The sequence below is a fragment of the Scyliorhinus canicula genome, chromosome 13, assembly GCF_902713615.1.
Source record: "Scyliorhinus canicula chromosome 13, sScyCan1.1, whole genome shotgun sequence".
Classification (NCBI taxonomy): domain Eukaryota; kingdom Metazoa; phylum Chordata; class Chondrichthyes; order Carcharhiniformes; family Scyliorhinidae; genus Scyliorhinus; species Scyliorhinus canicula.
This window is the reverse complement of record NC_052158.1, coordinates 50,427,921-50,500,009: the sequence shown is the minus strand read 5'-3', so window position 1 is coordinate 50,500,009 and position 72,089 is coordinate 50,427,921. Positions and strand designations below refer to the sequence as shown.

The 72,089-nt window shown below is 45.4% G+C and overlaps 1 protein-coding gene across 3 annotated transcripts; it reads right to left on the bottom strand.

The window, feature by feature from the left end:
- Positions 1-16,535: 16,535 nt before the first annotated feature.
- Positions 16,536-58,808, bottom strand: LOC119975964 (zinc finger protein 112-like). 3 transcript variants are annotated; one of them, XM_038815958.1, is made up of 5 exons: positions 58,472-58,808; positions 55,595-56,595; positions 54,082-54,262; positions 53,838-53,996; positions 16,536-19,483 (listed from the first exon to the last, which is right to left on the bottom strand). In XM_038815958.1, the coding sequence occupies exons 2-5, from the start codon at positions 56,123-56,125 to the stop codon at positions 19,467-19,469; spliced, it is 888 nt and encodes a 295-aa protein (XP_038671886.1). In that variant the 5' UTR covers positions 56,126-56,595; positions 58,472-58,808; the 3' UTR covers positions 16,536-19,466. The 3 variants fall into 3 exon arrangements, with proteins under 3 accessions (XP_038671886.1, XP_038671884.1, XP_038671885.1); XM_038815956.1 differs by lacking the exon at positions 16,536-19,483 and having other exon boundaries at positions 51,173-53,996; XM_038815957.1 differs by lacking the exons at positions 16,536-19,483; positions 58,472-58,808 and adding an exon at positions 58,205-58,368 and having other exon boundaries at positions 51,173-53,996.
- Between the last annotated feature and the right edge of the window lie 13,281 nt (positions 58,809-72,089).

The window sequence follows — 72,089 nt, the reverse complement described above, 5'->3', positions numbered from 1 at the left end:
TCAAGGGAGGCAAATGTATTGGGACGTCCCGATAGAGGTGAATGGACTGGGACATCCCAGAAGAAAATGAACGGTCTGAGATGCTGTGAGGGAGGTGATTGAACCAGTATGCCCCGGGAGAACTGAATTGGTGATGTCATTGCTGAGCTTCTGAAATTGAAGCTAAGGGAAGCTGAAACTTCACAGGAATTGACCCCCAGGCAGGGCAGGGTTCGCGTACATGAATAAATCGAACACATGGACAGATATGCCCCCCAACCTATACCCCGAGTCAATGCCCAAACTGTGATGCTTTCTTCTCTTTCCCTCTCTGTTATGCCGCTCTCCTTGACTCGCTCTTGTTCGCTGTTCTGCTTTTCTCTCACTTGTGACCCTCTCTCCCATGCATGCACTGATTGCATCACTGAACATATTACAATGCCAGACCAGACACCAACAGTGGCTAGAATGCTGGACAAAACCTTGATATTATATTTTACATTTCTAACAATGTGAGGAAAGAAGACATTGCTTCAGGAGTTATTTCACGAAAAATAGGGATCGGGTAGATTAAAATGAACTTCATGACTAACACAGTAGGCAAATGTTTTTAACATCACAAAAGAAAACAACTTATATTGTCCCCTTAAAGAATGCTAAACACTGCGGTGTCCCGTAACTGTTAACTGCTATTTTTATTCCTGCTCAAACAACAACGACAGAAAACACATATCGCAACTATCAACCCACAGTTCAATACAATTCGGACTCAGGGATGCTGCATATCTTCCAAAGATGAACCAGGCAACGTGCCTTAATGACTACCGTCCGGTGGCACTGACTTCAGTCATAATGAAGTGCTTCGAGAGGCTGATCATGAAGTGTATCACATCCGTACTCCGGAACACCTTGATCCACTTCAATTTGCATACCGCTGCAACCAGTCCACATCAGACGCCATTTCCCTGGCCCCACACTCATCCCTACAGCATCTCCAAAACAAGGACTCTGACATCAGACTCCTATTAATTCACTACAGCTCCGCCTTCAACACCATAATCCCAGCCAAGCTCATATCAAAGCTCCAAAACCTAGGACTTGGCTCTCCACTCTGCAACTGGATCCTCGATTTTCTGACCAACAGACAAGAATCAGTAAGAATGAACACAAACACCTCCTCCACAACGGTCCTCAATCTCCGGGCCCGACAAGGCTACATAGTTAGCCCCCTACTCTACAGCCTGTACACACACAACTGTGTGGCAAAACTTGGTTCCAACTCCATCAACAAGTTTGCTGATGATATGACCAGAGTGGGCCGGATCACGAATAACGACGAGTCAGAATATAGGAGGGAGATAGAGAACCTATTGGAGTGGTTTAACGGCAACAATCTCTCTCTCAATGCTGGCAGAACTAAAGAGCTGGTCATTAACTTCAGGAAGCAAAGTCTGTCAGCATCACGGCGCCAAGGTGGAGATGGTTAGCAGTTTTAAATTCCTAGGGGTGCACATCTCCATAAATCTGTCCTGATCCACACACGTCGACGCTATAACCAAGAAAGCACAACAGCGCCTATACTTCCTCAGGAAACCAAGGAAATACTGCATGTCCACATTAACCCTTACCAACTTTTACAGATGCACCATAGAAAGCATCCTGTCAGGCTGCATCACAGCCTGGTATGGCAACTGCTCGGCCCAAGACCGCAAGAAACCTCAGAGAGTCGTGAATACTGCCCAGTTCATCACAAGAACCTGCCTCCCATCCATTGACTACATCTACACCACCCACTGCCTGGGAAAAGCGGGCAGCATAATCCAGGACAACTCCCACTCGGCTTACTCACACTTCTAACTTCTTCCATCGGCAGGAGATACAGATGTCTGAGAACACGCACGAACAGACTCAAAAACAGCTTCTTCCCCACTGTCACCAGACTCCTAAATAGAACATAGAACAGTACAGCACAGAACAGGCCCTTCGGCCCTCAATGTTGTGCCAAGCCATGATCACCCTACTCAAACCCACGTATCCACCCCATACCCACAACCCAACAACCCCCCCCCCCCCTTAACCTTACTTTTATTAGGACACTACGGGCAATTTAGCATGGCCAATCCACCTAACCCGCACATCTTTGGACTGTGGGAGGAAACCGGAGCACCCGGAGGAAACCCACGCACACAGGGGAAGGACGTGCAGACTCCACACAGACAGTGACCCAGCCGGGAATCGAACCTGGGACCCTGGAGCTGTGAAGCATTTATGCTAACCACCATGCTACCCTGCTGCCCAAATGAACCTCTTATTGACTGACCTCATTAACACCACACCCTGTATGCTTCATCCGATGTCAATGCTTATGTAGTTACATTGTATATCTTGTGTTGCCCTATGGTGGAGTTGCAGATAGCGAGGAGGACTGTCAGAGAATACACCAAAATATAGATAGATTGGAGAGTTGGGCAGAGAAATAGCAAATGGAGTTCAACCCAGGCAAATGCGAGGTGATGCATTTTGCAAGATCAAATTCAAGAGCGGACTATATGGTCAATGGAAGGGTCTTGGGGAAAATGGATGTACAGAGAGATCTGGTTCAGGTCCATTGTACGCTGAAGGTGGTAATGCAGGTGGATAGAGTGGTCAAGAAGGCATACAGCATGCTTGCCTTCATCGGAAGGGGTATTGAGTATAAGAGTTGACAGGTCATGTTACAGTTGTATAGGGCTTTGGTTCGGCCACGTTTGGAATACTGCGTGCAGTTCTGGTCACCACATCACCAGAAGGATGTGGATGCTATGGAGAGGGTGCAGAGGAGATTCACCATGATGTTGCCTGGTATGGAGGGTGCTAGCTATGAAGAAAGGTTGAGAAGATTAGGATTGTTTTCTTTGGAAAGACGGAGGTTGAGGGGGGACCTGATTGAGGTCTACAAAATTATGAGTGGTATGGGCAGGGCGGATAGCAACAAGCTTTTCCCAAGAGTAGGGGTGTCAGTTACAAGGGGTCACGATTTCAAGGTGAGAGGGGGAATGTTTAAGGGAGATGTGCGTGGAAAGTTTTTTACGCAGAGGGTGGTGGGTGCCTGGAACGCTTTACCAGCAGAGGTGGTAGAGGCGGGCACAATAGCATCCTTTAAGATGCATCTGTACAGGTATATGAACGGGCGGGAACAGGTTTAGATAAAGGATCTGGATCGGCGCAGGCTAGGCGGGCCGAAGGGCCTGTTCCTGTGCTGTAATTTTCTTTGTTCTATTATGTATTTTCTTTTATTCCCTTTTCTAATAATCTGTTGAGCTGCTTGCAGAAAAATATGTTTCACTCTACCTAGGTTCACGTGACAATAAACAAATCCAATCCAATCCAGTCCAGTCCCTGAGACTGTTTAAAAGAAAAGTCCTGAATCCTGTCAGAACCATATTTAAATTTGAGCTGCATTTCTTCACAAGCTGCACATCAGCTTCTTTCAGTTCATCTTAAAATCAGACAATTCTGAACTGCTTGGAAAGAAACTATTAATCTGCCTGCAGACATCAATTTAACTGTACTCCAGTGCTAGCAAATGCTTGACTTCTTCTCACAACTCCATCTGAAATTCAACTAAACTGCTGTTCTGCAAAATTCCGTACACCTGAAGCCCTCCCAATAATTACATCATCTTATCAAGCTGATATCTAATTAACTCCATAGACCCTCCTCCGAGGGTCTCTGCTTTATCCAAACACGAGAACATTATTCCAAACGTATTTATGTACCATACTTGCACACCTGGCTCCAAACCTTTCAAACCAGGATTATTTAAAACATGACTGCAGCAGACTCAAACCCAGTCTTTTAACTATTACTGCACCAGATACCAATACTACAATACATTCCAACTTCCTATATAATTCACACACATCCTCGCTACCTTCGATGCTGTGGGTGTTCTGCTTCTGACCTGCTGTAAACACATCCGGGGCTGCACATCCTACACTGACGTTGCCATTTTGAAAGCTTCCGAGCATAAATAATATTATTCCAACACTAGAAATCTTTGTCACACATTTGTCTGTGGGGGAGCAGTTTTCTATTAGAGATGTCACCCTGCAATATCCACATAAGTTCAGGAATGAATTTTCAGTGAGTGATGGATCACAATTCCTCCAGATTACTTCCCATAATATCCAAAAGGATGTTCAGGTAGTCGGAATCTGGGGAAATTAGATGTTTACATTCCCATTAAGCTGTGTGAAAACTCCAGCTTTGCGTGCCGTTTACTGGGTTCTGTTTGACTCGAGAAATCCCAACCAGGGAGAAATGACCTGTAAGTTGGGTATTTGTTCCAGGGTGGTGCAGTACCCTGGGAGTCAGGTCAGGTGACCTGGGAATGAATGAGGAGGATGCTGTGTGAGAATATGGGCTCGATGGAAGTCTTGCTCGAAGAACCGGCACTGCATCAAAGTTTCGAAACAGGCAAACATAAGACATCTGTCACCCCCGATATACTCCCAAACCCCATCCGCGCCAAACATTATCCCAACCACTCACCCCAAAATTATCTAATACGATCCCAGTTGATCTGGAAACTGGACGGATAGTTTCCAGAATGAACCCTTCCTCATAATATCATAAATTGTAACCAAACATGGAGTGACAGAATCATACGACCGTTAATTATTTTTAACAAAAATAACATTGGTTTTGTTTGGTTTTAAACACTGGTTTCGCACAGTGGGATAAATCGCTGACAGTGTAATGCAGAACAATGCCAACAGTGCGGGTTCAATTCCCGTACCAGCCTCTCCGAATAGGTGGCGGAATGTGGCGACTAGGGGCTTTTCACAGTAACTTCATTGAAGCCTACAATAAGCGATTAATTAATTAACATTGATTCAACATGAAAAATGGATTATAATCTTTCTTTATTTTAGCAATCACACAAAGGTTTAAGGTTAATACAGATGACAAAATATGTTTGGAGCTACTCTGGTCTCATCAGCAAAGATAGCATCTGTGGATTTCTCCTCATATTCCCCCCAGATGATTGTCATAAGAACTTCCAACCTCCAGTCCTAAAATAAACCTTCAAATCTTCCCCCGTCCTAACATTTCCATTTATTGTTTGCATTCCGAAATCCAGTCATATTTTACAAATGAGACTTTCCACAGAGCTGTCGCTCCACTTTTAACAGTGACTCCATTCCACGATGTTGTGCAAGCTTGTTTATCATTGCGTTGCCTTGACTGCCTTACATTCTTACACAAATTTGATATCCAGCCAATGCATTCTTCCGCAATAACTTTGAAATTTGCTTCCTTGACGGTAGTTTGACATTCCAAGTTTTTGGAACACTTTAAAAACATCTCTCCTAGCTTTATCACCAACCGATTCCTTCTCAGTGTTTTAGTTGAATGAGCATTACCCTGTTCTGCTTCCCATTCCTCTTTGTTCCTTTAAGCTGCGTGGAAACTTTTCTTAATTTCTTTGGTTCTTTCTTAACAAACTGTTCTTTAGATTTCTGGCACTGGCTGTCTTAACCAGTACCCCATTATATGTTTTTTCTTAGAACAAAACTGAGAGCAATAAAATTCATTCTTCACACCGTAACTCTCTAAACACACAATCGAATCCCTGTTGGAACTGAGACCAATCCGCACACAAACAAACACACTTTTCCAGCATGAATTCTAACTCTAGCTTTGTTTCCAAACACAGAAACTTCAAATTAAGTCCACCTAAAAATGATTCTTATTTCTAACATGGTAGCATCGTGATCAGCGCTATGACTTCACAACGCGAGAGTCCCAGGTTCAATTACCACTTGGGTCACTGGCTGTGTGGAGTCTGCACGTTCTTCCCCTGTCTGCGTGGGTTTCCTCAGGGTGCTCCGCTTTCCTCCCAAAAGTCCCACAAGACGTGTTGTTAGGTAACTTGAACATTGTCAATTCTCCCTGTGTCCCAGGACAGCTGCCAGAATGTGGCGACTAGTGGTTTTCACAATAACTTCATTGCAGTGCTCACGCAAAGGTGGAGGCAGATATGATTTCTATGGTCAGCTTCACCTGTGAAATGTGCAAAAATCAACCCAGCCCATTCTTGATACCAGGAATTGAGGTGCTGTGGTCAGGGGGCGGGACATCTGGATTCAACCCGCTTCAGACATTTTCCTCACGATGCAGAAGCTTTCTGTCATGGCAAAGATCCTGGCACAAAAGGATGGCGATACCTCGTTATAAAACGGGAGGGTAGATTCGAGGAATAAGTGATAGAGAGAGGGATCCTAATGCCTTATTTGACTCCACCGGTCATGTGAAGTGAACTGTCCTGTGCCAGAGGCATGTTCAGAAGCAGATGTCTCTGTTCTGGGCTGCTGCTACAGAAGGTACAGGCGCAAAGACCGGAGACAGAATCTGCCTCATTTCATTCAAAGTTTCATTGCCTCACTACAGAAGCTGACAAAGAGCACCATTCTGCTGCTGCAGAATCTCAGTGTTTCTTTGCGGACGATTTTGAAGAACTTCGTTGTGTGTTTTCAGATTATGGCTAACATCCGTTTTAAATTGAGCTAACGTTTTCTGAAGCAGATTAGGAATAGCCTGATAATTCTCTGTATTTTGAATCTCTTAATAATATAAGTGCTAAAAAAGCTTCAGGTCATAATTTTCTTCAACAGCAGGATGGGCAAGACATTGTCCGTGTGCCTGTGGGAGATGGCGGAAATTCTGCTCCCAAACCTGTAAGTTCCTCATTTCCAGAAGTTTCTGAGCAACACATAGAACATAGAACAGTACAGCACAGGCCCTTCGGCCCTCGATGTTGTGCCGAGCAATGATCAGCCCACTTAAACCCACGTAACCCGTAACCCAACAATCCCCCCATTAACCTTACACTACGGGCAATTTAGCATGGCCAATCCACCTAACCCGCACATCTTTGGACTGTGGGAGGAAACCGGAGCACCCAGAGGAAACCCACGCACACACGGGGAGGACGTGCAGACTCCACACAGACAGTGACCCAGCCGGGAATCGAACCTGGGACCCTAGAGCTGTGAAGCATTGATGCTAACCACCATGCTACCGTGAGGCCCCTAGCAGCGAGAGCATCACAGACTGCCTCCTTCGCACAAGCCTAAATGTTTAACGTTAACTCACCATACGACCCACCAGTCAGACATCTTCCACTCCTGACACTCCTCTCACTCCTCCACTGTACATGCTCTGCCACATGGCTGTGGGATATTCACCTCCGTACCTTCCTCATCAGCCCTTACAGGAATTTTGGACGTTGCTTCCAACTCTTTTCCATCACAATGATGTGTCCATAGACACCTGTGTGTCTGGAAGTGGAAGACAATCATACTTATTATCTTTTGCCACGAAAATTAAATGTACTGGAAGAGAATGTTCTGCTGCACAGGGGAATTCCACCCCCTCCGTGCCCACACTCTACCATTCTTCCAGTCTCTCTTCGGGTAATTACAATTCCCAACTCTCACACCCTCTTTGTCCTGTAGATTAACACAATATGCCGGAAAATGGTAACAAATGTTAACTTCTACTGCCTGCCCACTATTTGAAGTCTATAAAATATCGAACAATGTAACACGTCCTTTCCTGTTTCTCACCCCTAACCATATAGATTCTTATTCATGAACTACATTTCGTTCAAGCGCTATGATACAATTTATGACCAATACTTCTACACCTTCCCATTTTACCCACTCTCTTTGTACTAAAAAACTTATGGCACGTGATGTTAACCAACCAGTCGTGTGCTGACTTAAGCCAGGTTTCTTTCAATGCTACGCTGTCATATACCCCGGAGCAATTTCTGTCTCCAGTTCCCCAATTTAGCTCCCTCAATCTACATCCATAGAAATGAACTCTGCACTTATCTTTCTTGCCTTTGAAGGACGACAATTTTGTTGTTCATTGTCAACAGTTAAGTCTTCCACCACTTCTTTTTCCCTATTCCCATCTTCTCTCCTTTGTCGTTACTGGTGCTTCTAAAACTAGGACATGAGTCAACCCACCCCCTACCTTTCAACTTTAAGTCCAACCCCACTACACTATTTACTCATCAGCCAGGTTTGCTATCCCATTTCGGCTCAATTGAATTCTACCTCTTCTGAACAGCTTTCTCCATTCTCCAACTGATTACTATGCTCCAAAATCTAAACCCCTACCATCTACATCATCCCTCAAACCTTGCATTTGCCTCGCAGATTGGCCTTTGGCTAAATGATAATGCTCGTGGCGCAGACAGACAAGGCTGATGCATTTGCAAGAATCTTCATCCAGAAATGATGAGTGGATTTTCTATTTTGATTTCCTCCGGAGGTCCCCAGCAAGACAGATGTCTTCAACCAATACCGTTCAATCCACTTGATCCCAAGAAACGGCTGAAGGCACTGGATACTACGAAGGCTATGGACTCTGACAATTTTACGGCAACAGTAGTAGAGACGTGCACATCAGAACTTGCTGCACCCCCTAGACAAGATGTTCCATCTGAGTTACAACACTGCGTCGATCCGGAGCTATGGGAAATTTCTGATATGTATTATCTCCTCCAAAAGAGGATCTAACCATCGTTCCTTGACAGTCAATGGCAATACCATCACCAAATCCCCCACAATTAGCATTCTGGAAGTTACCATTGATTAGACAATGATCCATGGAACGCTTTGCCAGCGGGTCGTAGGGGCGGGCACGATAGCATCATTTAAGATGCATGTTGACAGATATATGAACGGGCGGGGAATAGAGGGATGTAGACCAGGGAAAATAGGGCACAGGTTTAGATAAAGGATCTGGATCGGCGCAGGCTGGGAGGGCCGAAGGGCCTGTTCCTGTGCTTTTATTTTCTTTGTCCTTTGTTTGTTCTAATAGATAGATTGATAGAGAGATATATGGATAGCTACATACACAGACAGACAGATATATAGATAAATAGATAGTTAGATATATAGATTGATAGATAGATAGATAGATGAATTGATGGACAGATGAATTGTTCGATAGAGTGAGAGATAGGTAGTTGGATAAAGAGATTGCTTGATAGACAGATAGACTCATACTGTGGCTACCAGAGTGGGTTAAAGTGTAGGAATCCAATGGCAAGTAACTCACTTCCTGATCCTCCAAAGCCAACTTTATGCAAGCCAACTGTCAGGAGTGCACTGGAATACTCTAGATGAGTACAACTCCAGCAACATTCAAGAAGCTCGACACCATCCAGGACAAAGCAGCTCCTTTGGTTACTGCCCCATCAACAAACACTGAATCCCTCCCCTGCCGATGAACCGTTGCAACATGTGTACCATCTACAAGATGCACTGCAGGAAGACACCAAGTTTCCTTAGGCAGCACATTCCAAAGCCACGACGCAACCATCGTCAAGGACAAGAGCAGCAGAGACCTTTGAATCCCACCACCTGGAGGTTCCCCTCCAAATCACTCACCACACCTTGGAAATACATTGCCGTTCCTTCACAATGGTTGAGTAAAAATCCTGGAGTCCCCTGTGTAAGAGCACTGAGGGTATACCTACAAATCAGAGGACTGAAGCAGTTCAAGAAGGGAATGCACCATCGCCGTAACAAGGGCAACTAGGGATGGGCAATGAATGCTGGCCTAACCAGTGGCGCCCACATCCGGTAATATTTTTTTTTAATTGTACTCCAGGTATTGTTTAAGGCGGTTTCCTCTCAAAGAGGCTTACAATTCCAAGAAACATTTGCTACTTTTAGGATAATATTTGATAAGACTTGACAGATATATCAATGCATAATTTTCTGATTTGTTATTTAATACGCTGATTGCTGTCTAACCCTGGATAACTATATATCAGTCGGGAACAGGAGCCGGTGCTAATCACATGCGACAGAAATGTACAGAGATCAGGGTCAAGAACTTGTACCGATTCCCCTCTCAAACCCAGGATAACTGTACAGCGATAATGAGCAGGAACCAGGGTTGATTCTTCCTTCTAACCTGAATCATTGTATGGAGATTAGGAGCATGAACCTGTGCTGATTCCTCTCTTTAACCCAGGATAGAGGCGTATAGAGATGAGGAGCAGGAAATCCAGCTGGTTATCTGTTGAGAACTCATATCATGAATCTGTCCTTTTAATGCATTATTTGATGTTCGGTTTTCTTACTTCCTGGTTCACTGTTCCTTAATGTTATCAGTAGCTCCCTGAATATTGAACAATATTTCATTCTATTTTCGGTTGTTGATTACTTCTCGCAAAAAATATATTCCATTATGTGTCAGAATTTAGTACTGTCATTCAGATGTTTTGTGTTATTCAATGCTGATTATTTTGCAGTAAAAACCGACTTCAACACAAAATCAGTCACGTGAATGATAATTAAGTTCATACATGAGTTCAGGCACAAAGTTCCACATTTTACCGTGAACGCCATGAAACTTCAGCTGCTGCTCCCAAACTCGTGTATAATTATAACATTTATTCCCCGTCTATGCAGTCAACTTGGTCGTGATTGTGATCCTTTCTCGGGGCAAGTGCGGACTCTCCAAATGTGTCACTTACTACCTGATGGCGATGGCAACGGCGAATCTTTTGGTTGTTATCTTCGATCTGATACTGAGACAAATTCCAGGTCTTTATTGGGTTGAGTTTTATTTTCTGAAGTCCATTCCTCTGTGTAATATCCATGCTGCTCTAATTTATGCCATCACAGATTGTTCAGTCTGGTTCACTGTCCTAATTATCTTTGATCGATTTGTCGACATTTGTTGCCAGAAGCTGAAATCGAAATACTGCAAAGAGAAAACAGCAGCTATAGTGATAGGAGTAGTGATTGTGCTGAGCTGTCTCAAGAACATTTTCTGGTATTTTATGTACACCAGTGAATATCAGCTCAGCAATGAACTCTCGTTTTGTTACGTAAATCAAAATGTTCCTTTTCTGCTGCCGTGGGGAGCAATTGAACTTGTTCATTATGTCTCCACACCATGTGTCCCATTTATCTTGATTGTACTATTCAATGTTTTAACCGTCAGACACATCAGAGCTGACAACAGAGATCGCCAAAGACTGTGGGGCCACCGCAGTGTAGAGAAGCAAAATGACCCAGAGATGGAAAACCGGAAAAAATCCATCATAACCATGTATATTATATCATGGAATTTTCTAGTGTTATGGGCTGTTTATCTGATTTACTCTATCGATTACCAAATTACATCATTGGGCTACCGTTCTGTAAAAGTACCCATCGCAATTGGGAAACTCGGATTGATACTGCAGCTTCTAAGTTGCTGCACCAATACTTGTATTTGTACAATGACGCAAACTAAATTCAGAGAGGAGTTGAAGAAGATGATAAAATACCCTGTGGTTGCTTTGTTAAATCACCTGCTCAAATTGTTCTTTCGTGTGAAGAGAAGGGTTCCCTTTACAAAATAAACTTTTTCAATTCTGTCTACTCCAAAGCAACTACATCTGATACAAATGTTTCTAAATTAAAACGGCCCAGATACATTTCGACAGGTTGACAAATAAACAAACGAGTCCATAAATGTAAATAATAAATAAAATAATGGGAAGAGTATCAACTGAATTCCAGTTTTGAAGCATTGCCAGAGGTGATAGAAGACTTTGGTTTAAAGAAGGGTTCAGAATCCTGGGAGTGAAGCTGAACAGGTGGAGGAAGGTTCATGTTGCTACATTAAGACAGAGGATAATAAATCTGTGCAATTATTAACCTCAGAGAGCTGTAGAACTGGAGTCATTAAATATGCTCAAGGATGAGATACATAGATTTTTAATCAGCAAGGGAATCAAGGGTAATTGGGATAAGTCAGAAGAGTCGAGTTGAGGATTATCAGATCAGTCATGATCTCATTGAGTGATTGAGCAGAATCTATAGGCATAATGGTATACTTCTGCCCCGATGCCTCATGGTATTCTGGCCTAATATTTCTGTGGAGGCTTCCCCAGGTAGAGGGGGCATTGATGGGTTGTTTAAAGAATGTATCTCGGGATAGAATGTTCTACAGAGTGAAGAGAGGTGGCGAGGGATGGCTTGAAGTGAAGCTAATATTAGGGGTGGGATTTTCCATTTGCCGACGTCAAAATCATGTTGGGCGATTGGGTGGAGAATCCTTTTGATGCTGCAATCGAAGCCAGCTCCTGTTTTCAAATGCTCTGCACCTCCAAAACGGCATCATCGGTGAGTACACTGCAAACCATTGGGACGGCCTCAGGATGTAACCTCATGGTCTTCCCCGATCCTGCGCCCCCGATGGACCGACTTCCCGCCTGCATGAGACACATGAGCTCTGAGTTTTTATCAACCTCGCATGGCGGCTACTGACTGTGTCCAGCACCACTGCAATGGGGGAGAACCATTCCGCTGGCCGGCGATGCTTCGGTGGGAACTGGGGGAGACTTGTGGGGGTGATGCAGGGGTTATGAGGGTGTTACATTGGAGCACTTTCTTCCAGGCCGGGTCCTCGCGGTATTCATCTGAGGTAGGAGCTGCGCTCCAAAAGCTAGTGATTCAAAACAAACCTGTTGGACTATAACCTGGTGTTGTAAGACTTCTTACTGTGCCCACCCCAGTCCAACGCCGGTATCTGCACATCGTGCTTTTACGTGGTGCAGCTGCTTGCCCCCCACTGGGCAGAGCATCTTTGCAGTGGCACAGCAAACTTTGCATCCTGAAACGAGACACTTCCTCCTGACATAGCCTCAAAATCTGAGAATCCAGTCCAATGTCCGAGTATTTGAAGGGAATGGAGGTCAAGAGGGTCTCGGGTGACGGCCAAGCAGAATTAAGAGCGAACAGGGGGCGGGAGGGTTATCTTTGAAACTGTTGGTGTTGATGCAGCATGGAGAGTGAGAGGTATCAAATCTATGATTGGAACAGGATCTGTAGCTTGACCAATCAACATTCCTTTTAAAATCAAGTGGAGGGGAGGTGAGTTAGAGAAAGGATAAGCCATGGGGTAAAGGTCTCGTGGACAGACTCTGTCCCTGTTGTACAGAAGGGAAGAGGGAGAGGAGTAGAGCATTAGTCATTGGCAGCTCCATAGTTAGGGGGACAAGTAGGAGATTCTGTGGGAACGAGAGAGACTCACAGTCGGTGTGTTTCCTCCCAGGTGCCAGGGTCCGTGATGTCTCGGATCGTGTTTTCGGGATCCTTAAGGGGGATGGGGAGCAGCCCCAAGTCATGGTACACATAGGCACCAAAGACATAGGTAGGAAAAGATGCAAGGAATGTAAGGAAGGTATTCAGGGAGCTATGGTGGAACCTTAGAGCTAGAACAGAGCTATTATCTCTGGTTGTTACCCGTGCCACGTGCTAGTGAGACGAGGAATAGGGAGAGAGAAACGTTGATCACGTGGCTACAAGGATAGTCCGGGAGGGGTGGATTCAGATGCCTGGCTAATTGGGGCTCATTCTGGGGTAGGTGGGACCTCTACAAATGGGATGGTCTACACCTGAACCAGAGGTGTACCAATATCCTGGGGGGGGGGGGGGGGGGGTGGAGGCGGGAATTTGCTAATTCTCTTTGGAACAGTTTAAACTAATTCAGCAGGGGGATGAGAACCTCAATTGCAGCTCCAGTGTACAGGAGGTTGAGAGTAGTGTGGTCATAAGTAAGGTTTCAAGGTCTCAGGAGTGTACCGGCAGGCAGGAAGGTGTTTGGTGTGTCTACTTCAACGCAAGTAGCATCTGGAATAAGGTGGGTGATCTTGTAGCATGGGTTTGTACCTGGGCCATTTTGGAGACATTGATAAATCAGGGACAGGAATGGTTGTTGCAGGTTCCGGGGTTTGGCTGTTCCAGTAAGCTCAGGGAAATTGGTAAAAGAGGGGGAGGTGTGGCATTGTTAGTCAAGGACAGTATTACGGAGGCAGAGAGGACGTTTGATGAAGACTCGTCTACTGAGGTAGTAAGTGCTAAGGGTAGAAACAGGAAAGGAGAGGTCACCCTGTTGGGAGTTTTCTATAGCCCTCCAAAAAGTTCCAGAGATGTAAAGGATTGCAAAGATAATTCTGGATAGGAGCGAAAGGAACAGGGTAGTTGTTATGGGGCACTTTAACTTTCCAAATATTGACTGAAAACGCTATAGTTCAACGACTTCAGATGGGTCAGTTTTTGTCCAATGTGTGCAGGAGGGTTTCCTGACACAGTTTGTAGATAGGTGAACAAGAGGCGAGGCCACATTTGATTTGGTACTGGGTAATGAACCTGGCCAGGTGTTAGATTTGGAGGTAGGTGAGTACTTTGGTGATAGTGACGACAATTTGGTTACGTTTACATTAGCGATGGAAAGGGATAGGTATATACTGCATGGCAAGAGTTAGAGCTGGGGAAAAGGCAATTATAATGCGATTAGGCAAGACTTAAGATGCATAGGATGGGGAAGGAAACTGTAGGGGATGGCAAAATTGAAATGTGGAGCTTGTTCAAGGGACAGCTACTACTTGTCCTTGACAAGCATGTACCTGTCAGGCAGGGTAGTGGTCGAGCGAGGGATCCGTGGTTTACTAAATTAGTTGAATCACTTGCCCAGAAGGAGAAGGAGGCTTATGTAAAGATGAAATGTGAAGGTTCAGTTAGGGAGGAAGGACCAAAAGAGAGAGCTAAGAGCCAAGAGGGGAGACGGGAAGTCCTTGGCAGGCAGGATCAAGGAAAACCGTAAAGCTTTCTATAGGTATGTCAGAATAAAAGAACTACTCGAGTAAGAGTAGCACCAGTCTTGGATAGTAGTGCGAAGTTATGCGTGGAGTCCGAAGAGATAGGAGATGCACTCAATGAATATTTTTCGTCAGTATTCACACAGGAAAAAGATAATGTTGTCCAGGAGAATACTGAGATGCAGGCTACTAGACTGGACAGGATTGAGGTTCATAATGAGGAAGTGTTAGCAATTCTGGAAAGTGTGAAAATATATGACCCTGGGATGGATGGGGTTTATCCAAGGATTCTCTGGGAAGCTAGGGAGGAGATTTCAGAGGGTTTGGCTTTGATCTTTATGGCGTCATTGTCTACAGGAATAGTGCCAGAAGACTGGAGAATAGCAAATGTTGTCCCCGTGTTCAAGAAGGGGAGTAGAGCCAACTCCGGTACCAATAGGTGTGAGCCTTCTGTTGTGGGCAAAGTCTTGGGAAGGATTATAAAAGATAGGATTTGTTATTATCATCTAGAAAGGAATAATCTGATGAGGGACAGTCGCCACATTATAGGAAGGATGTGGAACCATTGGAAAGGTGCAGAGGAGATATACCAGGATGTTGACTGGTATGGAAGGAAGATCTTATGAGGAAAGGCTGAGGGACTTGAGGCTGTTTTTGTTATGGAGAAGACGGTTATGAGATGACTTAATCGAGACATTCAAGATGATCAGAGGATTAGATAGGATGGATAGTGAGAGCCTTTTTCCTCGGATGGTGATGTCCAGCACGAGGGGACATAGCTTTAAATTGAGGGGAGATAGATACAGGACAGATGTCAGAGGTAGGTTCTTTACTCAGAGAGTAGTAAGGGTGTGGAATGCCCTGCCTGCAACAGTAGTGGACTCGCCAACATTAAGGGCATTTAAATGGCAATTGGATAAACATATGTATGATAATGGAATAGTGCAGATGGGCTTTAGATTGGTTTCACAGTTCAGTGCAACATCGAGGACCGAAGGACCTGTACTGCGCTGTAATGTTCCATTGATAATGTTTAAAAGTAGAAGAAGGTGAGTTGTTTTACTAAAGAGACGGCAATGGTAGAGTTCCTGAGGTTCAACGGTAAGTGAGTGATGACTAAATGTGTCCGCTGATATGAGAATAAGAGAGTGTTTGCAATCATTCGATGTTGATTCGGGAAGGGGTTGGATAGACAAATTAGTTAGTCTGTGAACGTAAAATTAGCATAGATTTGTTGGAGCAGGAGCAAAACAAATTTGATTTTGGGGTCAGTCACCAGGGGGCATTAGTTTCAGGTCCATGGGGCAAAGTTTAAGAGAGATGTGTGATGTCGTTTTTTTTAAGGCAGAGGGTGGTGAGTGTCCGGAACACGTTTCCAGGGGAGGTTGAGGCAGCAGGTACATTAACGACGTTCAAAAGACATCTTGACAAACACATGCCTAGGATGGGAATGGTGGGATACGCCACAAGGATGTGCTGAGGGATTTTGGCAAAGATTGGTGTCATGACTGGTATAGGCTTGGGGGGGGGGGGGGGGGGGGGGGGTCAAAGGGCCTGTTCCTGTGCAGTATTGTCCTTTGTTCTTGCTGGGAAGTTGTTAGCGGTTGCGGAAGAATGAGGGTGACTATTGAAGGATGCAGCACGGCTCCATAATTAGATATTTGACGAAGTAAATGAGGACCCGGACGTTAACAGAGGTTATTTCTCCCGAAACTGCCAGAGGAGTGGAATTTCACCCAAAAACGCTGGTTCATCAACCGGAGGCCGATCAGCAAAACCAGATTAAAGGAAATTGATTCAGTGAATGGACACGGTAATGATTTTCAATCCGGGGACAAGTGGTGAAGGAGACTTTATTCCTGAAATTAACAAAGTAACAGGGACAGAATCAAGTTCGAGGATTCAAGCCAACTGCAACAAAAACTGGTGTGTATGTAGCGTCTATCACGTTCATAATCGTCACAAACCACTTCAACAGGGCATTGCAATGAAAAAACGACATAGCTACAGATAAGGCGAGGTGAAAAAAGTCTGTTTAAACGCACGTTTAAAATCGAAGTGGTAAAATTGAAAGTTGCGAGAGTGAATGCCAGAGCCTAGCACCTGATCAATGCAAACAGTGGGGAACACTTACACTAACGCTGTCAGAAGATCAGAATTAAATGAGCTGACACATCTCTGAATACGGTGAGGATGGACGAGGTTGCAGAGATAAGAAGGAGTGTGACAGGACTAAGAGTTTTAAAATCCAGGCCTTGATTTGCAGAGAGATACTGTCGGTCAGGGAGCACAACGGCGGTGTTCGAGGTACTAGGTACAAATGAAGGCAAGAGGAATAGTGTTTTATATAATTTAAGTGTATCACCTGTGGAATTCCAGTTACGGTGTGTTTTCCCAATTGTAAACTATATTGACTGTTTGAAGTTAAAATAAAATAATGCAAACATTAAACGTTCTCAGTTTTCTGTTTTATTCATGTTAACCAATGTCATGCTGTTACTCAGGTGAACCACAGAATCCCTATAGTGCAGAAGGTGGCTATTCGGCCTATTGTGTCTTCATCGACCCTCCGAGTACCCAGGCCCACACCCCCTATCCTTTGGACACTTGGGGGCAATTTACCATGACCAATCTACCAAACCTCCACATTGTTGGGCTGTGGGAGGAAACCGGAGCACCCGAAGGAAACGGATGCAGAAATGGCGCCAATGTACAAACTCTACACAAGATCGTGGTCGAACCCGGTCCCCGGCGATGTGAGGCGAGTCACTGTGCATCCATGGAATTGCCATTTTGTACTAATTAAATTTCATATTTTGCTTAAATGTTTTGCTCTTTGAGTTTTCACACGTTTTTCGTTTTTCTTTTTCTTAATTCTTCCCACAGTTTTGAAGTATTTACACGTCATTTTAACATTTTTGTATTTTGAATTATACGCTAACATGTTTCAATATTATTCGACAGGAATAATATTCACTTCCCTCACATTTCCTCCTTTTTACTGTATTTTTCATTCTGAATTATTCTCGTATTCTTCATGCATTCACTAATTTTTGATCAGAGTTTTCCTCACTTATCACTTCCAAACCTTTATCACATTTTCCAGGCTATGAAATTTCCAAACCATTTGCACAGATTCAGTTTCCATTTTACCTACTCTCTGAAACGTTCACATGTTTTGAACTCGTGAACTCTGAAGCAGATTTTCTTATTTTACATTGATTTTTCTCATTCTTTTCTCACATATTTGCCTCTTTGAATTTTCCACATTAACACAATTTTTCACTCTTGAAAAGTCGTTACGTTTATATGATTGGGTTGGACTGGATTTGTTTATTGTCACGCGTACCGAGGTACAGTGAAACGTATTTTTCTGTGAGCAGTTGAACAGATCATTTGTTTTCTAACTCCGGACTCACACTCAGCAGAACCTCCTTGTGATGTTCCAATGTGATAAAAGGAGTTCTATATGATTGAGGATCAGACATAAGATTCATTGAAAGACTTGAACACAAACGAAGAACAACCATTAACAGCAGCCAGAGGAAGCGGAAAAGATGGAAAGATTCAGACCGGACAAATTACAAACTGTGGAACATGATCCACGACCTTACATTTGATATATTCAAAAAGTCAAGCGATATAGAGGAAATCACATTAGCAACATTTTTGAATTGTTCGTGAGGTGGTAGTATTAGCAACATGGCCAGAAACGTTTCCAGCCGCAATTAGTCTTGAAACGGTCCTTTTAGTTTATGTACACCCGAGTTGATATCAATGATATTGATGCTGCGATAGCGAAGAAACAACAGTATAGTTCCGAGTCAGATTGCTGTGTGGCTTGGAAGGGGATCTGCAGGTGATGATATTTCCAATTGATCTGCTGCCTTTGTCCTTCTAGGTGGTGACATTCCTGAATTTAGAGCCAGTTGTCCATGGAGCCCTGGGGATTTGTTGAAATGCATCTTGTATGTGCTTCAAACTACAGCCACTGCGGTCCCGTAGTGAAACAAGTTCATGTTTAGGCGTTGGATGGAATTAAAATTAAATGGGCCACTTTGTCCTGGATTTTCACGAGATTCTTGAGAGGTATCGGAGCTGCACTCATCTTAGGAAGTTGACTGTATTCCAGCATACTCCTGACTTGTGTCTTGTATCTGAGGAATCAGGAGGTGAGTTACTGTTCTCAGAATTCCGAGCCCCTTACATGATCTTACAATGGTATTATTAATGTGATTGGTACAGTTCAGAGTCTGGACAATGGCATCGTCCATGGGGGAGGTTGAAAGTCAGGGGAACATGGGCACATTCTCTCTTGGTGGTGATGTGTCAACCACCGTCCAACGTCGGCATCTCCACATTGTTGGAGATGGTTATTGACTGTCAATTGTACGGATTGAATATTTCCTGACACTTATCTGCTCAAGCCTGAAATTTGGCTACCTCCTCCTGCTGACGCACAGTGGCTATTTCATTTCCTGAGGGGCTTGAATCGTACAGGAACAGATAACATCATGAGCTAAACTCATCTCTTCTTTTCTTATGATCTTTGGAAGTTAATTGGTAAAGCTGCTGATGATGGTTCAGCCCAGGACACTAACCTGACGACATGCTGCAGCGATTACCTGGCTCTGAATCTATTGGCCTCCAACAAGAACATTGGTTTTCTTTGTGCTCGGTATGAATGTCTCCCATTGCTTTCAGCTTTTCTCAAGATTCTTGTTGCCATATTTAGTCAAAAGATGCATGAATGTCAATGCTACCTCTCTCACCTCAGCTTTTGAATTCTGGTATTTTGTCCAAGTTTGAACCAATGTTATTATGTCGTCTGGAATCCTGTTGGAAACAAAAGTGAGCATTTAATGAGCGGGTTATTCGTGTGTGTGCAGAATGCGTGTTAGCCATGCCCAACACTTTCCCATGATTCAGACTAGATCGTATAATTTACAGTGCAGAAGGAGGCCATTCGGCCCATCGAGTCTGCACCGGCTTCTGGAAAGAGCACCCTACCCAAGGTTAACACCTCCACCCTATCCCCAACCCAGTAACCCCACCCAACACTAAGGGACACTAAGGGCAATTTATCATGGTCAATCACCTAACCTGCACATCTTTGGACTGTGGGAGGAAACAGGAGCACCCGTACAAAACCCACGCACACACAGGGAGGATTTGCAGACTCCACACAGACAGTGACCCAAGCCGGAATCGAACCTGGGACCCTGGAGCTGTGAGGCGATTGTGCTATCCACAATGCTACCGTGCTGCCATAGATTAATAGCGTCTGTAATGGTCAGAACATGATATCGGAGTACACATTAGATACAGTCAAAGGCGTCCGAAAATGATTGTAGAACTCGGATAAATATATACTTAGAGTCTCAGTATATTTGAAAAATGGACATTCGAGTAATTCAAAATACCAGAACATGAATGATCAACGTACATGAATATATTCACACATTCGGAACAAATCTGAAGAGCCGCGTCCAATACATTTACATTTCTCCAGCAGGAATGACAGAACAGAATAGATCAAATCAGAAGGCTTTTTAATACTCGAGGAACTGCATCAGATCCAATCAAAACATGTCTCAAGAGTTCACATAAATCATAGAAAGGAACTGAAAATGATTAAAGAACCGGCAATACTCACAAAGTGAGCCAGCATGATTGATGAACCCGGATTCGATACATTAACACAGATCCTATGGGTTCAATGGAAGAAATTCCTCACTTTCAAAGGGCCCTTAAAATAGCTGAAGACATTTGATGCTTGCAACTGATGCGATACGATTGAAGATCATATTAGATGCAATCACAGTCTGAACAAGATTGAAAATTCTGATTAAAAGGTATGTAAAATGTCTCAACATGATTGAGGAACCCACATTCAAAGGCAGCAGGGCAACTGAGAGGACGCATGTAAAGGGACAGGAGATTATGTAGAGTCTGGAGGTGACACTAAAAAGCGGGCAGAATATGACTGGAGAACTCGAGTTAGATACAGTGACTGCGTCCGACTCATTATTGAAGAAATAATTTGTTGTCCAACAGTCTGCTGTCCGTGTCCCAATCCACACCATGTCCCGATCAGCTATTCCCTCTGTGCCACATTGCCCCATAAGTAACCAATGCCTGATTTAAACATTCTTGTTTTCAAACCCCTCTATTCTTTCACTCTTACCAATCCCAGTAACTACTTCAAGCTCTGCAAAGCCCTCCGATATCCCCACGCTTCCAATTCTTGCCTTTTGAGCATCAATATCTTCTACAGCTCCATACTGAACGCCAAACATTCAGCTGTCAAGACATGGATAGTTGGCATCTCCAATAAAATGCCCACTGCTTCACCTCCTCTATGTGCTGCTCCAAAACCTTCTTTGAAACATGTCTTTATAAAGAGTCCCAGAGAGTATAAAATAAGGAAGTGCAAGGATCCTGCCGAAACTCGTTGTCTGTTCTGTGCTCCTGTTTTGAGCTGATCCTCCGGCACTCCCTTCCCGCTGCACGCTTCCATTTGAACCAGTCCAGAACTTCCCCTTGATACTCTGTGGCAGAGCACGAAACGTTAGTTTGGTTAATTTGGCAAGCAGCCAATCAGTATGTCTGGAATTCTGAGGCATCACCTGTTCTTGATTACGATTGTGGAGCCATTCAAGGTCAGCACGGTAGCATTGTGGATAGCGCAATTGCTTCACAGCTCCAGGGTCCCAGGTTCGATTCCCGGCTTGTGTCACTGTCCGTGCGGAGTCTGAACATCCTCCCCGTGTGTGTGTAGGTTTCCTCCGGGTGCTCTGGTTTCCTCCCACAGTCCAAAGATGTGCAGGTTGGGTGGATTGGCCATGATGAATTGCCCTTAGTGTTGGGTGGGGTTACTCGGTTATGGGGATAGGGTGGAGGTTTTGACCTCCGGTAGGGTGCTCTTTCCAAGAGCCGGTGCAGACTCGAGTGGCCTCCTTCTGCACAGTAAATTCTATGATAATCTAAGATTCAGAACATTCCAGAAGAAAGCCGGGCCATGTGAAGGGTTCTGTTTTGGTTTGAATTCTGTGATGATATCCGACTTGAGGCAGTTTTAAAGTCTTTCTCTGCCTTGCCACATCCAGAGTATTCTACAGCCTGCAGATTCTGGTTAAAGACATAATTAGGAGGTCGCTGGCCACAAAAACTGCTATGTCTGCAACAAAGAACTATCTAATGACTCTTCATCCCCATCATTATTGTCACGAGTAGGCTTCAATGAAGTTACTGTGAAAAGACCCTAGTCACCAATTCTGGCGCCTGTTCAGGGAGACTGGTACGGGAATCGAACCGTGCTGCTGGCCTGCTTGGTCTGCTTTAAAAGCCAGCGATTTAGCTCAGTGAGCTAAACCAGCCCCTGAAGATAGGGGAAAGAGAGAATGAGTAAAAGAAGAGAAAAAGAGGAAAGAAAAGCTGGACATGAGTAGCGTGCTGCCAGAACATAGAGGAATCCTAGTCCTAGAACATAACTCAGCGGTGATATATTTAAATTTATAGAGGCTCTCCCAAAATTTGAAGAGAAAATAGAAATTTCATTGAGGGCTCTTGACAAACTAGCAACCCAAGTGAAATGGCCAGGAAAGAAGTGAACATCAGTTAGTTGATGGGGTGAAAACAGAAAGTTTATGCTGCCATGTCAGGGCAGGAATCTGGGGATTATGGAATGGTTCAAAAGCTATTCTGCAAGGAGCATCCGGAATAAGGTAGGTGAACTTGGAGCGTGGATTGATACTTGGAAGTACGATTTTGTTGCCATTAAGGAGACATGGTTGGAACAGGGACAAGAATGGTTGTTGGGAGTTCCGGGGTATAGATGTTTCAGTAAAAGTAGATTAGAACATATAACATAGAACATTACAGCACAGAACAGGCCCTTCGGCCCTCAATGTTGTGCCGAGCAATGATCACCCTACTCAAACCCACGTCTCCATCCTATACCCGTAACCCAAAACCCCCTAACCTTACTTTTTAGGACACTACGGGCAATTTAGCATGGCCAATCCACCTAACCCGCACATCTTTGGACTGTGGGAGGAAACCGGAGCACCCGGAGGAAACCCACGCACACACGGGGAGGACGTGCAGACTCCGCACAGACCGTGACCCAGCCGGGAATTAATTGCTGGAAGGATGGAGTTTAGGACTAGAGAGGTTATGCTGCAACTTTATAATGTGTTAGTGAGCCCAGACCTGGAGTATTGTGTTCAGTTTTGATCTCATTACCTGACAAATGAGGCACTGACGCTAGAAGGTGTGCAGAGGAGATTCACTAGGTTAATATCAGAGTTGGGGGGGTGTTTGGATTAGAAGGAGAGGTTGAGTAGACTGGGACTGTGCTCGTGGGAATTTAGGTGGATTCACGGGATCTCATAGACACAATACAATTATGAATGCAATAGATAGGATAGATGCGGGGAGGTTCTTTCCACTGGCGGGTGAAAGCAGAACTAGGGGGCATAGCCTCAAAATAACAGGAGTAGATTGAGGACTGAGTTTAGGAGGAACTTCTTCACTAAAAGGGTTGTGAACTTATGGAATTCCCTGTCCATAGAACATAGAACAGTACAGCACAGAACGGGCCCTTCAGCCCTCGATGTTGTGCCGAGCAATGATCACCCTACTCAAACCCACGTATCCACCCGTAAACCAACAACCCCCCTTTAACCTTACCTTTTGGGACACTACGGGAAATTTAGCATGGCCAATCCACCTAACCCGCACATCTTTGGACTGTGGGAGGAAACCGGAGCACCCGGAGGAAACCCATGCACACACGGGGAGGACCCTGGCGCGGTGAAGCAACAGTGCGATATCGTGCTGACTAAGTTGTGCTCTTCAGAATGTTTGTAGACAGCCTAGGTCTATCAATCCACAATAGCTGTTTAAGTTTATCAATGGTGTGGAGATGCAGGTGTTGGACTGAGGTGGGCACAGGAAGATGTCTTACAACACCAGGTTAACGTCCAACACGTTTAATTAGATCCAATTCGTCAGCTACATTCCCGAAAGCTAGTGATTCCAAATAAACCTGTTGGACTTTAACCTGGTGTTATAAGACTTCTTACCTAACTTTGTCAACGCTCTTTAATGCACGACAATGAAAAAACTGTTTCCACCCGTTTAACAGAATTCTTGATTACAATGTTGGTTGGCAGTGAAGAGAATGTTGCATCCTAAAGTTAAAGTTATAGTCCGTCAGCTGCTCTTGTGAAGTAGCTGAAGTAGATATTTGACACAAATTCACCTCCCGCTTGAATGCTTCCCACAGTAAATTCTAGGAAGGCAACACGCTCCAATCGTGATTACAGTCAGTTAATCTTTCTAAGTTTATGCACTTAAAGGGATATTTGTCAATTTCCATCTCGACTGATACAAACTGGCTCTAAATGTTGCACAAGCATGTAGCAGGATGGTAACTCTCCATGATTATTATTATTGATGTAAACATTTTATTTTCACTTTTTTCAATCCTCAACCCGAAGGCGCTCTCTGGACGTAGTCCTCAGTCTATTTGGGAGACGAAACAATGATGATAGGAAAACAAATCGATTCCTGGAAACAGAGGCGGAACCGTCATCGTCAGACACACACAGTCACACGCACAAACATTTAATCACCAGCGAGTTGGAACAAAGGTCGAGGTCACACCTTCCTCTGAAGCTGAATGGGTGGGAATCAGTGTAGGACCTGGACTCTTAACGCATATTGGAAATCATATTGGAAATGAGAATCGAACTAGCTCCAGAACTGATGGCCAAGCTGCAAACCTGATAGCAAGAACTAAACCCAAGCCCAAAGTGGTCCAGGAGTCAGGTGAAAAGTCAAAGCATCAAACAATTAGATTTTAGAGGGAATGAACATCGTCATAGCTCAAAGTGGGGATTCTTGTATTTATAGTAAGAAGTTTTACCTAACTTTGTTCTCACCTGAGAAAGGAGCAGTGCTCGGAAAGCTCGTGTTTGAAACAAACATGTTGGACTTTAACCCGGTGTAAAACTTCTTACTGTGTTCACCCCAGTCCAACGCCGGCATCTCCACATTTTGTATTTATACACAACGGCCCATTTTCATTTACATTGATTAAGGTACATTGAAATGAGAGAGAGTCACCACCCCATTAATCAACATTAACAGAGATGTATAACAAGCGTGAACAGACCCCCCTCGCCCGACACATTGATCCCACCAGTTTAATATCCATCAAACTGCCTGGATAAGAAATGTGTGTTGGGTGATTAACAGACAACTGAATAACTAAGAAGTCAGTGTCACACACATCTCTGAAGTTAGTTCCGGTTAATCTCTGTTCAGCTATTTTGTCAATTTTTTTATGAGAGTCAATGGGGGGGGGGGGGGGCAGCACGGTGGCGCAGTTGTTTAGCCCTACAGCCTCACGGCGCCGAGGTCCCAGGTTCGATCCCGGCTCTGGGTCACTGTCCGTTTTGAGTTTGCACATTCTCCCCGTGTTTGCGTGAGTTTCGGCCCCACAACACAAAGGTGTGCAGCCTAGGTGGATTGGCCATACTAAATTGCCCCTTAATTGAAAAAAAATAATTGGCTACTCTAAATTTATTTATTTTATAATATGAAAAAAAAATGAGAGTCAATGGGTACTTAAACAGATTATTTAACTCCTCTCGGAATTTAGCCTGAGAGGCTACGTAACTGATGGTGTTTGTGCATGACCCCAAATCCTGAAGCATATGGACAACTTGTTGGACGATGTTGAACGGATTATTGTAGTCTGATTGCAAAAATTCTACATCTGTAACTTGGGCACCGATAAAGTGAATAAGGATGACCACCCACAACAATATTAAATTCCCAGATATGAGAAGCAGTAACATGGTGGATCTCCTTCGACTTTCCATTTCTGGGTCGTTATCACTGCTGCGGAGAGCCCTCCTGATCCTGCTTGTCATTAAGATGTGCCTGATGGTCAGACCATTAAACAGCAGAACCAAGAGAAACTGAATAAAGGTCAGTAAAACTATATCAACCCAGAGGTATGCGACCCACAAAGGTTCGCTATATCGTCTTGGTTTCAGAATGCAGAACCACGGTCAATTATTATCTGTGTTTCAGACACAAAATACTTTGGCACATTTTCCAAAACGCTCAGCCCCATATTGTGGCCACAATTATCGTCACAGTTTTTTTGGTGCAATATTGCGTATTTATTTTTTCGCAACAAATGGCAACATATCGATCAAAGGTGAAGGCAACAGTTAACCAGACATTCCAGAGAAACCACAAGTAGGTAGAATTTCGTTCTACAGATGGGCGTGTAGCGGAGGAATGAATCTGGGAAATAAATTTAATGCAGCTCTAGGAGAATGACATCAAATATCAGACAGAGAAGATCTGCCACTGCCATTGTGACGAGGTAAACAGTGATGCATTTGGAGAGGCCACACTTTCCCCTTGACAGGATCAGAATGGTTAGCACATTGGCTGCAAATGAGAGGGGGGTGGCATGGTAAGGCAGAGAGAATAATAAGAAGCGGTCATAAAACAATCAATATTTCCAATATAATTCAAGTCATCATGAGATAATTCAAAAAAGAGAAACTGCTGGATACACTCGGCATCTTGCAGAAAAATGCAGTTGCTTACTCAGAGTTAAATGTTTACAGATTTTCTTTTCATGATTGAAGATTTCCAGCACCAACGGTAACTTTGGAAGTCTGTGAAACTCAAGCTGATTTTCGTTCACTGGAATTACTCTCTCTTTCACACAAGTGCATAGGACACATAAATATATGCCCATTTGTGATTGCGCACTTTCCAAGAGCAATAGTAAAATTAGTTAACGTCTAGGTTCAAAGTAAACAATTTGTCTTTAGTTGTACAATTATTTTTGAAAATAAAGAATATTTGATAGCCCTGTCCTCTAATATTCAGTGCCTGTTTACCAGTTGCATTGATGAGAACAAAAGTCGGATATTCAGGTGCTGTTCTGCCTCCCATGCAAATTAACCCTTTGTAAATTTCCGTTGTAATGGACACTAGTGAAGCAATATTAATCAACATTTGATATTCAGCCTTATCATTTTGAGCAAACAGCAATCGACATGAGTTAATTTTCGAAGTGTTACATTACAGCATGGCCAGTTTGAAAGTAGTTGAAACTCGATTTCAGGAGCATAGCATAATATTAACATCATTTCAGACTTCCAATGCATGGGCCCCATGGTATGCATCAGGTTTTCTTTCAATACACCATGTACGTTACAGATAGTAGCAAATGTTGCTTTCAAGATTGACTGGTCTAAAAGCTTTAACCATTTTCTGACAGTTCTGACAGTACTTCCAATGTTGCTGTCAAAATTTCAAGAATATTGTTGGACGATTGTCGAAATGACGAGTAATGGGGATGGAATTGGAGGGATGCAGATGAGAAAATGCGTTGACCGGACTGTGCAATGGTCAACATCGATTAGTGGCTTGAGAGACATTAGAAAAGAATTGCATGGGATTGTCCCGTTCCGCCCGTTTCGAGGTAGGAAATTCCCGGCCCCCCCAAACCTGTACCGTCAATGGACCTTTAAATGCTTTGTCAAATTGTCCGTGCCTGCCGTGACATTCCCCCGGCTGGCGGGAAGGGAGAATTTTCCCCATTGCTCAAGGTAGGGTAACAAATGAAACCCGGGTTCTGGGACATGGTGGATACCAGCACTGGCTCCAGAAGCGGGATTGAGTCTGACTCCCAGCACTGTGTAAAAAATGGTTAGTTCTGTTTAGTAGCTTCTCCACGTTGGCTCTTCGTTTTCAGGTATATCTGCTGCTGCCCCTGGCATCCCTCCTACATTCCCCCTGAACTTCAATTATAGGAAGCATAACTCAATGAAATATAGCCTCAGACAATGTTCTACACGTTCAATCATCATTACAGCGAAAGTTTAACTTTAGCCCAATGAAAGGAAGTTTTGGACGACTCCTGCAACAGTTGTGCCTCTCAACACCAGACCCCGGTTTTCATCTCCCGGTGTCCGTGTAGTTGTCAATGCTGCGAATAGCTCAGACACATAAGACCTCGTTATCAGAGAAACAGATAATATATTTTTTCTATCTGGGTAAGTATTTCGTCTCCCATTTTTGGAGAAGTCGCACAGATTGTTGGCTTTAAGGACACGCAGATGAGATATATTCATTTGCCTCTACATGGCAATGCAGATTTCTATATATACTACTGAGCGATGTCTGCTGAGATAATGGCCTTGCAAAACTTGCATTCGTCACAACTATTTGACTGAATACATGCATTTGGCACAGCAGTGATTTGCCAATAACTTTCATCCCAATGTTAAGGCACCCATCATAACAACATTTAGAATCAGACTGAGATTATTTTGGGACTTCGCTATTCACAGATGTTTTTATGGTGCAATTCTAGTTGTTGCCACACCTATCATAACTATTAACAGAGAGCAATGCTAAACTGCATTTCAGCTTCCTAAACATTGAAGTGTTGAGCCTCTTTTGCAAAATTATTGTTCAGGATTTAAATTTGCTGGTTCACCGTCTATTATATTGTTTTTAAACATATACTGCTACTACCCGTGGCTGGATCCTTCACCTTTCTGCTCCCCACTATAAGTCGGAAACAGCCACCTTTGTGAGATTTGCAGAGGAAAGCACTGCGTTAAATATAGTTTCACGGAGAGAAGGTTACCTAGCAGAAGCAAGGTGACATATTTAAATCTTACAACCTAGACATCATGTCATGTATATGATTGGAATATTCGATGCAGTTCAGTAACGTCGTGCTCGGTTCCCATGCGCAGAAGGAACCTGGTTGATCCATCTGACACAAAATGCGACCAGCGAGTAAGAGAGGCTCCATCCTCCATCCACCAGGCTGGGAAAAATTCAGTCTATGACGCCATCTTAGTGGACAAATGTCAAGACCTTGGCACTGCACTCTCCTCCATGCACCATACAAAACCAGTGGCGCCACAGATAGATCATTTATTCACAGTGGAAGCAAGAAGAGGGTAAAAGTAGTCGTAACATAGGGATTGAATACTTAATGGAAGAGACAGGACTTTCTGCGCCGGCAGTATGGTTCAATAATGTGTTGGCTTCTAATTGTCAGGGTTCGAGCATGTCAATGAAGCACTTCATCCTAAATTAAGCCGGTGATCAGGTTGGGACTTATATCCCCAGGTTGCTGTGCAATTCCCTCACCTGTTGACCTTATTGGCATTAACAAGTTGTGTGAAAGAGCGATGAGGACCTGTAGGAACATGATAGAGAGCTAGGAGAGAGTTGGCGAATCGGTGCTCAAAGGTAGTACTGTCGAGATTTTTGCCATTCCCACATGTTAGTTCATTCAGATATTGAATTATAAAACAGTGGAACGAGTAGCTCGGGCACTTCTGCATGAGAGAGGCTTTAGACCTCTGGGGCAATTGGAACAGTCTCCTGGTGATTGACACTATAATGGCCAGACGGGCTGGACATCAGCACAACCGGGACAGTTATGGAACGTGCGTTACACCACAATGTTTTAAGATGAGCAGAATCAAAATGTGCAAATCATTTAGGGAGCGAGAAGGAGCTAAACTAACAGTAAGAAGTCTTACAATACCAGGTTAAAGACCAACATGTTTGTTTCAAATCAATAGCTTTCAGAGCACTGCTCCTTCCTCAGGTGAATGAAGAGGTATGTATGAACAAAATCGCAATGCTCCAGCACATCCACAGCAGCATCAATGCAGTCCGGAATGCTTTAGAACATTAGAACATTACAGCGCAGTACCTTCGGCCCTCGATGTTGCGCCTACTCGTGAAACCAGCTGAAGCCGATCTGACCTACACTATTCCATTTTCATCCATATGTCTATCCAGTGACCACTGAAATGCCCCTAAATTTGGCGAGTCTACTACTGTTGCAGGCACGGCGTTCCACACCCCTACTGCTCTTTGAGAAAAGAAACTGCCTCTGACATCTGTCCTATATCTGCCACCCCTCAATTTAAAGCTATGTCCCCTCGTGTTGGTCATCACCATCCGAGAAAAAGACTCTCACTGTCCACCCTATCTAACCCTCTATCTTATATGTCTCTATTAATGCACATCTCAGCCTTCTCCTCTCTAACGAAAACAACCTCAAGTCCCTGAGCCTTTCGTCGTAAGACCTTCCCTCCATACCAGGCAACATCCCAATAAATCTCCTCTAAACCCTTTCCAAAGCTTCCACATCCTTCTTATAATGTGGTGACCAGAACTGCACGCAGTACTCTAGGTGCAGCCGCACCAGAGTTTTGTAGAGCTGCAGCATGACCTCGTGGCTCCGAAACTCAATCCCCCTACTGATAAAGGCTACCACACCACATGCCTTCTTAACAGCCCTATTAACCTGGGTGGCAACTTTCAGGATTTATGTATCTGAATGCCGAGATCTCTCTGTTCATCTACACTACCAAGAACCTTGCCATTAGCACAGCACACTGCATTCCTGTTACTCCTTCCAAAGTGAACCACCTCACACTTTTCCGCATTAAACTCCATCTGCCACTGCTCAGCCCAGCTCTGAAGCTTATATATGTCCCTTTGTAAACTATAACATCCTTCAGCACTATCCACAACTCCACCGACCTTGGTGTCATCTGCAAATTTACTAACCCATCCTTCTACACCCTCTTCCAAGTCATGTATAAAAATGACAAACAGCAGTGGCCCCAAAACAGATCCTTGCGGGACACCACTAGTAACTGAACTCCAGGATGAACATTTGCCGTCAACCACCACCCTCTGTATTCTTTCAGCTAGCCAATTACTGATCCAAACCGCTAAATCACCTTCAATCCCATACCTCCATATTTTCTGCAATAGCCTACCGTGGGGAACCTTATCAAATGCCTTACTGAAATCCATGTACACCACATCAACCAGTTTACTCTCATCCACCTGTTTGGTCACCTTCTCAAAAAACTTAATAAGGTTTGTGAGGCATGACGTACCCTTCACAAAACAGTGTTGAGTATCGCGAATCAACTTGTTCTCTTCAAGATGATTATAAACCCAATCTCTTATAACCTTTTCCAACATTTTACCCACAACATTTTTACTCACAGGTCTATAATTACCAGGGTTGTCTCTACTATCCTTCCTGAACAAGGGGACAACATTTGCTATTCTCCAGTCGTCCGGCACTATTCCTGTCGACAAAGACAACATAAAGATCAAGGACAAAGGTTCTGCAATCTCCTTCCTGGCATCGCAGAGAATCCTAGGATAAATCCCATCTGGCCCAGGGGACTTATCTATTTTTACATTTTCCAAAATTGCTAACACCTCCTCTTTGTGAACCTCAATCCCAACTAGCCTGGTCGACTATACCTGAGTATTCTCCTCGACAGCATTGTATTTCTTCAGTGTAAACACTGATGAAAAATATCCATTTAACGCTTCCCCTATCTCCTCTGATTCTACACACAACTTTCCACTGCTATCCTTGATTGGCCCTAATCTTACTCTAGTCATGCTTTTGTTCCGGATATACCTATAGTAAGCCTTAGGGTTTTCCTTGATCCTATCCGCCAATGACTTTCCGTGTCCTCTCCTCGCTCTTCTTAACTCTCCCTTTAGGTCCTTCCTGGCTAACTTGTAACTCTCAAGTGCCCTAACCGAGCCTTCATGTCTCATCCTAACATAAGCCTTCTTCTTCCTCTTGACAAGTGCTTCAACTTCCTTAGTAAACCACGGTTCCTTTGCTCGACAACTTCCTCCATGACTGACAGGTACATAGTTATCAAGGACTCGCAGTTCCTTGAAAAAGCTCCACATTTCGATTTACCCATCCCCTGCAATTTCCTTCCCCATCCTATACATCCTAAATCTTGCCGAATAGCATCATAATTGCCTTTCCCCCAGCTATAATTCTTGCCTTGCGGTATATACCTATCCCTGCCCATCGCTAAAGTAAACATAACCGAATTGTGATCACTATCACAAAAGTGCTCACCTACATCTAAATCTAACACCTGGCCGGGTTCATTACACAGTACCAAATCCAATGTAGCATCTCCCCTTGTTGGCCTGTCTACATACTGTGTCAGAAAATCCTCCTGCACATACTGCACAAAAACTGACCCATCTATAGTACTCGAACTATAGTATTTCCAGTCAATATTTTGAAAGTTCCCCATAATATTTGGAAAATCCCCCATAACAACTACCCTGTTACTCTCGCTCCTGTCGAGAATCATCTTTGCAATCCTTTCCTCTACATCTCTGGAACTATTCGGAGGTCTATAGACAACTCCCAACAGGGTGACCTCTCCTCTCCTGCTCCTAACCTCGGCCCATGCTACCTCAGTAGATGAGTCCTCAAACATCCTTTCTACCGCCGTAATACTTTCCTTGATTAACAATGCCACACCCCCCCCCCCCCCTCTTTTACCATAATCTCTTTTCTTACAGAAACATCTAAATCCTGGAACCTGCAACAACCATTCCTGTCCCTGCTCTACCCATGTCTCCAAAATCGCCACAACATCGAGATCCCAGGTACCAACCCATGCTGCAAGCTCACCCACCTTATTCCGGATGCTCCTGGCGTTGAGGTAGACACACATCAAACCAGCGTCTTGCTTACCAGTGCCCTCTTTCGAACTTTTAACCCTATCCCTGACCTCACTACTCTCAGCATCCTGTTAACTGGGACTACAATTTAGGTTCCCATCCCCCTGCTGAATTAGTTTGACCCCCTGCCCCAAAGAGCACTAGCAAATCTCCCCCCCCAGGATATTGTTACCCCTCTGGTTCAGGTGAAGACCATCCTGTTTCTAGAGGTCCCACCTACCCCAGAATGAGCCTCAATTATCCAGGAAACCAAAACCCTCCCTCCTGCACCATCCCTGTAGCCAAGTGTTCAACTTCTCTCTCTCTCCTTATTTCTCACTTCGCTAGCACGTGGCTCGGGTAACATCCCAGAGATAACAACTCTGTTTGTTCTAGCTCTCAGCTTCCACCCTAGCTCCCTGAATTTCTGTCTCAAATCCCCGTCTCTCTTCCTACCTATGTCGTTGGTACATATGTGGACTACGACTTGGGCTGCTCCCCCTCCCCCTTAAGGATCCCAAAAACACGATCAGATACATCACGAACCCAGGCATCTGGGAGGCAACACACCAACCGTGAGTCTCTTTCGTTCCCACAGAACCTCCTGTCTGTTCCTCTAACTATGGGGTCTCCAATGACAAGTGCTCTGTTCCTCTTCTCCCTTCCTTCTGAGCAACAGGGACAGACACTGTGCCAGAGACCTGTGCCCCATTGCTTACCTCTGTTAAGTCATCCCCCGCAACAGTATCCAAAACGGTATACTTGTTTTTGAGGGGAACGACCACAGGGGATCCCTGCACTGCCTGCCGGTTCCCTCTCCCTCCCCTGACGGTAACCCATCTACCTTCTTCTTTTACCTGAGGTGTGACTACCTCCCTATAACTCCTCTCAATAACCCCCTCCACCTCCCGAATGCCCCAAAGTTCATCCAGCTCCAGCTCCAGCTCCATGTCACTAACGCGGTTCTCGAGGAGCTGGAGTTGGGTGCACTTCCCGCAGATGTAGTCAGCAGGGACAGACGAGGTGACCCTTTCCCCCTACATTCTGCAGGAGGAACATTCAACTGCCCTAGCCTCCATTCCCACTGAACTAACTTCCCAACGACTGAAAACTATAAACAAAAAAAAACTTTTTAAAAATTTGTTCGTTTTGGAATCCGACGGACAGAACTTTTTTTTTGGTTAGAGGAGGAGGATGAGTGGGAGACACTACATAAGTAATGTTTCGAGTAAAGCTGTCACTCGAGAACAGCCCCTTCACAAACCACCTTCAACTTTCACTGACTGCACTGCACGTATGCAAATCTCCCCAGAAAAGCCAATCAGAAGTTCTGCTCTGCTGCCCTCTGCTGGATGCTTTCCTTCCCTCGAACTCCTCGGGTCACTTGCGCAGGTACAACTTGAACTCACGCTGACCGCACTGCACATATTCAAATCTCCCCAGAACAGCTAATTGGAAGCTCTGCTCTGCTGTATGCTTGCCTTCCCTCGAACTCCTCTGGTCACTTGCGCAGGTACACCTTCAACTTACGCTGACCGCACTGCGCGTATGCAAATCTCCCCAGAACAGCCAATCAGAAGCTCTGCTCTGCTGCCCTCTGCTGGTATTCACCAAAGAGAAGGAATTTGTGGATGTTGAGTCTGGAGAAGGGTGTGTCAATAGCCTGGGTCACATTGAGATCCAAAAAGACGAGATGTTGGGCGTCTTGAAAAATATGAATGTAGATAAGCGCCCAGGGCCTGATGGGATCTACCCCAGAATACTGAAGGACGCTAGAGCTGAAATTGCTGAGGCCTTGGCGGAAATCTTTTGATCCAGACTGTCTTCAGGTGATGTCCCGGAGGACTGGAGAATAGCCAATGTTGTTCCTTTGTTTAAGAAGGGTAGCAAGGATAATCCAGGGAATTACAGGCCAGCGAGCCTTACACCTTACAATTACTGGAGAGAATTCTTCGAGACAGGATCTACTCCTATTTGGAAGCAAATGGACGTATTAGCGAGAGGCAGCATGGTTTTGTGAAAGGGAGTATGTGTCTCACTTACTTGATAGAGTTTTTCGAAGAGGTCACAAAGATGATTGATGCAGGTAGGGCAATGGATGTTGTCAGTATGGACTTCAGTATGGCCTTTGACAACGTCCCTCATGGTAGACTGGTACAAAAGGTGAAGTCACACAGGGTCAGGCGTGAGCTGGCAAGATGGCAACATAACTGGCTAGGTCATAGAAGGCAGAAAGTAGCAATGAAATGGTCCTCTTCTAATTGGATCTCTGTGACTAGTGGTGTTCCAGAGGGGTTAGTGCTGGGACCTTTGCTGTTCGTAGTACATATAAATGATTTCGAGGAAAATGTATCTGGTCTGATTACTAAGTATGCAGACGACACAAAGGTTGGTGGAAAGGCGGATAGCGATGAGGACTGTCAGAGGACACAGCAGGATTTAGATCATTTGGAGACTTGGGCAGAGAGATGGCAGATGGAGTTTAATCCAGACAAATGTGAGGAAATGCATTTTGGAAGGTCTAATGCAGGTAGGGAATATACCATGAATGGTAGAACCCTCAAGAATATTGAAAGTCAGAGATCTTGGTGAGAAGGTCCACAGGTCACTGAAAGGGGCAACGCAGGTCGAGAAGGTAGTCAAGAAGTCATACGGCATGCTTGCCTTCATTGACCGGGGCATTGAGTATAAGTGTCATGTTGCAGCTGTATAGAACCTTAGTTAGGCCACACTTGCAGTATCGTGTTCAATTCTGGTCACCATACAACCAGAAGGATGTGGAGGCTTTAGAGAGGGTGCAGAAGGGATTTACCAGGATGTTGCCTGGTATGGAGGGCAATAGCTATGAGGAGCGGTTGAATAAACTTGGTTTGTTCTCACTGGAACAACAGAGGTTGAGGGGTGACCTGATAGAGGTCTACAAAATTATGACGGGCATAGACAGAGTGGATAGTCAGAGGCCTTTTCCCAGGGTAGAGGGGTCAATTACTACGGGGCATAGGTTTAAGCGGCGAGGGACAAGGTTTAGAGATCTAGAAGGAAAGCTTTTTTACACAGAGGGTAGTGGGTGCCTGGAACTCACTGCCGGAGGAAGTGGTGGAAGCAGGGACGATAGTAATATTTAAGTGGCATCTTGACAAATACATGAATAGGATGGGAGTAGAGGGATACGGACCCAGGAAGTGTATAAGATTTTAGTTTAGACGGGCAGCATGGTGAGCACAGGCTTGGAGGGCCGAAGGGCCTGTTCCTGTGCTGTACTTTTCGTTACTTTTTTTGTTCTTTGATAGGGGACTCAATCGTAAGGGGAATAGACAGGCGGTTCTGTGGACACAATTGAGACTCCAGGATGGTATGTTGCCTCCCTGGTGCACGGATCATGGATGTCACGGAGTGGCTGCAGGACCTTCCCATGGGGGGGGGGGGGGGGGGGGAGTGAACAGCCAGCTCTCGTGGTGCACATTGGCACCAACAATAGAGGTTAAAAATGGGACAAGGTCCGACAAGCTGAATTCAGGGAGTTAGGAGTTAAACTAAAAAGTAGGCCCTCAAAGGTAGTAATCTCAGGATTGCTACCAGTGCCACAGCCAGTTAGAGAAAGAATGTCATGACGGATAGGATGAATACATGGCTCAAGAGATGGTGCAAGCGGGAGGGATTCAAATTCCTGGGGCATTGGAACCGGTTCTAGGAGAGGTGGGACCAGTACAAACCATGCGGTCAGCACCTGGACAGGACAGGAACCAATGTCCTGGGGCGGCGAGGGTGGGGGTGGTGTTTTCTAGAGCTATTGGGGAGGGTTTAAACTAATGTCGCAGAGGGATGGGATCAAATGTAGGAAGTCGGAGGGATGTAAGATGAGTCCAGAAACAAAAAAGGGCCGCAGTACAGGATGCAGTAACTCAGGAGAGTGTTGAGATCACGAAGCACTTGGGAATGCATGGTAAAATGGACTGAGTCAGCACGGCTTTGTCAAAGGGAGGCCGTGTCTGACAAATCTGTTCGTGTTCTTTGAGGAGGTAACAATCAAGTTAGACAAAGGAGAATTAGTGGACGTGATTTATTTAGATTTCCAGAAGGCTTTTAACAAGGTGCGGCATTGGAGACTGCTAAATGAGTTAAAAGCCCATGGTGTTAAGGGTAAGATCCTGGCATGGATAGAAGATTGACTGACTGGCAGAAGGGAAAGAGTGGGGATAAAGGGATCTTTTTTCAAGATGGCAGCCGGTGACTTGTGGTGTGCCTCAGGGTTCTGTGCTGTGACTACAACGTTTCATAATATACATTAATGATGTGGAAGAAGGTACTGAAGGCACTGTTGCAGAGTTTGCAGATGATACAAAGATCTGTAGAGGGACAGGTAATATTGAGGAAGCTAGGGGGCTGAAGAAGAACTTGGACAAGCTAGGAGAGTGGGCAATGAAGTGGCAAATGAAATACATGTGGAAAAGTGTGAGGTTATGCATTTTGGAAGGTGGAATCGAGGCATAGACTATTTTCTAAATGGGGAAATGCTTCGGTAAGCAGAAGCACAAAGTGACTTGGGTGTCCTTGTTCACGATTGTCTTGAGGTTAATCTGCAGGTTCAGTCGGCAGTTAAGATGGTAAATGCAATGTTAGCATTCATGTCAAGAGGGCAGCATGGTAGCATGGTGGTTAGCATAAATGCTTCACAGCTCCAGGGTCCCAGGTTCGATTCCCGGCTGGGTCACTGTCTGTGTGGAGTCTGCACGTCCTCCCCGTGTGTGCGTGGGTTTCCTCCGGGTGCTCCGGTTTCCTCCCACAGTCCAAAGATGTGCGAGTTAGGTGGATTGGCCATGCTAAATTGCCCGTAGTGTCCTAAAAAGTAAGGTTAAGGGGGGGATTGTTGGGTTACGGGTATAGGGTGGATACGTGGGTTTGAGTAGGGTGATCATTGCTCAGCATAACATCGAGGGCCGAAGGGCCTGTTCTGTGCTGTACTGTTCTAGGGCTAGAATAAATAGAAGACCAGGGATGTATTTCTGAGGCTGTTTAAGAACATAAGAACATAAGAACTAGGAGCAGGAGTAGGCCATCTGGCCCCTCGAGCCTGCTCCGCCATTCAATGAGATCATGGCTGATCTTTTGTGGACTCAGCTCCACTTTCCGGCCCGAACACCATAACCCTTAATCCCTTTATTCTTCAAAAAACTATCTATCTTTACCTTAAAAACATGTAATGAAGGACCCTCAACTGCTTCACTGGGCAAGGAATTCCATAGATTCACAACCCTTTGGGTGAAGAAGTTCCTCCTAAACTCAGTTCTAAATCTACTTCCCCTTATTTTGAGGCTATGCCCCCTAGTTCTCCTGTCACCCGCCAGTGGAAACAACCTGCCCGCATCTATCCTATCTATTCCCTTCATAATTTTAAATGTTTCTATAAGATCCCCCCTCATCCTTCTAAATTCCAACGAGTACAGTCCCAGTCTACTCAACCTCTCCTCATAATCCAACCCCTTCAGCTCTGGGATTAACCTAGTGAATCTCCTCTGCACACCCTCCAGCGCCAGTACGTCCTTTCTCAAGTAAGGAGACCAAAACTGAACACAATACTCCAGGTGTGGCCGCACTAACACCTTATACAATTGCAACATAACCTCCCTTGTCTTAAACGCCATCCCTCTAGCAATGAAGGACAAAATTCCATTTGCCTTCTTAATCACCTGTTGCACTTGTAAACCAACCTTCTGTGACTCATGCACTAGCACACCCAAGTCTCTCTGAACAGCGGCTTGCTTTAATATTTTATCGTTTAAATAATAATCCCGTTTGCTGTTATTCCTACCAAAATGGATAACCTCACATTTGTCAACATTGTATTCCATCTGCCAGACCCGAGCCCATTCACTTAACCTATCCAAATCCCTCTGCAGACTTCCAGTATCCTCTGCACTTTTCGCTTTACCACTCATCTTAGTGTCATCTGCAAACTTGGACACATTGCCCTTGGTCCCCAACTCCAAATCATCAATGTAAATTGTGAACAATTGTGGGCCCAACACGGATCCCTGAGGGACACCACTAGCTACTGATTGCCAACCAGAGAAACACCCATTTATCCCAACTCTTTGCTTTCTATTAATTAACCAATCCTCTATCCATGCTACTACTTTACCCTTAATGCCATGCATCTTTATCTTATGCAGCAACCTTTTGTGTGGCACCTTGTCAAAGGCTTTCTGGAAATCCAGATATACCACATCCATCGGCTCCCCGTTATCTACTGCACTGGTAATGTCCTCAAAAAATTCCACTAAATTAGTTAGGCACGACCTGCCTTTTACGAACCCATGCTGCGTCTGCCCAATGGGACAATTTCTATCCAGATGCCTCGCAATTTCTTCCTTGATGATAGATTCCAGCATCTTCCCTATTACCGAAGTTAAACTCACTGGCCTATAATTTCCTGCTTTCTGCCTACCTCCTTTTTTAAACAGTGGCGTCACGTTTGCTAATTTCCAATCCACCGGGACCACCCCAGAGTCTAGTGAATTTCGGTAAATTATCACTAGTGCATCTGCAATTTCCCTAGCCATCTCTTTTAGCACTCTGGGATGCATTCCATCAGGGCCAGGAGACTTGTCTACCTTTAGCCCCATTAGCTTGCCCATCACTCCCTCCTTAGTGATAACAATCCTCCGAAGGTCCTCACCTGTCATAGCCTCATTTCTATCAGTCACTGGCATGTTATTTGTGTCTTCCACTGTGAAGACCGACCCAAAAAACCTGTTCAGTTCCTCAGCCATTTCCTCATTTCCCATTATTAAAACTCCCTTCTCATCCTCTAAAGGACCAATATTTACCTTAGCCACTCTTTTTTGTCTTATATATTTGTAAAAACTTTTACTGTCTGTTTTTATATTCTGAGCAAGTTTACTCTCATACTCTATCTTACTCTTCTTTATAGCTTTTTTAGTAGCTTTCTGTTGCCCCCTAAAGATTTCCCAGTCCTCTAATCTCCCAGCAATCTTTGTCACTTTATCTGCTTTTTCCTTCAATTTGATACTCTCCCTTATTTCCTTAGATATCCACGGTCGATTTTCCCTCTTTCTTCCGTCCTTCCTTTTTGTTGGTATAAACCTTTGCTGAGCACTGTGAAAAATCGCTTGGAAGGTTCTCCACTGTTCCTCAACTGTTCCACCATAAAGTCTTAGCTCCCAGTCAGGGCTCTGGTCAGACCCAATTTGGAGTATTGTGAGCAGTTTTGGGACGCATATCTAAGGAGGCATGTGCTGGCCTTGGAAAAAGGGTCCAGAGGACGTTCAGAAGAATGATCCCTGTACTGAAGAGCTTGTCATATGAGGAACGTTTGAGAACTGGTTCTGTACTCGTTGGAGTTTAGAAGGATGAGAGGGGATCTTATTGAAACGTACAAGATACTGTGAGGCCTGAATAGAGTGGACGTGGAGAGAATGTTTCCACTTGTAGGAAAAACTAGAACCAGAGGACATCATCTCATATTAAAGGACAATCCTTTAAAACAGAGCTGAGGAGGATTTTTATCAGCCAGAGGGTGATGAATGTGTGGATCGCTTTGCCGCAGAAGGCTGTGGAGGCCAAATCACTGAGTGTATTTAAGACAGAGATAGATAGGTTCTTGATTAATAAGGGGATCAGGTCTTATGGGGAGAAGGCAGGAGAATGGGGATGAGAAAATATCAGCCATGATTGAATGGCAGAGCAGACCTGATGGACCAAGTGCCCTAATTCTGCTCCTATCTCTTATGGTCTTACAGTCTAATGACCTCCATCTCACACCCCAAATAAATACCCAAACTCTGGGTCCTTTCCTCTTTCCCATTCTGCTGTGCCTCTCTCCCTGTCTGTCCCACCTCTTGTTCTCTGTTGTCCTGTCTTCCTCTCACCTGTGCCACTCAATTCGGTTCACACGCTGATCCCACAACTGCACATAGGCTGATCCCACAACTGCACATCATCACTGCCTCGGATGCTGTGACTCTTCCTCTTCTGATCTGCTGTCAAATACAACCAAACATATCCCACACTGTTGTCGGTGTGAATGTCTCCGTGGATAACACATGCTATTCCCGCACTGGAAATCTCTGCGAAACGTTTACCAGGAAAGGAGCAGTTTTTTTTAAGAGAGATTTTTAAAAAATGAATTTGCAGGATATGGGCTTTGGTAGTTATCCCAGCATTTATTGCCCATCCCTAGCTGCCCTTCAGAAAGTGGTGGTGAGTTGCCTTCTTAAACAACTGCAGTCCTTGAGGTGCAGGTACACCCAGTGCGCTGTTAGGGATATTGCCTCAGTGACAGTGAAGGAGCAGAGATACATTTCCGAGTCAGGGTGGTGAATTTCCAGGTATTGGGGTTCCCAGGTATCTGCTGCTCTTGTCCTTCTAGAAGTTAATGGTCGTGAGTTTGCAAGGTGCTGTGTGAGGAACGTTGGTGCGTTACTGCAGTGTATCTTGTAGACAACATCCTGTAAAGTCCAGTGAGTGATGGTTCAAGATTTCTATAGTTTACTTTCCATAATATCCACCCTAATGTTCAGGAAATCTGACTATCCTGTGGGAAAATCAGGTGTGGAAATGTCCCTTATGCTGTGTGAGATCAAGCTCAGAGACCTGTTCATGCAGTGCTTTGTGCTCAACTGTTTGACTGGAGCATACCTCACCCAAGAGATAGAACTGGGAAATTGGGATATTCGATCCAGGGTGACAGAGTATCCTGGGAATTAGGCCCTGGAACGAGTGAGGAGAGTGGCTGGGTGGAAGGCCAATCTCAGGGAACCGGCACTGTATCGAAGTTTAAAAAATAGAAACAAAACATCGCATAGAATTTACAATGCAGAAGGAGGCCATTCGGCCCATCGAGTCAGAACCGTCCCTTGGAAAGAGCACCCTACTTAAGCCCACGCCTCCACCATATAACCGTACCCTAGTAACCCCACCTACCCTTTTGGACTTCAAGGGGCAATTTAGCTTGGCTAATCCACCTAACCTGCACATCTTTGGACTGTGGGAGGAAACCGGACATCCCGGAGGGAACTCATGAAGACAGGGGAAAACGCACAAACACCACACAGTCACCAGAGGCTACAGTGCTAACTACTATGCTGCCGTGTCGCCTCGCCTCTCATATACTCTCCACATCGCATCCAGGCCAAACGATACCCCAACCATCTCCACATGACTCCTGACATCCATGATCCCTCAAACCCTCACTGCCAATCTCTGCCCCTCTTAGACAGTGCACATATCCCTTTACAGTCCCTATGCTGATTAGTGGCACTGGAGTGCTGAACTGGTTGCATTTGAGTGCTACAGTGAGAGATTGGTGACTGAGGGAGTATAAGGGGTCATTTTTATTTAAAGTCTAGTATTTCTTATATTTAGTTAATTAACTTAAAAGTTACTGTTTGGTCTATAAGAAGGTGAACTTTGAATCAGCTTTAAACAAGGTTCTACTTGTAGGTACTTGCAGCTGGAGCTTGTTAATTAGTTAATTGGATTAGGCCAGTTTTCAGAGGCTAGAGTCACAGTATAAATCTAAGCTAGTTACAGTGCAGACATTGTTTGCACTGGAGTGCTGAATTGGTTGCATTTGAGTGCGACAGTGAGAGTTTGGTGACTGGGGGAGTGCTGAACTGGTTGCATTTGAGTGCTGTAGTGAGAGTTTGGTGACTGAGGGAGTGCTGAATTTGGGTGCAATTGAGTGCTGTAGTGAGAGTTTGGTGACTGAGGGAGTTAGGTGAGGAGGGATCAGGTGCTCCTTACATTTCATTTCCTATATTTATCAAAGAGTGTGAAGGGAGCCTGGAGTTTAGAGTACAGCTGACTGGAAGCAGAGTCGGAGGGCGAAGGTCCAGTTGGTCTACGGGGCAGCTAATTCTGTAAAGTAAGAGGGGATGGAGGCTAGGGCAGTTGCATGCTCCTCCTGTAGGATGTGGGTGGTGAGGGATACCACTGGTGTCCCCGCTGACTATACCTGCGGGAAGTGCACCCAACTCCAGCTACTCAGAGACCGTGTTAGGGAACTGGAGCTGGCGCTGGGTGAACTTTGGATCATCCGGGAGGCAGAAGGGGTTATCGAGAAGAGTTACAGAAAGGTAGCTACACCCAAGATACAGGACAGGAGTAGCTGGGTTACAGTCAGGGAAAAGAAAACTAACAGGCAGACAGTGCAGGGATCCCTCGTGGCCGTTCCCCTTCAAAACAAGTATACCGTTTTGGATGCTGTTGGTTGAGATGTCCTGCCGGGGAAGGCTCTGGCGGCCAGGTCTCTGGCACTGAGTCTGGCTCTGGGGCTCAGAAGGGAAGGGGGGAGCACAGAAAAGCAATAGTAATAGGAGATTCAATGGTTAGGGCAATAGATAGGAGATTCTGTGGTCGCGGGCGAGACTCCCGGAAGGTATGTTGCCTCCCGGGTGCCAGGGCCAGGGATGTCTTGGATCATGTCTTCAGGATCCTGAAGGGGGAGGGTGAGCAGCCAGAAGTCGTGGTGCACATTGGTACCAACGACGTGGGTAGGGCAAGGGGTGTGGAGGTAATAAACAAGTTTAGGGAGCTAGGCTGGAAGTTAAAGGCCAGGACAGACAGAGTTGTCATCTCTGGTTTGTTGCCGGTGCCACGTGATAGCAAGGCTAGGAATAGGTTGAGAGTGCAGTTCAACATGTGGCCGCAGGAATGGTGTAGGAGGGAGGGCTTTAGGTGTTTGGATAATTGGAGCGCATTCTGGCGAAGGAGGGACCTGTACAAGCAGGACGGGTTCCATCTGGACCAGAGGGGCACCAATATCCTGGGGGGAGGGTGGGGGGGGTTTCTAGTACTCCGGGTGGGTTTAAACTAATTTGGCCGGGGAATAGGAACCGGATTTGTCGTCCAGCAACTAAGGAAGCCGATATTCAGGGCGCCACAGCACGTAGTAATGCAGTGGGGAAGGTAACACTGACAAAGGAGAGTACTGGCAGGCAAGGAGATGGGTTGAAGTGTGTATACTTCAATGCAAGAAGCATCAGGAATAAGGTGGGTGAACTTAAGGCATGGATCGGTACTTGGGACCACGATGTGGTAGCCATCACAGAAACTTGGATAGAAGAGGGGCAGAAATGGTTGTTGCAGGTCCCTGGTTATAGATGTTTCAATAAGATTAGGGAGGATGGTAAACGAGGTTGGGGGGGGGGGGGAGGGGGTGGCATTGTTAATTAGAGATAGTATAACAGCTGCAGAAGGGCAGTTCGAGGGGGATCTGCCTACTGAGGTAATATGGGTTGAAGTCAGAAATAGGAAAGGAGCAGTCACCTTGTTGGGAGTTTTCTATAGGCCCCCCAATAGCAGCAGAGATGTGGAGGAATAGATTAGGAAACAGATTTTGGAAAGATACAGAAGTCACAGGGTAGTAGTCATGGATGATTTCAACTTCCCAAACATTGAGTGGAAACTCTTTAGATCAAATAGTTTGGATGGGGTAGTGTTTGTTGTGCAGTGTGTCCAGGATGCTTTTCTAACACAGTATGTAGATTGTCCGACCAGAGGGGAGGCCATATTGAATTTGGTACTTGGTAATGAACCAGGGCAGGTGATAGATTTGTTAGTGGGGGAGCATTTTGGAGGTAGTGACCACAATTCTATGACTTTCACTTTAGTAATGGAGAGGGTTAAGTGTGTGCAACAGGGCAAGGTTTACAATTGGGGGAAGGGTAAATACAATGCTGTCAGACAAGAATTGAAGTGCATAAGTTGGGAACATAGGCTGTCAGGAAAGGGCACAAGTGAAATGTGTAACTTGTTCAAAGAACAGGTACTAGAGTCTTTGATATGTCTGTCCCTGTCAGGCAGGGAAGAGATGGTCGAGCGAGGGAACCATGGTTGACAAAAAAGGTTGAATGTCTTGTTCAGAGGAAGAAGACTTATGTAAGGCTGAGGAAACAAGGTTCAGACAGGGCGCTGGAGGGATACAAGACAGCCAGGAGGGAACTGAAGAAAGGGATTAGGAGAGCTAAGAGAGGGCATGAAAAATCTTTGGCGGGTAGGATCAAGGAAAACCCCAAGGCCTTTTACACCTATGTGAGAAATATGAGAATGACAAGAGCGAGGGTAGGTCCGATCAAGGACAGTAGCGGGAGATTGTGTATTGAGTCTGAAGAGATAGGAGAGGTCTTGAACAAGTATTTTTCTTCAGTATTTACAAACGAGAGGGGCCATATTGCTGGAGAGGACAGTGTGAAACAGACAGGTAAGCTCGAGGAGATAATCAAAATGAAAATCACTTATTGTCACGAGTAGGCTTCAAATGAAGTTACTGTGAAAAGCCCCTAGTCGCCACATTCCGGCGCCTGTTAGGAAGGAAGATGTGTTGGGCATTTTGAAAAACTTGAGGATAAAGTCCCCCGGGCCTGACGGGATATATCCAAGGATTCTATGGGAAGCAAGAAATGAAATTGCAAGGGCAGCACGGTGGCACAGTGGTTAGCATTGCTGCCTACGGCGCTGAGGACCTGGGTTCGAATCCCGCCCCTGGGTCACTGTCCGTGTGGAGTTTGCACATTCTCCCTGTGTCTGCGTGGGTTTCACCCCCACAATCCAAAGATGTGCAGGGTTGGTGAATTGGCCACGCTAAATTGCCCCTTAATTGGAAAAAATAATTGGGTACTCTAAATTTATTTAAAAAAAGAAATGAAATTGCAGAACCGTTGGCAATGATCCTTTCGTCCTCGCTGTCAACAGGGGTGGTACCAGAGGATTGGAGAGTGGTGAATGACGTGCCCCTGTTCAAAAAAGGGAATAGGGATAACCCTGGAATTAGGCCAGTTAGTCTTACTTCGGTGGTAATGGAAAAGGTACTGAGGGATAGGATTTCTGAGCATCTCGAAAGACAATGCTTGATTAGCGATTCAGCACGGATTTCAGAGGGGTAGGTCTTGCCTTACAAGTCTTACTGACTTCTTCGAGGAGGTGACCAAGCATGTGGATGAAGGTAAAACAGTGGATGTAGTGTACATGGATTTTAGTAAGGCATTTGACAAGGTTCCCCATGGTAGGCTTATGCAGAATGTTGGAAATTTGGCCAGTTGGATAACAAACTGGCTAACCGATGGAAGACAGAGAGTGGTGGTGGATGGCAAATATTCATCCTGGAGCCCAGTTACCAGTGGCGTACCGCAGGGATCAGTTCTGGGTTTTCTGCTGTTTGTGATTTTCATTAACGAGTTGGATGAGCGAGTTGAAGGGTGGGTCAGTAAATTTGCAGATGATACGAAGATTCGTGGAGTTGTGGATAGTGAGGAGGGCTGTTGTCGGCTTCAAAGAGACATAGATAGGATGCAGAGCTGGGCTGAGAAGTGGCAGATGGAGTTTAACCCTGACAAGTGTGAGGTTGTCCATTTTGGAAGGACAAATATGAATGCGGAATACAGGGTTAATGGTCGGTTTCTTGGCAATGTAGAGGAGCAGAGAGATCTTGGGGTCTATGTTCATAAATCTTTGAAAGTTGCCACTCAAGTGGATAGAGCTGTGAAGAAGGCCTATGGTGTGCTAGCGTTCATTAGCAGAGGGATTGAATTTAAGAGCCGTGAGGTGATGATGCAGCTGTACAAAACCTTAGTCAGACCACATTTGGAGTACTGTGTGCAGTTCTTGTCACCTAATTTTAGGAAGGATGTGGAAGCTTTGGAAAAGGTGCAAAGGAGATTTACCAGGATGTTGCCTGGAATGGAGAGTAGGTCTTATGAGGAAAGGTTGAGGGTGGTAGGCCTTTTCTCGTTAGAACGGAGAAGGATGAGGGACGACTTGATAGAGGTTTAGAAGATGATATGTGGAATAGATAGAGTAGACAGTCAGAGACTTTTTCCCCGCGTGGAACAAACCATTACAAGGGGACATCAATTTAAGGTAAATGGTGGAAGATATAGGGGGGATGTCAGAAGTAGGTTCTTTACCCAGAGAGTAATGGGGCATGGAATGCACTGCCTGTGGAAATAGTTGAGTTGGAAAAGTTAGGGACCTTCAAGCGGCTATTGGCTAGGTACATGGATTAGGGTAGAATAATGGAGTGTAGATTAATTTCTTCTTAAGGGCAGCACGGTAGCATTGTGGGTAGCACAATTGCTTCACAGCTCCAGGGTCCCAAGTTCGATTTTGACTTGGGTCACTGTCTGTGTGAGTCTGCACATCCTCCCCATGTGTGCGTGGGTTTCCTCCGGGTACTCCGGTTTCCTCCCACAGTCCAAAGATGTGCAGGTTGGGTGGATTGGCCATGATAAATTGCCCTTAGTGTCCAAAATTCTATGATTAATCTACGACAAAAGTTCGGCACAACATCGTGGGCCGAAATGCCTGTTCTGTGCTGTATTTCTCTATTTCTAAACTAACTCATTCATCCCACCCACCACCCATTGCCCTTACATCCCCAATGCCGACCCTCCCAGTATCTACAATGGGCAGACCTCAGGAACCAGGCTCAGGTTTAATAATGATGTGGAGATGCTGACATTGGACTGGGGTGAGCACAGTAAGAAATTTTACACCAGGTTAAAAATCCAACAGGTTTGTTTCGAATCATTAGCCTTCGGAGCACAGCTTTCACCCGAGGAAGGAGCTGTGCTCCGAAAGCTAGTCATTCAAAACAAACCTATTGGACTTTTAACTTGGTGTCACAAGACTTCTTGCGAGGTTTAATAAAAAGGGAGTTACCAATAATAATTGCAGACTTATTTTTGAGCAACATTTAAAAAAAATTACATTCACATTCAGTTCCTATAAAAACAAAAAAATTTATAGTCCCTGTTCAAAGTGTCCAGAGCCACTTGGAGCTGTGAATCAAACTGAAATTGAAGGCATCCGACTGTGATAATGAATGGTTGTGAAATCTGTCGTGCAGACAGTTCCTGAGGTTTATGTCAACAAGCATAGCGAATGGCAATAATTTTAACATTCCAAATAGTTTATTCCAAGAATTAAAGGCAGGCGTTTTACAGATTCCTTGGACAGTTCAGGCAACTGAGTTTCAGTGAGCTCTCTGTTCCAATGGGTTTACGCACTTTCCACACACATTCATTGCCTATCTTTAGGAATCTCAAAGGAAATCTTACTTTTCCCAATGGGCAGTTTAGTTGCCACAAAGATGTCTAGGGACTAGAAACATATGGGTACCTTTCCTCTCCATCAGGAAACACTATCTACCCACAAGTTGGGTTTCAAGACCTCTTACCCTTAAACATGTAACAATGCCAATTAAAGTTATAACTGGATGGGAAGGTCCCAGAATGAGCCCTGGCACAAAAGATAACCAATACTTTTAAAAAATCAAACATGGAGGAACAGAGACACAGGACCAATAATTAGTTTTAACAAGAAAAAAAATAAACATGAAAAATGAATATAATCCTTCAAAGCAAGTTTGAAGCTCCGATTGTCTCACTAACACACGAAAGCTACTATCTGTGGATTTTTTCTCAGAATCTCCCATCGATTGCTATGAGAGTTTCCAAACTCAACTTCCGAAATATGCCTTAAAATCTTCTCTCACAGTGGTTAGCATTGTTGCTTCACAGCACCAGGGTCCATGGTTCGATTCACGCATGGGTCACTGTCTGTGCGGACTCTGCACGGGTTTCCTCCGGGTGCTCCAGTTTCCTCCCACAAGTCCTGAAAGACGTGCTGTTAGGTGGATTGGACATTCTGAATTCTCCCTCAGTGCACCCGAACAGGCGCAGGAATATGGGCTTTTCATAGTAACTTTATTGCAGTGTTAATGTACTACTTGTGACAATAAAGATTATACTTTTACTTCGTGATTTGCATTCTGGAATCCAGTCCAGATTTTATAAATGACACTTTTTCTACACTTCCGTTCCACCTTTAACAGTGAGCCCAGTCCAGGGATTTGTACCAACATCTTGTAGGATTTCTTTGCCTTGACCGTCTTCCACTGTTGAACAAATTCTGATATCCAGCCAAAACATTCTTACCAACTTACTTTAAAATGCGTTTTCCCAGATAGTAGAAAGACATACCAAACTTTAGGATTATTTTTGAAACCTTCCTCGAGCATTCTCACCAACCAATTTCTTCTCAGTTCTATGACTGGGTCAGACATCAGAATCCTTGTCCTTGTCAGCACCTCCTTTCATACGGATATTGAAAGGATAACAAAAAGTGCGGGGGAGTGTTCAGGATAATAAGACCACAAACTCACGGCACCTTGGTGCACTTCCTTTCATGGGAAACAAAGTCAGAGTCACGCAATAAAATGGATCCCTCGTGGGTAAAAAATATTCAATCAGGGCATAAAACACCACAAGATACCCCAGGAACACCCCAGGATACAGCCATCAAAATTAGATTCATGGTTATGAAGTATACCCTCATATACAGATAAGGAATAACCAAATAACAACACAGTAGGATAACAGGAGCACAGTAATGCAGTTCCACCAGAAGAACATAGAACATAGAACAGTACAGCACAGAACAGGCCCTTCGGCCCTCAATGTTGTGCCGAGCAATGATCACCCTACTTAAACCCACGTAACCCGTAACCCAACAATCCCCCCATTAACCTTATACTACGGGCAATTTAGCATGGCCAATCCACCTAACCCGCACATCTTTGGACTGTGGGAGGAAACCGGAGCACCCGGAGGAAACCCACGCACACACGGGGAGGACGTGCAGACTCCACACAGACAGTGACCCAGCCGGGAATCGAACCTGGGACCCTGGAGCTGTGAAGCATTGATGCTAACCACCATGCTAGAGTTCAGAGAAAACAGAGCTCATAGAACCACGGTCACTATAATCCCTGAAAATGCCTTGACCATGAGGAGAGCTGTCCAAACGCTCCCCACAAAAACAGGATAGGGGGGGGGGGAAATAACGGGGGACAGATTTTCCTCTCTCAACACTGAAAACAAAAAGAATCCCCACTCTCCTCAGAAGTACAGATCAGCCACTGCCCTGACCACCTTTACACTTAAAAGAGCCAATGACATGGACACAGAGAAAGAGAAAAGCCAATGATCCAAGGAGTTAAACACAGTCTGAGCCTCATGACATAACAGATTCTGCACCTTTCCAAACCGTTCAAAAGCAGCAAGCAGACCATCAATAAGTAAAAATGTTTTCAAGCCCCCCACCTACGGAATATCTTGGAGAGAGATAGGTCCACTCCTGAAAAAAAGTGGACCCTATGGGCAGCACGGTAGCATTGTGGATAGCACAATCGCTTCACAGCTCCAGGGTCCCAGGTTCGATTCTGGCTTGGGTCACTGTCTGTGCGGAGTCTGCACATCCTCCCCGTGTGTGCGTGGGTTTCCTCCAGGTGCTCCGGTTTTCTCCCACAGTCACAAAGATGTGCAGGTTAGGTGGATTGGCCATGATAAAATTGCCCTTAGTGTCCAAAATTGTCCTTAGTGTTGGGTGGGGTTACTGGGTTATGGGGATAGGGTGGAGGTGTTGATCTTGGGTAGGGTGCTCTTTACAAGAGCCGGTGCAGACTCGATGGGCCGAATGGCTTCCTTCTGCACTGTAAATTCTATGATGATCTATGAACTACACCAAGTCAAATAGCTAATTTGTCCAGATGCAAAGAGAATAATTCAAAATGAAAGGAACCTCAGGAATGGCTGAAGCAACATATTATCACAGATCCCACCCTCATGGGTAGCCCAGAGGAGAATCAGCCCTGGAGACTGCAGAAAAAACGATATGGAGGGAGGAATGAGCCCAGCCTGATATCCAATTGAAGAAGGACCCAACCGATACTCAAACTTAAGCCCAGAAACTTGCAATCAGGCACTGCAGACAACAGGATATCACAACCCAGGAAGTCTCACGGGATCAGAGGTGAGCTGGCAAGATGGATATAGAACTAGCTCGGTAGTAAAGAAAGAGGGCAGCAGTAGAAGGATACTTTTCTGAATGGAGGGCTATGAATAGTGGCATTCTGCAGGATCAGTGCTGGGAACTTTGCTGTCTGAAGTATATATAAATGATTTGGAGGAAAATGTAACTGGTCTGATTCGTACGTTTGCTGACTACTCAAAAGTTGGAGGAATTACGATAGTGATGAGAACTGTCAGAAGCTACAGATCGGTTGGAGATTTGGGCGGAGAGATGGCAGATGAGAGTTTAATCTGGACAAACATGATGTAATGCATTTTGGAAGATCTAATACAGGTAGGAAATTTACAGGAAATGGCAGAACACTTAAGAGTACTGATAGGCAGAGGGATCTGGGTGTACAAGGCCACAGGTCAAAACGTTGCAACACAGGTGGAGAAGATAGTCAAGATGGTGTTCTTCGTCTGGGGCATTGAGTATAAGAATTACTAAGTCATGCTGCAGCTGTATAGAACCTTAGTCAGGCCACACTTGGGAGTATACTGTTCAATTCTACCAGAAGGTGTGGAGGCTTTGGAGAGGTGGCAGAAGAGATTTACCAGGATGTTGCCTGGGATGGAGGGCATTTACTATGAGAGGTTGGAGAAATTTGGTTTGTTCTCACTGGAACAACGGAGGTTGAGGGGCGACCTTTTGGAAGTCTAAAAGATTATGAGGGGCATGGATAATCAGAAGCTTTATCCCAGGGTGGGAGAGTCAATTACTAGGGGACATAGGTTTAAGGTGTGAGGGGCAAAATTTAGAGGCAATGTGTGAGGGAATTTTTTTTTTACACAAGAGGGTAGTGGGTCCCTGGAACCCGCATTCAGAGAAGATGGTGGAAGTAGGTGCGATAAGGGGCATCTTGACAAATATATGAATAGGATAGGAACAGAGGGATACGGCCCCAAAAGTGTAGAAGATTTCAGGTTAGACGGGCTGCATGGTCGGCGCAGCCTGGGAGGGCCAAAGGGCCTGTTCCTGTGCTGTACTATTCTTTGTTCTTTGAACCAGTTCTCAAGAAAGCAGACCTGAAGCCCCCAAAAAAGGAAGGCGGGGGGGGGGGGGGGGGGGGGGGAACACGTGACTGGGTAGGCGATCAAACCCTCCGCTTAGCGTGCCCGCATCCAACCTGGATAACCACCTGTGTTGCTGAACTAACCCATTCGGTTTAGTCAGACTAGGACCTGCAAGACCCTGGAACAGAAGTTAAAGCCCAAGAACACTAACCTCACTCTTATAATGCAATTTACCCCTTGACACCAAGGGAGCAACAGCAAGAAAATACACTTTGAGAACAAATAGAAACGCAATTCATGACATGACCAACACATCAAGTAATGCCAGAAAACAAGTCCAGGGATACTCGAAAATCAAGGATTATACAACCATGCCGGGCGTGCATCCATCCTGACACTCCCACATCGCCAAAGGCACCAACACACTCCCACAATGCCAGAGGCACCAACAACAAGGAAAATAAGTCCAGTCCACTCATGGATACCTAGTCTGTCTGGACCATCATAGGATAAGCACCGATTCCTTTACCCCGGAATAACAAGAGAAAAATACAAAACAAATTTACCACACCACTAGTTCAAACGGAAGATTTTCTTGACATAAAATGATGACACAAGGCCATACCAGCTACCTCTACTTCTAATTATGCACCCAACACCTGCTGTGGCACTACTCTGTAAATAAAGCAAATTGTACCAAAAAACATACCCCTGTGTAAATGCAAGGGTTCAAGCACATAAGAAAAAACAAACCAAGTAAATAACGCACAACACTCAAGAAATAGAACTCACTCGGTAAACTCCCCGAAAGGAGATCCCTGGCCATTAACAAAGGCCCACCCCCTAGCCACCGCTGGATCACACCAGTGGAATAATATAAGTAAGAAAACAAGATAAAAAGATAATGACCTGAATTTGCAGGTTAACAGACAAAAAAAAGGCTCCTGGCTCACCATATTCCCTTGTCAGCATGGAAGAGATCATATAATCAAGAGTGAAATCACAACGGAACAAAGTTCAGGATTAATGATGAACTTCAGGATAATCCACCATCCCTGGAGTGAGAAAAGGACAATGCCATCACTGGTTCATTGAGGAACGTCCAAGTTTCATCCAGAGTTTCACCAAAGTCTCTGCACCTCCACCATGTTGTCCCAGGGCTGAGATGAGAAGGAGCCTGGGCCTGGCAGGTGGGAAAGACCCGTTGCTTCCAGCCACCTCCAACTCTTCTTGACAGACACCAAATGCAAAATAACAGAAGACCAGGGGTCAGAATCTCCATCTGACTCCAGGCCTCCAAGACCGGATGAAATGTGCATCACCAAACTCAAGATGACACCGGTGGAATAATATAAGTAAGGAAACAAGATAAAAAGATAATGACCTGAATTTGCAGGTCCTCAGATCAAGACTGTGAAAGCATGGAGGCTAGTTCACCAAATTAGCCAGGAATCTCACCACAGCTCTTCTCGGGTGACCGAATCAGAACACTCCTCATCTAACCCCAATTCAAACAGGAGGTTCGGCATACCTTTGATCCTTGGAGATCATGCTGCGAGGTGTAAAGAGTAAATCACCATCTCGAATGGTAGGTTCTCTTCTCCACTTCATCCATTTTCTATAGCATATCTCACAATTCATCACGGTGAGCACCAATAATCTGTGCCTGAGAGCTGGATCGTCGTCCGTAACCCTGCTCACAAAGGCGGGCATCATCTTGGCACCGTCAAAGCATGGGCCCACTCATCACCAAACGACCGCAGTGAACTAAGCCCCACCTCAGCCATCTCTGACCGTCTCAGACAGACTTTGACTTAATTCTGCGCCCTGCTGTTAAAATATTAACCAGAATCTTCCAAAACATGGTACAGATTATACCCATCGGGATCAAATAATTACAGGCTGCGCATGAGGACAAAAGGAGTAGTGCCAGAGCTCAGGAAAGAGCAGCCACTCCCCATCTCAAGATTTCAAATTCTTTACTTTTGCTGTTAGACGAGTTAGGGAAAACGTCTCACTTTCAACAAAACATCCCAGGGCATGACTTTCTTCACAGTCCTCAAATAATTCTCTGAACTATCTTGGGATTCATCCCCCTTTCTCATTGATTCTGAAGGACAACACTACAATCTGAGACAGAATCTGCCTCATTTCATTCAAAGTTTCATTGCTTCTTTGCAGCAGTCGACAATGAACCACATTCCGCTGCTGAAAAATCTCATTGTTTCTTTGTAGAAGTTCCTGAATAATCTCATTGTTTCTTTGCAAATGCTGCTGAAGAATCTCATTGTTTCTTTGTAGATGCAACTGAAGAATCTCATTGTTTCTTTGTAGGTGATGCTGAAGAGCATCATTGTTTCTTTGCAGATTCTGGCTAACATCTTTTTTAAATTCAGTCAAAGTTTGCTGAGGCAAGTTAGAAGTGGCCTGATAACTCTCTGTACTTTGAGCCTGTTCCTGAAGTAAGCACTCAAGTGGTTTCAGATAATCTTCATTTCCTTCATCAGTAGTAAAGGCCTGATGCTGTCCATGTGCTCGAGGAGACAGCAAAGCTTTTGCTCCCAAAGCCGCAAGTTCCTCACCTCTGGAAGGTTCCAAGTAACCTCTCTCCAGCACAGCAGCCACAGCATCACAGGCTTCCTCCTTCACACAAGCCACAATATTTAACTTGAACTCACCAACACTCCCGTCCAAATTAGACATCTTACCCTCCTGACACTTCTCTCCCTCCTCCACTTCAGATGTCATTCCACATTGCTGTGAGGTATTCACCTCCGTCCCTTCCTCACCAACCCTTTGAGGAATCTCAGACACTGCTGCCAACTCTCCTCCATCACCATCTGATGTGTTCAAAGACACCTGTGTATCTGTCAGGAAGAAAATCACAATTATTATCTTTTGTCATGTAAATTAACTCTCCTGATGGCTTAAACGCTCAGCTGCTGACATCACCTTCCCTCATCCCCATATCTGATCCACCATTGGTTATCCTAGGGTTGATTATCCTGGGGTTGGAGAGGCCAAACAGCTTCCTTGTGAAGCTGATATTGCCCTCCTGTTCCGTCAGCTCCTTGATGTACTGAATCCGCCCTCCAGTCAATGAGTGCTCCTGGGTGTTACGGGCCAGATTTACCTGGAGGTAGAAATGAAAATGACACATTATCCGAGTGCTGGAGACAGTTTTCAGCCTGCACCCAGAGGGACTTCCGATTAGAGATCAATCTCATGACAAAGTCAGAGTCACCTCCAAGCAAACCTCATTTTACAAAATCTCATGAAATCAGGAAATAAAGCATTGTGATCTTTCTGTATTTTCAACCCAAAAAGGATTGAGAGTTTCAAAAATTAACATAAATATATATTTGATATTCTGATATTGCCCTCTTGTCTATTACAGGGAAACGTGTACATTATCAGGTGCTTCAATACATCCTGATGCATCTTTTGGTGAAGTTTGGCGATTTGTTCAATGGTTAAATTAACCTTCTTGAAACAATTGGACTGATGGTGGGAAGTAGGAGACGGCACTACTGAGACAGACAGTTCTCCTCTGTGAGCACAGGAGTGCAAACAACAGACAATCCTCAGTGTAAGGGAAGCAGGTGAGCTGCAGTGTGAACGTGATGTCTGTGGAGGTCTGATAACTGAGAATGATTTGCCGCACACCTCAATATGAATGGTTCCTCACCAGTGTGTGCAGAGATTCAAGATGGCGCCGGAGCGAGGCGACTATTTGCAAGCTGTGCCCAGCATACCCTCTAATTCTATCTTTTACTCTCGTTCTATGCTTCTAAAACTTCATTCCAACTCTTTTAAACTCTCTCACAATGTTCTTATTCAATTATTTACAGATTTATAGATCTTTAGGACCCTAGAGATACCTGACACTGACGACCTGAAATTGAATGGGAACGTGTGAGCAGCTGCCGATGCTGCAATCCCAGGCCTGGGAATCCCCCTACAGCGGCTGCCAGAGACCAGGAAAACGCCCCAGCTAAAGTTTGAGGTCACGTACCAACCGACTCAAGAACAGCTTCTTCCCTACTGCTACCAAACTTTTGAATGGACCTACCTCGTATAAAGTTGATCTCTTCTCTGCCCCTTGCTATAACTGTAACATTATATTCTGCAGTCTCTGCTTCCTTCCTTATGTATGGTATGATTTGTTTGTACAGCATGCAAGAAACAATACTTTTCACTGTATACTAATACATGTGACAATAATAAATCAAATCAAATCAGAGGGCTGATTAGCCAGAGAATTATTTGTTACATACATACTGTACATGTGAATCTGTTGGTATACACAAGAAGCTGATGAGTCCGAGAATGGTTGTCTCCTGTGTGAATGCATTGCCCTACGCAGAGGCAAGGTGACTCAGGGAATGATTTGTCACATACTGTGCATGTAAATAGGTCGGTGTACACAAGAAGCTCATGAGTCCAAGAATAATTTGTCACGTACCTTGCACGGGAAAGGTTTCTCCACTGTATGAGTATGTCGGTGTCTCTGGAGGCTTGATAACTGCGAGAATGATTTGTCACAGACCTCGCATGTGAAGGGTTTCTCCCCTGTGTGAAGACGTCTGTGTCCACTGAGGCTTGATGACCGTGTGAATGATTTGTCACACACCTCACACTTGAAGGCTTTCTCACCTGTGTGAATGCGTTGGTGCCGACGCAGGTGTGATGACCACGAAAACGATTTATTGCATATTTTGCACATGAAGGGCTTTTCCCCTGTGTGAGTGTGTTTGTGTTGACGAAGGGTCGATGACACCGAGAATGATTTGTCACACACCTCACACGTGAAGGGTTTCTCCCCTGTGTGAACCTGCTGGTGTTGACGGAGGGTCGCAAATTGTGAGAAGGACTTCTCACAAACATCACACCTGAATGGTTTCTCCCCTGTGTGAATCATACGGTGCCTCAGAAGCTTTGTAGAATTCACAAAACCTTTATCACAAATGTGACACTTGAATCGTTTCTCTTCCATGTGGATGCTCTTGTACTAATAGTACAGGGAACAAATGCACCTAAGAGAATCTCACGAACTTGTGGAGTCCCCGACACACCTCAAACTTGAAAAGCCTCCCACCTGCAGGAATGAGTCAGTGGTTCATGAGGCTCGATGAATGATTGAAGATCTCACCACACTTGGAATCCACTCACACTTCTTCCCAGCCTCACCCTGACCGGTCACCCACAGCCGAAACTTTGAAAGGGTTGGTTCTGATGGAAGGTTCCACACCACTGACCAGTTTCAGATCTGATGATGTCAAAGCTTCCCTGACCCGACCGATGTCCAGATGATTGTTTCACTGCCCAACTATCTCTGTATTGAGCAATGTTGTGAAAGGACTGGATGTCTTCCCACAGTTGTGCAGTTGTTTCTCGGTGATGGTAAATATCCACCGGCGGTGTCTATCTTCTCTGTATTCTCCGCTGTAGTACAGTGTTATCCTTCTGTAAAACAGGAAACGTAAGAATTATTTCCACCAACTCCATCTCCTCCTTTACTGAAGGGGCTGAATCCTCAGTTAGGGACTGTTCCACAGTGAGCGTCTGTCTGCTATTCCTCTGTGTGGGGATCAGACAAAAGTCCTTTCTTTGTCCACAATGTTAGGAAATTGGACTAGAAACACCAACAATTTTGCGATTTGTAAACTTTTTTTTATAAATTTAGATTACCCAATTATTTTTTCCAATTAAGGGGCAATTTAGCATGGCCAATCCACCTACTCTGCACATTTTTGGGTTGTGGGGGCGAAACCCACGCAGACACGGGGCGAATGTGCAAACTCCACACGGACAGTGACCCAGAGCCGGGATCGAACCTGGGACCTCAGCGCCGTGAGGCGGTTGTGCTAACCACTAGGCCACTGTGCTGCCCTTCAATTTGTAAACTTTGAGGAAAGGATACTTCACCCCCAGGGGTAATTCCACTGACAAATAGGGAACTTTTATAACAAGATAAACTTTATACTTACAACAGGACCAACTGCATTAACACCACAGAAAATAGCTAACAAGTGACAGTTAAACAATTCTTAAGATAAAGGGAAACACTTTAACTTATAACTTCTCCATCTCCAATGAAGCAAAGCCACTTGGCTTTGGTCAAAAGTCACTTGTCAATGAGATACTTGCTGTCCTCTGTGTAGAGATTCGCTTTCAGCAGCAGAGAGACCCTTTGAGACACAAGCTGCAATTCCTTCCGTCGTTGGCAAAAAAGCTAAAATGCATGCTACACACCTGGCTCTTCCCATTAGTTAGATCAATTCTATCCCACTTTGTGACTATCGAACAAAGGCCAAATAGAACCCCTCCATGAACGAAACCCCAGGGAACCTTTTTTCTATAAAGTCTATTCACTCTATATAGATAAACAATTAAATCATTATAATCAATGATTATCACACATTTACAACATCTTAATTGCACCTTTTGCAAACACACTTGCCTATGTGTTAAACCAGGATTTCTCAAAATATTGCTGCAACGCAATACGCATGATTGTCAAATACCCTCAGTTTCCAGCTGGAACATTGGATCGTGACCAAGAGAAGACAATGTGGTTACTTTCTTTACACCGTTCAGACACAATCTTAACAGGCACAGTGCAAATAATGGAAAAGACAGTCACGTGAAGTGTAAAACAAGCACTTAATTCACAATGAGCTCCAGTTGCACTGGCAAAAATTAGTTTTACCCTCAGAGTTTGTGTTTAATATAAAAAATACTCAGGAAATATTTAATTTGATGGATATTTTGAAATTTCTCTCCTTGTTTTCCCAAATTATTTGAAGAAAACACACTGGGCAGGAAGTGCTGGAAGCTGAGGAAAATATTGCTTCAGTGTAACTGATTGAAGGGTTCTGGTTTATCCTGGGAAATACTGCACTCACTCAGACTGCACATCCCAAATTCAGCTCTCACACAGAGCACTGGGCAAAACTATCAAATCCAAACGCAGGCTTTTGGGAAGGTCGAGGCCTTCAGGTAAAATCTTTAAGGACATTAAAAGACATTTCAATAAATGTGTCTATGCCCCTCGCAGATAATTACACCTCACCTTCTCATATTCAGTAATGACCCATCAACAAAACTCAGCCTGTAAATCAGAAGGGAAATGCTTCCAATAAACACCCTGAATATCCAACACACAGCCAATCAAACAGCTCAGCACAAAGCACCGAGTAAACAGGTCTGTGAGCTGGATCTTCTCACACAGCATAAGGGGCATTTCCACACCTGATTGCCCACAGGATAGTCAGACTGCCTGAACATTAGTGTGGATATTGTGCAATGTAATGATTCTAAATTGTGCTCCTTCACTCACCATCTCCTGACTTGGTTTTGAGTCCCTACAGGAAGTGAAGCAGCTGTGGTAGAGGAAGAGGAGAGAATGGGCAGAGTGGGTGGGCTCTCTGATTGACGTCTCTCACAGACAATCCAAATATTTCTGCAGTAACAGGAGTTTCCTGAAGTTTGGGAAACTGACCGGGGAAACGGAGGCGACTTTGAGCAGCAGATCAGGTGGAGATTTAAACTTGTCATTGTCCCATCTGAATAAAACCTCACTTATTGCAGCAGCTGTTTCAGTTCCCCTGGAAAAATTTTGACAGAGATTTCTAGTGTGGGAATAGCATTCTTCATCCTCGGAGGCTTTCAAACTGACAGTGTGGGATGTGTAGCCTCGGATGTGTTTGCCAGCAGATCAGAAAAGATAGACCCACAGCATCCAAGGCAGTGATGACGTGTAGTGGGATCAGCACATGGACAGGAGAAAGGGACACAGGAGAGAGAGACATACCTCGGAGATAGAGAAAGGGAGAGAGAGAGAGAGACGGGGAGAGGGACACAGGAGAGAGAGATCTGGAGTGGGGAGACTGACTCAGTGATCATAGAGTACCTCTATTCCTGGAAGAGTGGCTTGGTGACTCAGGGAGTGTGGTGGGGCTCATTATGTGAGCAGATGCCCCAGAGTTTGATATCTTACAGGCCCTGTCCAGGGGTCACCAGTTGTATTAAATTAAATTAATCCACTGAATTACTATTATTCCTGAGTATTTTTGATATTAAATACATACTCAAAGGGTTAACTGATCTTTGCCAGTGCAACACAAGCTCATCTTGAATCGATAGCCCGTTTTACACTCCACCTGACTCTTTTCCATTGCTTTCAAAGTGCCTCGGAAGATGGGGGGCCTTGGTGGAGGAAAGAAAGTAGCCACGTTGTCTGCTCTTGTTCACTATCCAGTGTCCTTGCTGGAAACAGAGGGTTTGTGACAGTCAAGTGAGGAAAAAGAAAGGACTTGAAACTGATCCCCACACAGCAGAATAACAGATTGACACGCACTGTGGAACAGTCTCCAACTGAGGAGCCAGCCCTTTAGCAAAGGAGGAGAGGGAGTTGGAGTTTCTTTTTTCTGTTTTACCCAAGGATTGCACCGTACGACACCAGAGAATACAGAGATGATAGACACCACAAATGGATCCTGATCATCACCCAGGGAACAGCAAAACAACTGAGGGAAGATATCCAGTCTCTTCACAGCATTGCTCAACAGAAAGAAGGTTGGGCAGTTAAACCATCATCCGGAAATCAGTCGAATTAGGGGAGCTTTGACATATCATTAGATCTGAAACTGGTCAGTCGTGTGGAACCGTTCAATCAAACACAACCTATCGGAAGGCTGTGGGTGATCGATCAGAGTGAAACTGGGAAGAAGTATGAGTGGGCCCCAAGTGTAGTGAGAGATTCAGTCATTCCTCGAGCCTCATGAAATACTGCCTCATTCCTGCAGGCGGGTTATTCGTCTGAGGTGTGTGAGAAAGGCTCCACAGGCTCATAAGATCTCCTGACCTAACACACAAGAGGGGCTGTTTAGCTCACAGGGCTAATCGCTGGCTTTGAAAGCAGACCAAGGCAAGCCAGCAGCACGGTTCGATTCCCGTAACAGCCTCCCCGAACAGGCGCCGGAATGTGGCGACTAGGGGCTTTTCACAGTAACTTCATTTGAAGCCTACTCGTGACAATAAGCGATTTTCATTTTCAAGATGCATCCACTGTCCCACCACTAATACAAGGCCAGCCACATGGAAAGAAACCATTCAAGTGTGTCATCAAACATTCCACAATCACCAACATTGGGTGTTCATCAAGACAGTCACACGGGAGAGAGGCCATTCAAATGTGAGGTCTGTAACAAATCATTCTTGCAGTCATTTTGTCTACTACAACAGCAGAGGGTTCACACAGGGGTGAAACCCTGCAGAGGTGGGGAATGTGACAAATCTTTCTCCTAGTCATTGAATCTCCTGCTCCGTCAGGGGATTCACACAGGGGAGAAACCTTTCAGATCTGACAAAAGAAAATTACTGCAGATGCTGAAATCTTAAACTAAAACAGAAAATGCTGGACAATCTCAACAGGTCTGACAGCATCTGTGAAAATAGAATGGAGCTAAAATTTCAAGTCTGGATGACAAAGGTAGGGTGGGTTGGGCAAAGGAGTGGACTTAGGTGGAGTGCTCTATTGGAGGGTCGGTTCAGACTTGATAGGCCAGGTGGCCTCCATCTGCACTCTGGGATTCTATGAAAACAGGTTCCATCCTTTGTCACAAAAGTATGGAGTAATCTCTGACCATTGGAATTGGCAGCCAGACTAAAGTAACTTTGATATAAACTGTTTGTAGTATGGAATCATAGAATTTACAGTGCAGAAGGAGGTCATTTGGCCCATCGAGTTTGCACCAGCCTTTGGAAAGAGCACCCCACTTAAGCCCAGGCTTCCACCCTATCCCTGTAACCCCAGTAACCCGACCTAACTAAGGAGCAATTTAGCGTGGCCAATCCACCTAACCTGCACATCTTTGAACAGTGGGAGGAAACCGGAGCACCCGGAGGAAACCCACGCAGTCACGGGGAGAAAGTGCAAACTCCACACAGACAGTCACCCGAGGCCAGAATTAAGGTTGGGACCCTGGAGCTGTGAGGCAGCAATGCTAACCACCGTGCCGCCCAGCCCTCACTCCATAACTAATGTGGATTTTATATTTTGTATACATAACATGTTCTACAAGTTTTACACCACAGAATATGAATTGAATACTGTCTATCCATATTGAGAATTAAGATCCTGAGCAGTCCTCCAGAGTGAAATATTAGTCTACTCTCATTATCAAATGGATATGTTACAAGATAGTGCATTCTGCACATAGTAAAAACACAAAAATTTAAAAGGCACACAATGATAAATATATTCTATTTGAACTTTTTAAAAATACATACAGTTCAAGAAACGTTTTATATATTCTCTATTAAAATATTTCCAACGTCTGCAATGATCATGTAAAGTGTTGAGGTACAGAAACAGGTTAATGACCCTTCAAATCCATGACAATGTTTTTCCCCATGGGCCACCTAGCTTAATCCCACTTTATTGCTTGCTCTCCATAACCGTGTGATAGTCTGGTGATGTTCTGGTTGGAAGACAACAATTTTATGAAGTTTTGCTTGGCTCAGTGTGTCAGGGGCAAGAGGCTCATGGCAGTAAACTGAAATCACAAGGCTGCAGTGCTCTCTCTCCATTACGATGTTCACCAGTAGCACGGCTCCACACCACAAAATTACCTCACAGTGATAAAAGCACCAATCCTGTATGTCAAAAAATGAATCAGTATCTTGCAGTTAGGTCGTCTTAGGAACATTTTGCCAGATGAAGGCCCTAAGACTTCCATGTGAAAACATTTAAATTGTACGCTGCAGCTTGTATTTGTACAAAAACAGAGTATGATCATGTAAGACTAGCAAAGGGCAGTAAGGCTGCATGAATGCATCAGCAGTAAGAGTAACAGTGATTGTGGAGCACTTTGTGGCAACTACTTGGTATAAGAAACATTGCATAACCTTATCTGCAGAGCTTTAATCTAGTCCATAATCTTTTTCCTCATCCAGCATTGCTAATGTCATTCAGCTGCTATCCCCAGTCTTTCCAGGGCTATGCCTTTTTTAGTAATCTATCTTCATTCAGTAAGCAAACCTGAATGGGCATGAATGAAAATGAACCATTTTGAAGGAATATGTTAATAGTAAACCTATTCCCTTGGCTTGCAACCAAAAATATAGACCTTAAAATGGCTGCTACAGGTTTTAATTTCCCACTCACAAAATGTTGATGGGAGCTCTTACATGGTACAATCTGTACATGAATAGGAATTTCTGCAGATATTTTCCACTGTTTGCTATCTTTATCAAAAGAGTAGACAGGAGAACAGTGCAGTCCACTAAGTTTTAGACAATAAACAATGAGATAACCCTCTGCAGCAAAGATGAGGGAAGTTTAGACAAAAGAATGGGGGATATAAACAACACTATTTGGGGCGAAGTCAGAAAGAGAAAAGTTGAGAACCTGTCAAAAAGAGGGCATCCAAATTGTTTTAGCTAGAAATTTGGGCAGAAACATGAGTCTGTGTTGAAAATATCGAATTCTGGTGTATGATATGGTAATTCCACAATAATAATACATCCAGGCATAATAAAGCAACCACATGATTAGAATAATGCAGTACTGTGGCATAATGCAAGAAACTAACACAATGGAAGCAGTACCTTCAAAAAAGTTAACAGAATGCATTAAAGTAAAAAAAGTTATGAGTCAAAAAGTAATTATATAATATATTTCAACTCATTACAATGCAGAGGTCAGGATTACAGTAATAGCGAGCAGCAGGATGGATTAATTGTTCTTCCACTGCAGTTAATATTTCTCTCTCATCATATGAATGTAAAAATACATTTGGACAGGGAAAGACTAGGTGCCCCATCAAACCTGCCTCAACAGTTGCAATGCCATCAGGCATCATGTTAAGAACAGGATTCAGTTTCTTCTGGATGTATCAACTGCATGCCTTTCCGCTTCAGGAGACGACAAATCTTTTATATTTGTTGCACATGAAGATGAATTTAATTAAAGTGTACAATCATAGGTGGCCACAGCAAATATTCATTCATAAGAACATAAGAACTAGGAGCAGGAGTAGGCCATCTGGCCCTGCGAGGCAATCATGGCTGATCTTTTGTGTACTCAGCTCCACTTTCCCACATGAACACAATAACCCTTTATTCCTTTATTCTTCAAAACTATCTATCTTTATCTTGAAAACATTTAATGAAGGAGCCTCAGCTGCTTCACTGGGCAGGGAGTTCCATAGATTCACAACTCTTTGGGTGAAGAAGTTCCGAAGCTCATTCCTAAATCTACTTCCTCTTATTTTGAGGCTATGCCCCCTAGTTCTGCTTTCACCCGCCAGTGGAAACAACCGGCCCGCATCTATCCTATCTATTCCCTTCATAATTTTATATATTTCTATAAGATTGCCCCACATCCTTCTAAATTCCAACGAGTACATTACCAGTCTACTCAAACTGTCCTCGTAATCCAACCCCCAACTCTGGGATTATGTGGATCTAGGAGTGTAAGACATCTCATGGCACATTAAAAAGGGATAGCGAAATGGAGAGGTTCAGGAAGTAAATTTCGAGTTTAGGGCCAAGCGAACTGAAAGCACAGTTTCAAAGGTGGAACAATTGAAATTGTGGATAAAATTGTGAATTGTGGCCAGAATAGGAAGAGGGCAGAGATCTCAAAGGTACATAGAGTTGGAGGCGATGACAGAGGTAGGGGAGGGGCGTGTTGTTAGACCAGGTGCTAGAAAGGTAAGCAAGCAGAGGGGTGATGGATAAATGAACTTTGGAGGGAGGTAAGTTACATGCAGCAGAATTTGAAATGAGGACATGTATGAAAGGTGGAGGATGGGAAGCTGACTCGGAGACTTGACCATTCCAATGCAATATCAGTAACAAAGACATGGACGAGGGTTTCAAAATAGATAAGGTGAGACAGAGTCAAAGTTGAGTAGTTACCCAGGTAGAAGAAGGCGGAGTTAGTGATTGTGTGTTTATGTGGCCCAAACACGGCATTATGGTTGCAAACGGTCTTACTCAGCAGAAGGCATTTGCCAGGGATGGAAACAGTATCAGAAAATGAAGTTTATTGTCGGGGCCAAACACAAGGACCTCAGTCTTTCCTGTACTTAATTCGAATAAATATTTACTCATCTAATATTGGATGTCAGGTAAGTAGTGTGACAATCAAAGACATTGGAGGAGTCCCCATAGAGGTGGTGGTGAGATAGAGTTGAATATTGTGACAGATATGTGCAACCTAATATGTTTTAGTATGATATTGATGGAAGTTAGCTTATATAAGAGAAATAGAAGGGGCCAAGAATAGATCTTTAGGAAACTCCAAAAATTAATTCCATGAGTAAAAGGAGTGCTATTGATGATGGTTTTCTAGCTGCGATTCGATAGATGAAAATGGAAGTACAACACAGCTGTATGATGGAGGAAAAAGTGAAGGAGGATAGTGTAGCCTGCTGTGTTGAAAGTAGGTCAAGAAACATAAAAATAGGAGGAGGCCATCCGGCCCTTCGACCTTCTCCGCCATTCATTATGATCATGGCTGATAATCCAACTCAATAGCCAAATCCCACTTTCCCCCATATCCTTTGACCCCCTTCACCCTAAGTATTCTGTGAGATTTTCCCCTGATGTCAGTGTGTGTGTATGTTAAAGTGAGCCAGCTCTCAGAACTAGAATCAGACCCTGCTTTAGATGGTGATGTGAATTATAGACAGATCCTCTTCAGGTGACGGTGTTTGACTAATATCATGGGTAATGTTTGTACTCTCCTGTCTGGGAGGACTACTATCCTGAATGTGGTGAAGGAGTGGGGGTGAGTCTCTACAGACCTGAGTTTCCTAAGCCCATCATACCTCTATGTAATAATGGTGAAATTTGTTCACCTTACACTCTTCCAAGATTCATTTCATGTTCTGGGAGAGACCTTGACATTTTGAAAATGTTTTGCTATTCTGGTTCATTCATAGTTTAGTGAAAGCTGAATATTGTGGGTTTTTTTTGTAGTTTTACCGTTCTTCTGTATAGATTTATAATGCACACTAAATTCATATTTTTAAACTTAACCCAGACTACCTGATTCATCAGTCGAGTATTTCTATTCACTGAAACACTCAAGAGCCTACAGTAAGTGTTCTGTAGACAATATATGTGTCAATGTCACTGTGTAATGGCTTTTCATTTGACTAATTTCAAGTTCACAGGAAACATTTCTATAAGAAAGAAAGACTTGCATTTTTATATCAACTTTCAAAGAGGGCATCCAAAAACATTGACATGCATTTTGCAATGCAGACACTGTGGCAATATCAGAATGTGAGAATCCATTTGAGCACAGCAAGGTCCCACAAACCCCAAGATGATAATGACCAGATCCTGTTTTTGTGATATTGATAGTAAGACCCATATTGACCAGAACATCAGCAATAACTCCACTGCTCTTATACAATGTAGTGTCATGGGATCTTTTACAATCACGTGAGAAGGCAGAAAGATGGTCCCTCTGACAGTACATCACTCCCTCAGTACTGCACGGGAATATCAGCCTCAGAGGACAAGACTCTGGAGTGAGACTTGAACCCACAACATTCTGACTCAAAGACGAGAGTGCTAACTAAGCCACGGATGACAATAACAAATAATAGGCACAATTTAATGGAAAGGTTTCTATGTGGTAGCGAGCGGGAACTGCTGCAAGCTTCCCGACACTCGGCCCGACGTGGTCATCACCGTGATAAAACTAGTTTCAAGCCGTAAATTACTGTCCTGCTGGTTGATTCGCCGTGACTGCGCTCGCCAGCCCCCTGCTAAGAAGGGAGAGCAGCACTTAAACCACTCCTGCACGGCCAACCTCACCAGTCATACGATTTGGGGATGCTGCCCTGGCCAGACAGTTGGACACGGTAGTGGTCAGATGAAATGCCCTATTCTCCTGAGGGTCTCAGAGTGTCAGCACAGGGCAGCCAGTGCCGCCTGGGAGGAAATGGCAGCGGCTGTCAATTGGGGGTGTCATTAGGAGGACTGGCTCTCAGTGCTATAAGAAGATCAACAACCTCCACCAGGCCACACGTGTGGGTTGGCACTAGCCCCTGACTGACCCACCCCCCCCTTCTCCACGAGCATGCGCTTGGCACCGCCCCCGATCCACCCATGTCCAGCATTGCCACCAACGGCGCCAGTGCTGCCATACTCCCCATTTCCACTCCATGCTCCCCATATTACCTACCCCCCATACTCCCTACTCCGCCATACTTCCCATCTCCCCGCCCCCGACCCGCCACCAAACCCCGCCCCCGATCTATGCGATGAACGACATGTGCAGCTCTCAATGTCCCCTCCGTCCCCGCAGGAGAGGTTATCCCACAACATATGTGAGAGGGCCCAGACAGACGGCGGGGTGCCAGATGTCAGAGTCGTAACCCCTTAGATCACCTCACCCCTGGAGGTCGCAGGGTGGCCAAGGACAGATCTGTCACTGACATTGAAGTTGGCACACTGCAGAGGTGAGGTTACACCGGCCCCCACCCAGATGACCTATCACACGTGACACATCCCTCCCACTAGCCACATGTCCATTCTCCCGCAGGATCTTCAGCCGACAATGCCAGCCCATCTGGTGTCCCCTCCCCACTGCTCACGAGAACATGTTGGAGGGGAGCTCTGAGAAGACAATCATATTCGTGGCACAGTTGTCATCCCCATCCTTCACCAGCTTAGAGACACACACCTCGGTAGGTAGGTAGTGGACAGGTTTCTGGGGCATATTCTGGGGAACACCACACAGTTGCTGATGCTCATCAGGTGGTGGCAGGAATGCCCAGGCAAGACAGCAATCAGAGGTCTGCTGGATGACAGGTCCTAGTCAAATGCTGACCCTCTGGACCAGGTTTACCCGGATTTGAGTAGAGTACAGCCGTGATATTCAGAGGGAATGTCAGCAACCCTCCTGCAGGTCTATAGTCAACTGGAAGCGTCCCAGAGGCCACAGGTGTTGTGTTATGTACTCTAGGATAACACAGGCTGCAACCCGATGCAGCTTTACCCAAAAGATACTCCAGACTTTGAAGTAAGTTCAGTGTGATTTATTGAACCATTAGCACAGTTCGACTCTCCTGCTAATCTTGCTATAGGAACTCAGTCTAACTTACCAGTCTGCTCTAAGTGATGGGTGTGATGCTTCTGATCTGCCCCTGTCCTACTCTTTTTTTAAAAAAAATTTTTTATTGAAATATTTTGTATTTATATAACAACAACGAACAGCAATAAAATACCAACAATAACAATAACAGTCATAAACATTCGCCCAACCTCAATGAATAACAAAACATATTAACAACAAATTAAATTAACACAATATTAAGTTAAATAACCATAGAACCCCCCCCCCACCCCCGCCCCCCCGGTTGCTGCTGCTATTGACCAAGATACTTATCTTTGAGTCAGAAAGTCCAGAAAAGGCTGCCACCGTTTATAGAACCCTTGTACTGATCCTCTCAGGGCAAATTTGACCCCCTCCAATTTTATAAATCCCGCCATGTCACTGATCCAGGTCTCCACACTTGGGGACCTCGCATCCTTCCACTGCAGCAAGATCCTCCGCCGGGCAACTAGGGACGCAAAGGCCAAAACACCAGCCTCTTTCGCCTCCTGCACTCCCGGCTCCGCCGCAACTCCAAAAATCGCGAGTCCCCAACCTGGTTTGACGCAGGATCCAACCACCCTCGACACCGTCCTTGCCACCCCCTTCCAGAATTCTTCCAGTGCCGGGCATGCCCAGAACATATGGGCATGATTCGCTGGACTCCCCGAACACCTGGTGCACCTGTCCTCACCCCCAAAGAACCTACTCATCCGAGTCACAGACATATGGGCCCGATGCAGCACCTTAAATTGGATGAGACTAAGCCTCGCACATGAAGAGGAAGAGTTAACCCGCTCCCAAGCATCCGCCCAAGTCCCATCCTCTATCTGCTCACCTAGTTCCCCCTCACATTTATCCTTCAGCTCCTCCACTGACGACTCCTCCACCTCCTGCATTACCTTATAAATGTCAGACACCTTCCCCTCTCCGACCCACACCCCCGAAAGCACTCTGTCCATCGCCCCCCGCGAGGGCAGCAAAGGAATTTCCTCCACCTAGCCTAGCAAACGCCTTTACCTGCAAGTATTTGAACATGTTCCCTTGGGGGAACCCAAATTTTTCTTCCAATTCCCCCAGGCCCGCAAACCTCCCGCCAATAAACAGGTCCCTCAATTTACTGATCGGCGGGAGGTCTGATCATGGGTGGGGACTTCAATACGGTGTTGGATCCATCATTGGATCGGTCCAGTTCAAGGACGGGTAGGAGGCCGGCGGCGGCCAAGGTGCTGAGGGGGTGTATGGACAAGATGGGAGGGGTGGATCCATGGAGGTTTGTGAGGCCGAGGGCACGGGAGTATTCCTTTTTCTCCCATGTACATAGGGTTTATTCTCGGATAGACTTCTTCGTGGTGAGTAGGGGACTGATTCCGAGAGTGGAGGAGGCCGAGTATTCGGCCATTGTAATCTCCGACCACGCTCCGCATTGGATGGATTTGGAGATGGGGGAGGTGCGGGACCAGCGCCCGTTGTGGCGGTTGGATGTGGGGTTTTTGGCGGAGGAGGAGGTGTGCAGGAGGGTCCGGGCAAGTATTGAGGGGTACCTCGAGCGAATGAAAAGGGGGAGGTCCAGGTGGGGATGGTCTGGGAAGCCCTGAAGGCAGTGATTTGTGGGGAGCTGATATCCATCCGGGCGCACAGGGATAGGAGTGAGAGGAGTGAGAGGAATAGACTGGAGGGGAAAATCCTGGAGGTAGATAGGTGGTACGTGGAGGCACCAGAGGAAGGATTGTTGGGGGAGAAGCGCAGCCTACAGGCTAAATTTGATTTGTTGACCACTAGAAAGGCGGAGGCACAGTGGAGGAAGGCACAAGGGGCAGTGTATGAACATGGTGAAAAGGCGAGTAGGATGCTGGCTCATCAGCTCCGCAAGCGGGATGCGGCTAGGGAAATTGCTGGAGTGAGAGATGAGTGGGAATGTGGTGCGGAAGGGGGTAGAAGTGAATGAGGTCTTCAAGGACTTTAACGGGGAACTGTACCGGTCGGAGCCAACGGTGGAGAGGAGGGGACTGGAGAGTTTTCTCGACGGGCTATCTTTCCCGAAGGTGCAGGAGGAGCAGGTGGAGGGGTTGGGGACGCCGATTGAGCTGGAGGAGCTGGTTAAGGGGATCGGGCAGATACAGTCGGGGAAGGCACCGGGGCCGGATGGGTTCCCGGTGGAGTTTTATAAAAAGTTTGTGGACCTAGTGGGCCCCTGTTGGTGCGGACACTTAATGAGGCATGGGAGGGGGTGACTTTGCCCCCGACGATGTCGCAGGCGCTGATTTCTTTAATCTTAAAGAGGGACAAGGACCCCCAGCAGTGTGGTTCACACAGGCCCATATCTCTCCTTAATGTGGATGCCACGGTGCTGGCAAAGATCCTGGCCACCAGGATAGAGGACTGTGTTCCAGGGGTTGTACACGAGGACCAGACAGGTTTTTTTAAGGGAAGGCAGCTGAACACGAATGTGCGGAGGTTGTTGAATGTCATCATGATGCCGGCGATTGAGGGGGAGGCTGAGATAGTGGTGGCGCTGGATGCGGAGAAGGCCTTCGATAGAGTGGAGTGGGGGTACTTATGGGAGGTGTTGGGGAGGTTTGGATTTGGTGAAGGGTTTATTAGATGGGTGAGGCTACTGTATGAGGCCCCGATGGCGTGTGTGGCCACGAATGGGAGGAGGTCGGAGTACTTCCGGCTTTACCGAGGGACCAGGCAGGTTTGCCCCCTGTCCCCCTTGTTGTTTGCATTGGCAATCGAACCATTGGCGATGGCGCTGAGGGATTCAGGAAGGTGGAGGGGTTTGGTGTGGGGTGGGGAGGAACATAGGGTGTCGTTGTATGCCGATGTCCTGCTACTGTATGTGGCGGACCCAGTGGGAGGGATGCCGGGAGTGATGGAGCTGCTAGTTGAGTTTGGGTCCTTTTCAGGCTATAAACTAAATCTAGGCAAGAGTGAGGTGTTTGTGGTGCACCCTGGGGACCAGGAGGAGGGAATTGGTAGGCTCCCGCTTAAGAGGTCAGGGGAGAGTTTTAGGTACCTGGGGGTGCAGGTGGCCAGGGACTGGGGGACTCTTCACAAGCGTAATTTCATCAGGCTTGTGGATCAGATGGAGGAGGAGTTCAAAAGGTAGGACATGTTGCCATTGTCGTTGGCGGGGAGGGTGCAGTCCGTCAAAATGATGGTGCTTCCGAGGTTATTATTCCTCTTTCAGTGCCTGCCCATCTTCGTCCCCAGGGGCTTCTTTAGGAGGGTGACTAGCAGTATTTTGAGCTTTGTGTGGGCACATGGGACTCCGAGAGTGAAGAGGATTTTCCTGGAGCGAGGGAGGGATAGAGGCGGGCTGGCGCTGCCCAATCCTTTGGGGTACTATTGGACGGCCAATGTGTCAATGGTGCGTAAATGGGTGATGGGGGGGGGGACATGGAAAAGAATGGAGATGGCGTCTGGTAGAGGTACGAGCCTGGGTGCCTTGGTAATGGCGCCATTGCCGCTCTCCTAAGAGGTATACCACGAGCCTGGTGGTGGCGGCGACCCTAAGAATCTGGGGACAGTGGAGACGGCATAGGGGGGAAACGGGGGGCTCGATGGAGGCTCCATTAGGTGGAAATCATCGGTTCATCCCGGGGAACACTGATGGGGGATTTAGAAAAGAAAAGAAAATTGCTTATTGTCACGAGTAGGCTTCAGTGAAGTTACTGTGAAAAGCCCCTAGTCGCCACATTCCGGCGCCTGTCCGGGGAGGCTGGTACAGGAATCGAACCGTGTTGCTGGCCTGCTTGGTCTGCTTTAAAAGCCAGCGATTTATCTGAGTGAGCTAAACCAGCCCCTGGGGGTGGTATAGGGTGGGCATCAGTAAATTGAGGGACCTGCCCTACTCTTTAAGTGTCGCCTGTGGAAAGAGACAGAGCATGTGTATCCTGCCCTTATATAGGGGTTGTGTAATGCCCCTTTGTGGTCGTGTCAGCTCTGGGTGTCTTGACTACCCATTGGTTGTGTCCTGTTGTAATGACCCATTGGCTCTATGTCTGTGTGTCATGACATCTCTGGTGCTCCCGCTAGTGTTTACTTAGTCGAAGTGTACTCACATTAACCCCTTGTGTATTTACAGTGGTAAATCACCACAACAGATGCAGAAGATGGCTCTGCCAATTTATGGCACCGAAGCCAACACTGCTCGGGTGGCGACTGCAGTGGAGAGCCTGGTGCATGATGTCAGCATCATGAGTGGAGGTGTTCAAGGCATGGCTCAGTCATTTACACTAATGGATGAGCGCCTCGATAGCAGGGCTCAGTCTCTGGGGGACATGACCCAGGTGAACCTTGATGTGGCACTGAGGAGCATGTCCCAGTCTCAGCTGGGCATTGCCAAGGCACTTCAGGGCATGTCCTAGTAGCTGTGTGTTGTGTTGCAGTCTCAGGTGCACATTGCCGAGACCCTACGGAGCTGTCCTAGTCACTGAGGAGCATTGTCGAGGGGATTGACACTGTGCTCGACCCAGCTGCCCCTCCATCCCCAGGTGAACTGCAGCTCAATATGGGTCCAGCCCCAGGGCCCCCAGAGGACACCGCCAGGTGCATCAAAGGCCATGGGATTCAGTAGGCAGCAGGCTGCCTCCATCTCTGATGTGCATCCTGGGGAATCACTGAGAGGGCACTGGGGTTGGGGGGATGGCGTGAGGGGATGCAGTGGAGGAAGGGGTTGGGAGGATTGGATGGGAACACACCATCAGGGGTTTGGGGCAGTTAGGGACACAGATGTGTAGCAGTAAAATTAAAGTTGCACTCGAGAAATATGATTCCTCTGGCACTTTCTTCCGCAATGCGGGTCGACCACCTGACGCAGCTCCCCGGA

Bases quoted from the DNA above. Each gene is read 5' to 3' on its own strand.
- LOC119975964 (XM_038815956.1), bottom strand. From the start codon at position 56,125: ATGGAAGAGAAACGATTCAAGTGTCACATTTGTGATAAAGGTTTTGTG. The intron at 54,263-55,594 runs GTACGTGACAAA...TTCTACCTCCAG, and splicing joins AGAAACCTTTCCCGTGCAAG to GTAAATCTGGCCCGTAACAC. The intron at 53,997-54,081 runs GTGATGTCAGCA...TCTTCCTGACAG, and splicing joins AGATATGGGGATGAGGGAAG to ATACACAGGTGTCTTTGAAC.